At 43.9% G+C, this 72,089-nt stretch overlaps 1 protein-coding gene across 1 annotated transcript; it reads left to right on the forward strand.

Annotated features, from left to right (window-relative positions):
- Positions 1–942: 942 nt before the first annotated feature.
- Positions 943–41,497, forward strand: RAB3D (RAB3D, member RAS oncogene family). Its single transcript, XM_063449566.1, has 5 exons — positions 943–1,278; positions 36,874–37,101; positions 38,924–39,042; positions 39,982–40,106; positions 40,653–41,497. Exons 2-5 carry the CDS (start codon positions 36,874–36,876, stop codon positions 40,829–40,831), a joined length of 651 nt encoding a protein of 216 aa, XP_063305636.1. The 5' UTR covers positions 943–1,278; the 3' UTR covers positions 40,832–41,497.
- The last annotated feature ends 30,592 nt before the right edge of the window (positions 41,498–72,089 follow it).

Here is a 72,089-nt window from a genome sequence, read left to right on the forward strand (position 1 = left end):
CAGCAATTGCCCAGAGCACCTGCCTTGCAAAGACTTTCATTGAGCTGCATTGGGAAGTCTGTGATTGGACAGTCACAGAAATTCTGGAGGGTTAGAAGAGGAGGGCTTACAAAGGCTGCAGACAAGAGAACTGCAGCCTTTGCAAACTGTTTTTAGATATCCCCATAGACAAAATGTATACTTAAATTAATGTATGTTTCCATGTGGTATATCTACTAAATAGCTCTAAAAAAATAAATTACAAAATATTTGGGCAGTGGAGGGTCGCTTTAATTTAGAAAAGTGCACTTCTTGTAAACTAAAAAAAAAAAGAGGACACACTGTCCACAAAAATGCTTTATGGGTCTGGAGTGTCCCTTTAAATAAAGAGAAAAAAAAGTTCTGTTGAAACATTTTCAATAAAAAAATAATAATAAAAGAATTGGGAAAAAGCTTACACACAAGGATGCAAGGAAATACGTTTACTTTAAAAGTAGTAGATACCTGGAATTTTCATCTAGCAAAGGCCAACAATATAAGCATGGCAGTATGCTCTGGATGTGGAAGCATACCCTAAATTAAATCAAATCATATCATGTGATATTTGATATCAGATTACCTGGCCTTCCTAGTCAGCTGACCAGCTTACCTGTGGGGTCTTTATTGCAGTCAGTAGGGAGCCTATACAAGACAAGTATCTCAGCAATGTTGGAATGTAATTAGCTGAGTTATAGCTCCCCAATAGACCCTCATGGTATGGAGTGACACAGGACTGCATGCTACCAGCATTTCTTAGACAGAAACAATATATCTGCCAGAGAGATCAGTGACTGAGATTGAAGAAATAATGAAAATACAATAAATGGAGTATGCAGAGAGGGGGGGCTAGGAGAGGAAACATAGGGGCAGGAAGGGACAGCCCTGCAGGGAGGAGGAGGTGGTAGTGGTGTTGAGTGTCTAGCCTGGCAGTAAGAGGGAGGGAGGGAGATTGCAGTGGAGGAGACACACCTCAATTTGGAGAAGGAAAGCTACCTGCAAACAATCAGATCCGGGAGGAAGGCTAGCGAAGACACCCACAGCTCAGGGCTCAAGCTATCAGGTGGGACAAGACCTGAGCACTATCTCAGAGACAGACTGAAGATAACCAGACAAGGGGAGATCAGCAGGGGGAGAGGAGAAAGCCACCAGCATATGGGACAGCCTGAGAGCCACCAGTGATTTGGAGATCAGGTGACATTAACTGGACAAGTGACAAGACAACAGACTGACCCCAGTGTCCCCAGAAGCTCACAGCACAAGGTAACAATGTTACCCCAGGGATGGGGTGTGTGGGGAATGTTGGGACTTTAAATGGATACTTCTATCGAACACTGAGACAGGTACAGCTGCTAACTCCCTGGGACACGTCTCCTTACATGTGTGGGGGTGTTCCTGTCTAATTATGGGATCTCTAATTATACAGCACTTCTGGTTATCTACGTGGAACACTGTAGTGTAGACTGTAAACTAGGTTGGCCAGATTCCTGTAGGATTTGGAATGCAAATCCCAGCACTCTCAGTAAGCAGTCTCTGCTATGTGAGGGAGCTGTGTTTATGCAGTTAGTGGTAAAGGTTATTGTCTGACATCACTGAACAATATAATAAATGATTTAATATCTATTTTATTCAATGCCTGTGCTATACCCTTTACTGGATAAAAAGTGGCTATAACTAATATTATAAACTGTGCCGAGTTCTTATCATGTGAACTGATTTAAATCACATTTCATGTAGAAATGAAGTGTAGGAAAGAATAATTTTGCTAGATAACAAAGGGGTAATTCACCAAACAAGTTATTGGGGGTTATTCACTAAATAGTGAATTGAAAACGGAATTGCAACAATAGTGGATTGGGGTAAACACTCCAGATTCAATGGTCACAGTTTTGCTATTGTGGTCTCAGTTTTGCCAATTCAGAATTTACTTAACTACAATTTGCTGTTTATTCCCTGACAATGATATTTGTAGGGAATAGACAATCAATTTTAGCCAAATAATCAAAATTCTTAATTGTATAATTATTTTACGCTATTTTGACATAAATCTTGTAATTCAGTGATCGGATATCTGTAAGTCGCTGTTTAGTGCATAGCCCCTAACAAATGTTATTACCATCCTGCACCTTCTTATAATCCTTCTAACATCTACTCTTCCTAAAGTAGAAGTCTGTGATATATTATCTTAAATGACTGCAATGTACAAGGGGGCGAATTGAAAATAAATTGCACCAAAATATGAGACTGGCGGATAGGAAGCACCATACTTTATTAATTATCAATATGCTGCTAAATGTGGAGTTTGCGTTCTTTTCAAATAATTTTTATTAAAGTTTTACATATTTGTATAACAACAAGAACATAAACAATATATTGGGGGTAGGAAGGGAAGAGGAACTTGGAAATGGAAAAGAATAACCATCTGATACCGGAGAAACTGACGGAAGCCAAGTACAGAGAGATGGACACAGGTTTCTTCAGGAAGGAAGAGATTCTTTATTGGATCACCGATCGGGACTCAGAGGGACTAGCGTCACCAAAATACCACAAGTTCTGAGCCCCGGACAATAGTGCAGGCTCCTTATATAGGCATATAACTCCTCCCATATTAAGCTCCACCCGCACATTCTCTTAACCAATCAACACAATAAGAATTAACTTCCTGTTTGACCGCATGGCTTGTCCAGCACAATGGAGGAGGGGGAATACTATATCCTGTATTCTTGCACATGCTCCGTACACTACTGATCGTATCTTGCCTCGTGCAACCAACTGATCGATACGTCAGCATATGCACGTACACATGCCACGTGGTAATCTCGGCCTACTAAATTTATTTTTACCGAGATTCCACCACATTCCCCCCTTTGATGCCTCTTGATATTTTACAATTACTTGAGGCATCACATAACCTTAGTTTTGCTTACACCGCAAGTTACCTTGAACCAGACCAGACTTATCTTATGATGTGAATCTTCAACATTCATCTTCCTGCATTGGTTCTCCCTGATCTAGAGCCCTATATTTATATATCGCCATTATCTGTGCAGCAGCCTTCCTCTCTGCTATACTTCCTATCAGGCTTTGCACAGACCTAACTACTAAGGGGATAAGACACGGTAGGAGTAGACACAACAATAAGATCAATAGGACTCCACCTACCACTGCCTTAAGCCCTCCAAACCACTCATACCAGCTACCAAACCAACTACTTGGATTATACCCTTTCCATACCTGAGTAGGCACATGCGCTAGTTTAACCATATGGCTAGTAAGCTCAGCTATTGCTTGCCCTTCGTCGTCTATTTGAAGACAGCAATTGCTTAGGTTAAACTTCCCACATACACCTCCCTCTACTGCCAAAAGGTAATCCAAGGCTAATCTATTCTGGTATACTGCTGTCCTCATCCTGGTATTATGTTTCACTAGGAGATTGAGTGCTTGTGATGTTTCATTGGTGATAATCTCAACCACCGCCTGTAACCTTATAATGCGGTTGAGCATATAAATAGGGGTTCTATAACCAAAGGTACCATCTTCTGCCCACGTGGCTGGCCCATAATAATCTATGATACGCTGGGGAGGCCATTCATTATCTTCCCAGGTACCTATCTCTAGGGGTCCCCTTTTCTTCCTATGATTCACATCATACACTTTAACACCTAAAGTCTCACCTGTTTCAATCGGTAACAAGAAGAAGGATGGTTTGAGCATACCCAACACACATGCCCCTTCCCAGTCCTGTGGCAACTCCGAATAGGCTTTCTTACCACAGATCCAGTACAAATTTGCTGGGGCTCTCCAGGTAGATGTGATGGATAAATCAAACCACACATCCTTTAAATTGGCATATCTAGCAAACGGGTTAGATGGTTCTGAGACATTTGAAGCCGACCACCAAGTTGTATTTTTAGTATCATCATCATAAGCTTTTTGCCCTAGACAAGTTAATTCTCCTACAGAAGTATTATACATTATTCCTTTCCTTGCTATGCAAACATAACCTATGATGGAGGTCTTTAATCTCCACTCAGATTTACCTCTAACACTCAAATGATAATCGGCTTGTGCAGATATTAGTTGGTCAACTGCCTCAGAACCGGACATTACCTCCTTTGCTTCCCAAGGCCATTGGTCTCCCATGTTAGTACCTCCACACACATAGCAGTTGGTAACATTAAGACTACCGGCAATACTTTCGGCTAAATCTATGAACAGGTTCTTAGCGCTATGGGGGATCTTATTATCTATACTCATCTCTTCATAAAAGGAATGGTATACTTGATGAGTCTGGGAGGATACCGTATCAGTCTCTATTCCTATAAACAATAATGTCCCAGGATCTAAACCCGTCCCGTATATCTGAAACCCAAATAAATTTCCATACTTATCTAGGAACTTGTCGGGGTTATTTATAAGTATATGGACTGGGTTGCATTCCATAGACTTACAATATGGGCTAGTCGGCAACTTAGTCACTATCATGTCTTTATCTACTGTCTGTCCCCAAGTCGCCCACCCCACACAAGACCAATATGGGCAAAAGTTATAGTCTTTATTTGGGCATCTAGGACTCACATATTTATTTTTACTACTGGGACAAATATATTTATCGTTAGATCCATACGTCCTCTCCCATCTAAGATCCCCACATACATTCCACGGCTTTCTACCACTTGATATCGCCTTACATGCATCAAATAGCAGAACACCCGAAGAATATACGGATTCTAACACCGTCTTATTAATTAGGGTCCCCTGAGGATCTCCATTCCTGAGAGTCAACCAAATTGTACGAGGTTGATACTCCGGACTGAAGCACTTAGGTTCTCCTACTCCTAAATGGCACACACTATAGTCTATATTTAGGTATCTACATCTTGATACCTCTCCTTTACACTCGTATTGTGAATGCCAAATTAGGGTTTGGGAAATATGGTTACCTGTTCTCGTAGTCTTAATGCATACCTCACAGCTAGGAGTGTCGGTACCTCTACCTTCCTGAATATAAAAACACATGTAAATAAACACAATCAAAAGCACATCTTTCGCCGTCATCCTCAGTCTTCGTCCGTGCGATGGAACCTCAGCTTCCAGGATGTGAGGGCTGCAGGGAATGGAGTTCTGCTCGTCTTCACAGGTGTCTCTTCGAGACTTTCCTGGCTTATACACTATGTGATGGTAAGCGGACAGGCTTTATTATGGCCTTCTCACTCACACCTGTAACAATAAAATTTGTAATCCACAATAATTCCTCGTTACTCCGACTGAGTAGTGCGTTTCAACCGGATCTTGCAGGGATTCTCTGGATCTGCTGTAACTTGCCAAGAATCGACTGCTGCTGGTTTAACCCTGGAGTGATGTATCCACGGAGTCACTTCTGCTACTTTTATCGCTGTAGGGGTAGACAAAAGAACAACATAAGGACCTCTCCACTTGGGCCCTAACGGTACATTATTCCACTCTTTAATCCACACTTGGTCTCCTGGATGATAACTATGAACAGGGGGATAAATATTCACAGGTAATCTATCTTGTACCCATTTCTGTACCTCCTCCATAGTCTTACCCAACTCTACAACCTGCTGCCGGGTAATTCCTTCTCCCAACTGACTCAAATCCCCCCTTAAGTTACCAAGTACGGGAGGTGGTCGCCCATACATAATTTCAAAAGGAGAGAGGCCCATCCTTCTGGTAGGGGTACTGCGGATTCGCAATAGAGCTATGGGTAAGAGAACGTTCCACTTAAGTTGGGTTTCCTGACACATTTTAGCCAACTGGTTCTTAATAGTTCTATTCATTCTCTCTACCTTACCAGAACTCTGGGGTCGATATGCAGTATGAAGCCTCCACTTTATACCAAGCATATGAGTCAGTTGTTGTAGGCACTGGTGAACAAAAGCTGGACCATTGTCCGATCCTATAGAACAGGGTAGTCCATATCGGGGTATTATTTCTCGTAGCAGGAATCTCACAACTTCTCCTGCTTTCTCTGTACGAGTGGGACATGCTTCTACCCAGCCTGAATAGGTGCACACAATTACCAGCAGGTAACGATGTCCACCCGATTTAGGCATCACTGTAAAGTCTATTTGTAGATCGGACATGGGGAGTCCCCCCATAAACTGGACTCCTGGTGGCTTTACTGGTCCTTGTCTTGCATTATTTTTAGCACACGTTACACATCTACGTACAATGGCCTGAGTCAAGTTGGACAGTCTTGGTATGTAGAAATGTTTCCTGAGAGATTCTTCTGTACTGTCTCTCCCAGAATGTGTCCCGTTATGATAGTTCTGGACAATTTCTACTGCTAGTGATGCTGGTATAACTATTCTTCCATCTTCTAGCTGATACCACTTGTTCTCCAAATACTTTCCCGGTTCAGTCTTTAACCACTCCTCTTCTTGAGCTGTATAAACTGGAGTCCATTGAGACAGTGGGGTTGGTATTAGAGCAGCTATATGCCCCACATACTCCTGTCTTCCTGATTCGGCAGCACGCTTAGCTGCACTATCTGCCATCCGATTTCCCTTGGTTACATCACCATCTCCTCTCAGATGCGCTCGACAGTGAATAATACCGACTTCTTTCGGCTCCCACACTGCTTCCAATAGTTGTAGGATTTCAGCTGCGTACTTGATTTCTTTGCCTTCTGAATTCAGTAGTCCTCTTTCTTTATACAAAGCTCCGTGGGCATGAGTGGTTAAAAACGCATACTTAGAGTCCGTATAGATATTTACTCTTAAACCTTCAGCCAATTGTAACGCTCGTGTTAGTGCTATTAATTCTGCCTTTTGTGCTGATGTTCCTTTTGCCAGTGGCCGAGCTTCTATCACCTTGTCTATTGTTGTTACTGCATATCCTGCATAGCGGATCCCTTCTTTCACATAACTACTGCCGTCGGTGTAATATTGAACATCGGGGTTCTGGATGGGAAAATCACGAAGATCTGGTCTACTTGAGAATACTTCATCCATTACTTCCAAACAATCATGTTGACTTTCAGTAGGTTGTGGCAAAAGGGTAGCCGGATTTAAAGTGTTTACAGTCTCTAAATGCACTCTTGGGTTTTCGCACAACATTGCTTGATACTTGGTCATACGGCTATTACTAAACCAATGATTTCCTTTGTAATCCAACAACGTCTGTACTGCATGTGGAACTCGTACATAAAGTTCTTGACCCAGAGTGAGTTTATCGGCTTCAGCTACTAGCAGGGCGGCTGCAGCTACGGCTCTTAGACAAGGTGGAAGTCCGCTGGCCACTGCATCCAATTGCTTAGACATGTAGGCAACAGGTCTTTGCCATGATCCCAAGTACTGTGTCAATACTCCCACAGCCATTCTTCTTTGCTCATGTACGTATAAGTAGAATGGTCGTGTGTGATCAGGTAGACCTAATGCTGGGGCACTCATCAAAGCCTTCTTCACATCTTCAAATGCCGTTTGCTGTTCTTGGGTCCATAAGAAGGGGTCGTGCTCTGTACCTTTGATGGCTGCGTACAGAGGTTTTGCTAGTATCGCATAGCTGGGAATCCATATCCTACAGAAGCCTGCTGCCCCCAAGAATTCTCGCACTTGTCTTCTATTCTTGGGTATTGGTATTTGGCAGACAGCTTCTTTTCTCTCTGGCCCCATAATCCTTTGACCTTCAGAGATATGGAATCCCAGATACTTGACAGTTGGCAAACACAACTGAGCCTTCTTTCTAGACACCTTGTATCCTGCCTTCCAGAGAATGTGTAGTAGATCGTGCGTTGCTTGCTGACATTTTTCTTTGGTAACTGCTGCTATCAACAAGTCATCTACATACTGTAACAATACACACTCTCCTGGGATGGACTCGAAATCCAATAGATCTTGACTTAGGGCTGAACCAAATAGGGTAGGTGAATTTTTAAACCCTTGGGGCAGTCTTGTCCAAGTCATTTGGCGTTTTGAGCCCGTTACAGCATTCTCCCATTGGAAAGCGAAAATACATTGACTTTCTGCGGCAATTCGGAGGCAAAAGAAGGCATCTTTGAGATCTAAGACTGTGAAGTAAGTAGCCCCGCCCGGAATTAAAGCAAGCAGGTTATATGGATTGGGTACAACTGGATGTATGCTAACAACCGCATCATTGACTGCTCTTAAGTCCTGCACAGGTCGATACTCATCTGTACCGGGCTTCTGAACAGGCAGCAATGGGGTGTTCCAGGGGGAAGTACAGAATTTTAGGATACCATACCGTATGAATTTATCCAGATAGGATTGAATGTTCTTCTTAGCCTTCTGTGGGATGTGGTATTGTCGTAGGCTTACTGGATAAACCCCAAGTTTTAGTTCAATTTTTATGGGTGGAATATTGCGGGCCAGTCCTGGTGGGTTGTTCTCTGCCCAAACTCCTGGTATGTTGAATAATGTCTCATCACTCCTAGGGTTTTGGCTAGTCAACACTGTATAAAGTCGCCACTCTTCTTCCTTTGGTACGGATAAAGTCATAATACCTGAAGGTCCATTAAACTTTAAGGATGTTGTTCCATTTGGTAGGAACGTAATCTGCGCTTGTAATTTTGATAGCATATCACGTCCCAGCAATTGGACTGGACATTCAGGCATATAAAGGAATTGGTGTTTCACTACGTGGCCTCCCAATGTACAAAGTCGACTTTTAAGAACCGGTTTTTCAGCACTTCTTCCAGTTGCTCCTATCACAGTAATAGTCCTTCCAGATGGAGGAGCAACTAGATTAGTCACCACTGAATGTTCAGCACCAGTGTCGATCATGAACGCACTCCTTTTCCCCCCTATTGATACATCGACCATAGGCTCCGCTCGACCAAGGGGGATGGAGCCCGGTCGGTATCAATAGTCCTCCATGACCGTGTCAGCCAATCCTACAAAGTCCCTACCTTCTCTATCGCGGGACCTCTGCGCTGCTGAAATATATCTATCTTCCCTAACACTTCCTCTGTTCCCATTACTTCCTCTATAACCATTACTCCCTCCGGGGCCTCCTCTACCTCTCGCTCTGCCTCTAAAGTTTCCGTAACCTGACCTAGGTCTGTCTCTCTCAGACTGTTCTCTTCGCGGACACTCATTTCTCCAATGCCCTTCTTCCCTACAGTAAGCGCACTGATTCCTACTTAGAGGTTCCTCATTCCACTTACTATCGCCTCTATCTGGGCCCCGTCTATCTACGCCTGCGATCGCTACCGCTAGCATATCAGCCTTTTTACGCATCTTGCGCTCTTCCTCTTTCTTATTTTCTGTATCCCTGTTCATATAGACCTTATTTGCTACCTCCATTAGTTGGGTGATTGACATACCTGCAAACCCTTCTAACTTTTGTAGCTTGCGCTTAATATCTCCGTATGCTTGGCTGACAAAGGCGGAGTTAACCATTCGGGAATTGTCTGCGTCTTCCGGATTAAAGGGGGTATACAAGCGGTATGCCTCCAATAATCGGTCATAAAAGACACTGGGCGCTTCATCGCTTTTCTGGATCACCTCAACTGTCTTCGACATGTTAATGGCTTTCTTTCCTCCGGCTTTCATGCCAGCAATTATAGCGTCTCTATAGGCTCTGAGTTGAACCATATCAGCACCATTTACGTTCCAATCGGGATCGGTATTGGGATAGTGTGTTGCGGCCCATGCTGCTGGATTAGCTTGGTTCAAAGCACGGGCTCTATCCTCTAATGCTTTAATGGCTGCTTGATTTATTCTCGTTCTTTCCTCATTATTAAATAAAGTCATTAATAACTGCTGGCAATCAGCCCATGTCGGATTATGCGTCTGTACTATTGAGGTGAACAGATCAGTCATGGCTTGTGGTTTCTCAGTATACGAGGAATTATGGGTCTTCCAGTTTAAAAGGTCAGTTGTGGTAAATGGGACATATACGAAGACTGGGTCAGCGTGTGCCATTTGACCTGCGGCATCGATATAAGCTGACCCGGGATTTAGGCGAAGAGGCATCTGATAGTGCTTTAATTGTTGGGCACCAGTTAACTGTCGGGTTTGGATGGGGCTACGTAGAGAGGCGTCAGTCATGGGTTCCGGTCGGGGAGAGGTAGGGTATGGGGATGTGGGAGGTTGGTTTTGGGAAAAGGTCGTAAATAAAACACTTCGAGCCGAGCTAGATGAAGCTTGACCAGAAGTCTGAAGTGGCGCCAAATCAGGATATTCGTTTCTAATGGGGGTGGGTTCTGGTTCCGGAAGGGGAGATTTAGTACGAGGGGGGGTGGATCCTGTACTGGAGGAGGAAGCGGAAGTGGATGGGGGTAATGAGGGGAGGGGTGCAGGGCTTCCTGCGTTTGCGTCACTTCTTCTTAACGGAAAATAAGGGGGCGGCAAAGGGATCTCGGACTCAGGGGGCGTGTCCAAAATGGGCCTAACACCAGTCCTAGTGGACGAACAAGTCCTAGCTACCATGAGGCGACACTGCTCCTCGTGGCATGTCTGGAGCCATTTTGGCGAGTCATTTACGGCCTGTCTCCAACAGTCAATATAAGGAAACTGGCCGTAAAGTTCAGGCCTACCTGATACAGCCACGTGTAAGCGCTGTACCAGAGTTAGATCCAAACTGCCACGTGGCGGCCATGCCGCAACCAAAGTAGGCCACTCCCTAGTGCACAAAGTAACCAAACGTACAGGAGACATCTTAACCCCAAAATCACAAGTTTTAAATCCCTTTTTAAAATTCTTTACCATGCAACCTAAGGGATCCGGAATCGTTGACTGCGACGCACCCATACTTAACAATGGAACGTCGTCGACAACAAATACTATACACGCGTACTATTCAACAGTCACACCCGTTTCCTCTGGCAACAGCACCACGTGGTACGGTTACCAAGTGAAACGTACACAATAACAATAAACACTCAGGGAATTCCCGTACACACACAGCTGTTACACCAGTCACTAGATAATCAATATTATGCCCTTTGGCGTAACTATACAGTCACCCACGCTATAATTCTCTATATACGAATTACCCGTCTATAACACACCCCAGTAACATCGTCTTTTACAAATAGCGGTTACAGTACGGTTAGCATAGGTCAAAGTACAAGTTAAGGTCACAATACAATTATTAGTGGTTATGGTGTTAAACATGCAATGGACGACAATGATTAGTACTTATTATACAATGTCAGTAAATATACAGGGTTATGGTACCGTGCATTATAATACAGCAACACACTATTAACACTCTCGCTAGACGGCTGAGCTCGCGCTATCTAACAAGATATACACTTTACTAAACAATCGCTAACACATTTACAATTCCCAACTAAACTATTGGCCAGTACCTTGAATGGACTACCTAAAAACAATCTACATACGTTTTGGTTAGCCACACTGCCCAATCACCACATATATAGCGAGCTAGAGAACCGAATTTACACAGACGCCTCTTAGTCGCACTATACAACGAACTAGAGGACCGAATTTACACAGACGCCTCTTAGTCGTACTATCAAAAGTCTAGTGGGTTCCAAATTTACACGCCTTCCCACTTAGCCCAGATAGGATGAGAACTAGCGAACCGGATTTACACAGACGCCGCTTAGTCTCCCGGTCCCTCCGACCTAGCGAACAAAATATACACCCTAGAACGCTAGTCTAGACAAGACACCGGTGTCCGGCTAGGGCTATTTTACACCAGAGCGCCCCGCCTGACTAACCAAATCAAACGGTCTGACTAAAGAGCGTTCGATCGAGCGGTGCGCCTTCGCTCCTTCCCTCCGACAGAGGGGGCAGATACACAGATTCAAAACCCCTTTGGGCCTACCGCACAATCGGTATACCCCTAGTGGGTCCTGCCGTCTAAAACAGCAGTTGTCTTACCTCCTCGTTCCTGAACCTGAGTTCACACTCATCGACGGGGACACCCCAGCACTTCTCACGTAGAGGCCGATGATCTCCTGGACAACGGCCCAGTGGCGCCGAGACGAAGGGAGGTCCACGCAGAAGTTCAGGGGTGCAGCCGTAGAGAACGTGGGCAAAGATAGACCGTCTCACGCCTCTGCCTCTCAGCTACCGTTGAACGATGAGCTTCCCGGCCAATGCACCAAATGATACCGGAGAAACTGACGGAAGCCAAGTACAGAGAGATGGACACAGGTTTCTTCAGGAAGGAAGAGATTCTTTATTGGATCACCGATCGGGACTCAGAGGGACTAGCGTCACCAAAATACCACAAGTTCTGAGCCCCGGACAATAGTGCAGGCTCCTTATATAGGCATATAACTCCTCCCATATTAAGCTCCACCCGCACATTCTCTTAACCAATCAACACAATAAGAATTAACTTCCTGTTTGACCGCATGGCTTGTCCAGCACAATGGAGGAGGGGGAATACTATATCCTGTATTCTTGCACATGCTCCGTACACTACTGATCGTATCTTGCCTCGTGCAACCAACTGATCGATACGTCAGCATATGCACGTACACATGCCACGTGGTAATCTCTGCCTACTAAATTTATTTTTACCGAGATTCCACCACACATCCAGCATTAAAATAGGCATAAAAATGTATATGGCAAAAAAAAAAAATAATAAAAAAAAATATGTTTTTACATCAATGCACTTTAATAATAAATATGTCAATGCTGTTTTGATTTTTTCTTCCCACTTATCCCAATTGTATTTTAATATTGGGAAATCACGCATATTAGCTCTATGCGATAATTCGTGTGCCTTGTTTTCTCGAATCAAATTAAAAACTTCCCTGAGAGATGGCCCATTTTGGGACTTCCAATGTCTTGGTAAACAGGATGTAGCAGCGATCAAAATGTGGCCTATGATAATTTTGTCTGATCTATTAATGGACTCCGGGAGTCTTTTAAATAAGGCTAGTTCCGAGGTTAAAATGCTAATGGTCCTGTCCACTTTAATAATTAGGTCGTGAATCATTTTCCAATATTTAGTTAATTTAGGACAGAACCACCAAATATGGGCCATATTGCCCACAGAGTTTGCATTCTTTCAATAGGATGTATGCAAGGGAGATCTTGTACAGCGCTGCAGAATATGTTGGCACCTTATAAGTAACAATTACTGTTGGTATTATTTTAATCAGATTGGACGCCTGTAATATACATTTATTTAATTATGCCAGCTCTTTGGACAGTGGTGCTATATAAGAACGGTTAAATCAATAACCTTGATTGATTTAGCTTTCTCCTAAGCTAGAATGGTTTTGGTAAATCCCAGGGGATGCAGAGTGAGATAATGTTATCTGGACAAATAATTATCTCACTGCTGTACATAGTTCTCCTTAAATTACACATTAACCCCTTAAGCGCTAATGACATATAGGGACTGTCTTAATAGCAAGGGATTTGCCTAAATCTGGGCGTGATGAGGTTAAGAATCAGAAGGGGGAGGGAGTGTTGGAACTTAAATGAATATCCTAAAATCCCCTAAAACCACTCTATCACATAAATGCATGTATAAGGGAAGCTCTCTGTAGACTGGTTATACAATATTAATGAGAAATATATTAGGGTTTGCAATTAAGCGTCCTGCAAAATCTCCAGTCAGTCTGGTGCATCTCCCACACCTTCTCCGTCTGTGCGATACATCAGTCTTGGTCGGTGCCAAAGGAATGGTTGCAACACATTTTTATTTTTATTTTTTTTTCAGAATGTCTGTGAATTCTTTAATCTGTTTGGTTGGGGATAAAAGGGCTGCCCGGCAATAACTGGTACCCAATGTGCTCCTGAAATGAGATAATCCGTCACAGTGGTTCCTTTTTAGGGTCCCGGCTGCGGTGCATTAGTTAATTAATTTTTCACGCTGGAAGGGATATTCACTATTGTGGATATCTGTAAATTCAAAGTGAATACAAAGTTAATTTCAGGTTTTAGGCCAAAGCAGATGACCTGGATGCAAATCTGGCAAGCAGATTTTTTTTTCCCATTGTCTACTAATTTAGCCTTAAATTTAAAAGTCACTTTGAATTAGCAGGAATTCACACCTTGGTGAATAACGCATGGATTCTCAGGAAGAACTTGTTATCCCATCCTGACAGATTGCAGAATAATAAGAACCCTGGAAAAATGGCGTTTAGGCTAAAAAGCTAATTGTGAAAAAATTCTCCAAGTCAGTTGTTGTTTCCAGGGGCACAGCTGTTTCAGCCTAAAATTTAAAACCCACTTTGCATTCATGTCAATTCAAACTTGAATGAATAACCGACTGTTAGTCGGCTACGTAATATTATGTTGCTTTATTTAATTGGTGGATCAAAATATTTCTTCATTTTGTTATTACTATGTATATGGAGCTGTGAAGGCACGACATGGCATTCAATGTAAATCTCCCAGTATCCTATGATGCTGAGCTGTACTTGGTACCATATGCACAGCATCATGGGAAATGTCAGCATCAATATATGGCATTGCTGCAGAAGTGTGTTTTATACTCCTCTCCCTTGTAAGCTTCACTCTAGTAAACCCTTGAAAAGGACTTGATGGGACAAGTTCCAACCAGGACTATCTCCAATTTAAAGGTTAAAATGATTCTGAAAAGGGACCTTGCCAGCACCATAACCGGTGCATCTTATTGTAGTCGGTCTAGAGCAGAGAGTCTTTAGACTATCTTGTTTTTGTCCAAGAAAAATACAAATTGCACTTTTTCGTTATCTGTGCAATTCTATCCAGACTGCAGTGATAATTTGTGACTTCTGGATGGCTTGGCTCCGCTATCGTAGCCTTTTGGCATCCAAATTTGTGTGAACGCATTTCACACCTGCAATACAGAAGTCTGCAATCTAAGGTCTGATGATAGCTGAAGATAGCGTTTCAGGAATATGATGATATGTCACTGTCCACCAGTGATTCAACATTCAATATGGATGTGTGAAATCCATGGGGTTTATTTCTTAAACAGTGAAATTATGTCAGAATTTGACTTGGCATTTTATTAAAAAATAATTTGAGTTGGAAAAACAAATTCTCCTATTTTAGTATTGTAACAGAGCTCCGCTACTCAGTCTGAGTATCTCGCCAGCCTTCCTCCTTTTCCAGCAGGATACCTAGAGCTATTATAGCAGCTCACCCGAGACTTGACGAAGGATGAAACAGAGTACACTTTAAGAAAACCACACACATATACACACACAATGTGTATTCACCCTGCATATACATAAAAAAATATGTAAGTCTGGGCTGATAAGACATACAATGAGGTCTGGGGCAAAAGCAATCTCCCACCGGCTGTGTCCTCTCCAGACAAGAAGCATTAGGAAATCAAATCCCTAAATCTCCCATCACCAATACAGAACCACCAGAACCCATACATCCCAGGACTGCACCACTCAGATACCCACTGTCCAAAGAGCACCCTGATTCCACTACTTTGTCCATTTGCCACCCAGTGAAAGATTCAACCTGCCGCAACTAAGTTCCAAACTGTTGTATGATTCCATGCGACCGGCTTGAAGTTCTGTGTCTCACCCATACAGCATATAGGTGGCTGTTATCGTGGGTACGCTGCATCTGGTAGGGTAGGGGCAAGACCTAGAGGTATATGAGAATAGTCCTAGTTTTAGGGTGTTCTATGCCAGGGTCCATAGTCTGTGGGAAGAAAGCTGGATCCTAAAAGCCCCTGTTTTCCTGTACGGGCCTTAATTTTTGCAAATTTGGGTGTCCTTGTTAAAGGTACATTCCAGACAGAGTCCCCCTTTCTTCATTGATGCATTTTATAATGGAAAAAAAAAAAAATACAAAAAAAAAAAGATCAATGATATTATCTAATATTTGATGATATTCCTGGTTGAGAAGACCATGTGTGATGTTCCTTCTTTCACATGAAACACGGAAGGCCTTCAACCATGCTGATAGGTTGTATCTGTGCGGTACTCATTCCTCCTTTGGGTTTCAGAGCTATGGAATGCCCTTTTCAGATTTACAAACGCATTCGCCAGGGGTGCACACTATGGTTACTGTTTTTCTTGGCAATAGTACCACTGGCAGTAGTCAAACGACAGTCCTTGACTTTCATTGATCTGTTTGGATCTCTCTTACGGTTTAATGTTAATTAGACTAAATGCCACACTCTTGATTGCCTTCCTCTCTAAGAAGTTCCAATGAAGAAGGGAAAAAAAAAAAAGGCCTTTATCACATCGACAGATTAAGACTTCCCTGTCTATTTATCCTATGTATTAACGATCTCCCCTTATATAACAAACTGTCTGCCTATTTAACCAATGGGTGATATTTGACTTATCCCTTCTTAGTAAGGGCTATGCTGGAAAAATAATGCTCATTCTTTCATATTTGCCTCCATAAGCCTAAAAAAAGACATTAAGAGTTATTCACTAAAGTGAAAATTGCTGTGAATTCAAAGTGAATATTAAATGTAAATACAAAAAACTGAACACATAATTGACTTAGAGAACTTTCCTATATTGTTTATATTCTTGTTGTTATACAAATATGTAAAACTTTAATAAAAATATTTGAAAAGAACTTTCCTATATCCACTTTTTTGGCCTGAGCCTTTAATTCCCCTCAACCGTGATTGACACTTTATATTACTCAGGGCCGGCGCGTCCATAAGGCGGCACAGGCGTCCGCCTTAGGGCGCCAGAGGAGGGGGGCGCAAAAATCCGAATCTCCTGCCTCTAGCTGGAGACTCGGATTTGTAAACTCACCTCTCTCCCTGCAGCCAGCACACAGCAGGAGCAGGGCAGTGAAGTCAGCCGTCCTCCTCTGATGATGTCAGAAGGGGGCGGGACTTCTACTGCTCCCAGACTCCAGTCCCCAGCGGTCCTGACTGCAGCTCCAGCCTCCCAGCCGACCACCAGGGGTAAGGTTCTCCCTCCCTGGCCCAAGGTAAGTCTCTGGGAGGGGAAGGGGGTGGGGAAGAACTTTAAGCATTTTTATTTTTTTTAAATCAAAAGTTTTTTTTTTCAGCCCCTTTTTACAGCCCCTGCCCCCACCATACTCCCCCTGCCCCCACCATACTCCCCCTGCCCCCACCATACTCCCCCTGCCCCCACCATACTCCCCCTGCCCCCACCATACTCCCCCTGCCCCCACCATACTCCCCCTGCCCCCACCATATTCCCCCTGCCCCCACCATACTCCCCCTGCCCCCACCATACTCCCCCCTGCCCCACCATACTCCCCCTGCCCCCACTATACTCCCCCTGCCCCCACTATACTCCCCCTGCCCCCACTATACTATCCCTGCCCCCACTATACTATCCCTGCCCCCACTATACTATCCCTGCCCCCACTATACTATCCCTGCCCCCACTATACTATCCCTGCCCCCACTATACTATCCCTGCCCCCACTATACTATCCCTGCCCCCACTATACTATCCCTGCCCCCACTATACTATCCCTGCCCCCACTATACTATCCCTGCCCCCACTATACTATCCCTGCCCCCACTATACTATCCCTGCCCCCACTATACTATCCCTGCCCCCACCATACTCCCCCTGCCCCCACCATACTCCCCCTGCCCCCACCATACTCCCCCTGCCCCCACCATACTCCCCCTGCCCCCACCATACTCCCCCTGCCCCCACCATACTATCCCTGCCCCCACCATACTATCCCTGCCCCCACTATACTATCCCTGCCCCCACTATACTATCCCTGCCCCCACTATACTATCCCTGCCCCCACCATACGGCCCCTGACCCCACCATACGGCCCCTGACCCCACCATACGGCCCCTGACCCCACCATACGGCCCCTGACCCCACCATACGGCCCCTGACCCCACCATACGGCCCCTGACCCCACCATACGGCCCCTGACCCCACCATACGGCCCCTGACCCCACCATACGGCCCCTGACCCCACCATACGGCCCCTGACCCCACCATACGGCCCCTGACCCCACCATACGGCCCCTGACCCCACCATACGGCCCCTGACCCCACCATACGGCCCCTGACCCCACCATACGGCCCCTGACCCCACCACACGGCCCCTGACCCCACCACACGGCCCCTGACCCCACCACACGGCCCCTGACCCCACCACACGGCCCCTGACCCCACCACACGGCCCCTGACCCCACCACACGGCCCCTGACCCCACCACACGGCCCCTGCCCCCACCACACGGCCCCTGCCCCCACCACACGGCCCCTGCCCCCACCACACGGCCCCTGCCCCCACCACACGGCCCCTGCCCCCACCACACGGCCCCTGCCCCCACCACACGGCCCCTGCCCCCACCACACGGCCCCTGCCCCCACCACACGGCCCCTGCCCCCACCACACGGCCCCTGCCCCCACCACACGGCCCCTGCCTCCACCATACGGCCCCTGCCCCCACCATACGGCCCCTGCCCCCACCATACGGCCCCTGCCCCCACTATACTGCCCCTGCCCCCTCTATAGCCCCTCTACAGCCTCTGCCCCACCATACTACCCCTGCCCCTTAACAGCCCCTCTATAGCCCCTGCCCCACCATACTACCCCTGCCCCTTAACAGCCCCTCTATAGCCTCTGTCCCCACTCTACTGCTCCATGTGCCTCTCTCCAGCACTTCTATTTCCCTCTATAGACCTTGCCCCACCATACTGCCCATGTCCCCTCTACGTCCCTCTATAGCCCCTGCCCCACCATACTGCCCCATGTGCCCCTCTATAGCCCCTGCCCCCACCATACTGACCCTGTCCTCCTCTACTGCCCCCTGTGCCACTCTACAGCACCTCTATTTACCTCCATAACCCCTGCCCCACCATACTGCCCCTCTACAGCTCCTCTATTTCCCTCTACAGCCCCTCTTTCCCTCTAAAGCCACTGCCCATGCGCCCCCTCTACAGCCCATGCCCCCCTCTACAGCCCCTGTCCCCACTATACTGCCCATGCCCCCTCTATTGCTATTGCTTTTGTCCCTCTACAGCCCCTGCCCCCTGCCTCTGCCCCCCTTTCACACGCCTCTACTGCCCCTGTCTCCCCCCTCTACTTCCTCTACCCGCCTCAACAGCCCCTGTCCCCCCCTCTACTTCCCATTTACCCCCTACCATACTGTCCATGTGACACCACTTTATTGCCTCAGTGTCCCTCATTACAGCCTGTGCCCACACCATACTGCCCCTGTTTCCCACCATACTGCCCGTTTCCAACCACATTGCCCCTTTGCTCCCAACACAGCCCCTATACTCCCTTCTACAGCCTCTAACTCCCTTACTTCACATCCCTTGTACAGCCCCTATTCCCTTACTACAGTCCTTACCCCCACTACAGCCCCTCTCCCCCAATTGCTGCCCATATCCCCCACACTACAGCCCCTGTTCCCACTTGCAGCCATCAACCTACTTCAGTCCCTAACCCCCTACTACAGCCCCAATTCCCCACTACATTTCCTAAGCCCCCAATTACAGCCCCTAACTCTCAACTACAGCCCCTGTCCCCCTACTACAGCCCCTAACTCCTCAATTAGAGCCCCTATTACCCCACTAAAACTCACTACCACCCCACCCCACCCCCACCCAAGATTAGGTTCTGGATCTGCCCCTGCTCTGTATACCTGTCTGCATGTCTCTGTATGACTATGTCTGTCTGTGTATGAAAGTGTATGTATGTCTGTGTCTGTATGTCTCTATATGACTGTGTCCGTGTGTTTCTAAATGTCACTGTATGCCCGTGTCTGTATGTCTCTGTATGACCCTATCCATATGTCTCTGTATGCCTTGTTCTGTATATGTTTGTGTGACTGTCTGTGTATATATATGTCCCTGTATGTCTCTGTATGCCTGCATCTTCATGTCTCTGTATGTCTGTGTTTGTATAAATGTGTCTTTATTTATCTATATGCCAGTGTCTGCATGTCTCTGTGTGTGTGTCTGTATGACTGTATGTCTGTGTACCTGTATGTGTTGATTGTATGGCTGTGTTTGTTTGATTGTGTGCCTGCGTATTTATGTGACTATGTGCCTGTATGTGTGGTTAGCTATATATCTATGTCTATATGGCTTGGGAGGGAAAAGTTACACAAAGGAGCCTGAGGGGAAGAGGGACACACAAAAAACAGGCTGAGGGGAGAGACCCACAGAAAAGGGCTGTGGGAAAGAAAGACACACAAAGGGGCTGGGGGGGAAAGGAGATACACATGGGGGTTGTAAGAGACATACAAGGGGGTGTAAGACACACTAAAGGGGGGTACAATACACTACATGGGGATTTCAAAAGGCTGGATATGAGACACCGCTAAAGATACATCTTATTTGTGTGTGTGTGTGTGTGTGGGGCGGCAAAATTCATCTTCGCCTGTGTAGCCAAAAATCCTTGCACCGGCCCTGATATTACTGAACATAAAATTATATTTGCTAAGGGGGTAAAGAACATCTCTCTCTCCATCTTTGTTCCATAAACAGGAGTGGTTAGGAGGCTTGCCACTTTCCCACTTATTTCTATGTTATAAAACTTCCCAGCCAAGTTAACTTCCATCCATTTCAAATATGAGTCCAGCTGAGTCTGAACTGAGCAAGTCTTGACCACCTAATCACATCTACAAAACCATTTGTGGCTACCTGCTTCCCCCCCTATTCCTGGTACAGCTTTCTCCTATGACTCATTCATTGACCCTATGGAAATCTATTAGGTAAAGATACAAGTTCTCCTCTACTGAACCTCAGATGCCCCCATTGTTGGATACTACAGCTTTTTCTGCATCAGAACTATCATACTCTTGTTTTCAGTGGTGGCTACAAAAATGCTTCCCCCAGGATTAGAATTTTTTCGAGTCACAGTAAATCTATTCCCTTCTGACTTTGAAATAATGCCAAGACCTTTCGGTGGAGTTGCATGTTCACTATGACCACGTTCTGGATTATGTTAAGGATTTTCTCATTCTATATGGAACTCTTTGTCAAAGAGTCTGATTAATTGGCTTGAGTTATATAATGTATAAAAACTTTTAGATCTTCCATATCTTCACCCTCCCTCATGGCATATGTGGCAGGCTGGCAGCCATGCCCTAAGGCTGTATGGAGAAAGTGGATCTAGAACACTGGTCTGCTCTGCTTAATAGACCACATCCGTTTAAAGAGCCTTCTTCAGCATAAAATAAATATATTTTTCAGATTTGTGCAGCTACCAGTCTCTGTATCACTAAACCATGATGGAGACAATGATGGCCGTGGTTCTTGGAATCTCTCAATCCTTTTTTCGGATATAGGACTGGTGGACTCCTCGTACTCTTCCTCCTTCTCTTTCTCCCCACTATGAGTTGGGGATTTGGTGGTTTAATTGTCGTGTTTCTGTCTTCCTTGAGTTATGGTTTTCTTTTATGTTTGTTGTGATCCTATGACTTGATATATAATGTGTGGAATGTGTTTTTCTCATTAAATAGGAAATTAATTCTTCCTTCATGATAAATCAGCCCTTTTTATCAAGCTTCTGTGTTGCATGCTCCCAGATGTCTATCAGACAGTCAGGAGGGTCCTTTTCCTTACTTGTCTTGAGTGCTCATTCAGGTGAAAGTGAGAATTCACTTAGATGGCTCTGCGCATGCGCCCTGCCTTGCTGCCTTGTGAGAAGGTTTAGATTAGCCGGGAGATCATCACTAGTGGTGATTTCCTGAGTGCAGAGCGGACATTCACGAAGGGACCCTATTGCTCCTAGAGGTATGTAACTGCTTTTTCAATGGAAGCACGGGGCTAGGGACGACAACTAAATAGTGTATTTATTTCTAATGTTGCAGTGTTCCTTTTTAGAGTTCCTTCCCCAGTCTTTGTAAAACAGGTAGTGGCTCCAACAATCTATAGTTTTAATGAGTTTAATCCCCAAGCAGGACTTTATGGCCACAGCAAGTTTATGGGAGTTTTAATTCTGTTGTCTGGTGACTCCAACCGATATTCTTGCCCATATCGATAGATGCCATTCAAACAGTACCTAAAACTATTCTCTAGAGTTCTCTAGAATTTCTTTCTTTTTTTTTCTTCGTAGTATTTCTAAGAGAATGTGTGAGGAATGCCATGAGAAATACAAATGCTACATTTGATAACCTTAACACAAATTATCTGGCCTTTTGTGAACATGCAGTATAGACGTGAATCGAGATACACACTGTGTATGCAAGGTTTATCGAATAAACTGGATTTTCGGGTTAATCTTCATTCTGTGAACAAACAATGAATGAGCTGCATGCTTTCTAGTGTAAAAAGAAAGAATTACCCTTTATCTATCCCCCTTTCCAAAAAGGTAGTTATTGATAATTTTGATTCTGCATTCTTAAAACAAGGGGCTGAACCATAGGCTCCCATGGGACATAGATAAGTGTCAAACTGTTTGAAACTGATTTGACTCTTCACAGCGGGTCGGCGTCCAGAGACTCCTTTTACCAAAACATACATCACAAACAGACATATAGTTTAACCCCAGTCTGGGGTTGTGCCTGCTACCACCATAAACACTACAATGGCATGCAGTGGTTTTGGTGTGTAGGCTTCCCTTATAATGCCACCGTATTCTTCCAAGAGAGTTGAGGCAAGGATCCACATACCAATTATAATCTGCAGGACTTTTCCAGAGCAGGCCTCTCATTATAGAACGCTCTACCCGTCTCTGCAGTCCTTCAAAAAAGGAAGATCCCTAAAAACAAAAATCTTTAGAGAAGCCTATCAACTCGCCCTTTAATTCCTCCTCCTCTACAACTTTCCACTGCTGTCTCCCATCTACTGAGCCTATCCTCCGATATATCCTAATCATTTGATTCACTCTCTTCTTTTCTGTGTGTTTGTCCCTCGTCCTTTCTGTAAACTGTTGGGCAGGGCCCTCTTCCCCTACTGTAACTGTATGTTAAATGTGTGTGTCAGAATTAAAGTACCACTATAGGCACCCACACCACTTCAGCTCAATGAAGTGGTCTGGGTGCCAGGTCCATCTAGGGTTAACCCTGCCTGATGTAAACGTAGCAGTTTCAGAGAAACTACTATGTTTACATATGGGTTAATCCAGCCTCTAGTGGCTGTCTCATTGACAGCCGCTAAAGGCGCTTCCGCGCTTCTCACTGTGAAAATCACAGTGAGAAGACGCCAACGTCCATAGGAAATCATTGAGAAATGCTTTCCTATGGACTGTTTTGAATGCGCTGATGTCGGCAGAGTGAGGAGAGTTCCCCAGCGCCGAGGGAGAAAGGTAAGGGTTTAACCCCTTCAGCCCCCTTCAGCCCAGCAGGAGTGGGACCCTGAGGGTGGGGGGTACCTAAAGATCCTATAGTGCCAGGAAAACAAGTTTGTTTTCCTGGTGCTATAGTGGTCCTTTTAATTGTGGCTCAGTTTAGCTATTTACAGTGCTGCAGAATTAATTATTAATATTTTTATATATATATATATATATATATATATATATATAATTTTTTTTTTTTTTTTTTTTTTTTTTTTTTTTTATATATATAATCTGGCTATTCTTCCACTATTAGTGCATACTATCATGGTTATTTACTTAAGTAAGAATTCAAAGTGAATTTAAATTGTAAGGCCAGAGTAGCTGAATGGATAGCATAGGTGACTTAGAGAATTGTTCCAGTTTGGCTATTTGTACTTTAAATTTGGAATTTTTACTGTACTTAATAACCCTGCCAGTAACTTTAACACCCATAGTGCCCTGTGCGTTCGCACACACGTACATCACCCTGGAAGGCTGTGAGCATGCATTTATGCTGCATTTTCCAAGCGATGGTTTGGTGTTCCCGTAGCATCATCGATCAATACATAGCCCACACCTGGAGGTGCTGCGGAGGTAAGTACACATACCCCAGTAAAATCTTCAATAGAAATAGCTGGATTGAGGGATTAAGGAACTGTCACTAAAAGTGAAATGATAGTTCCTCTTTAAATTTACACATAATTTCCAACACCCCGAGGGCAGATCTCCTGATGGAGCTATGTGACGGAGTTATGTCAGGGATGCGGCCGAGTGATTTCAAAACCAGCCATGCAGCATACTGTATAGATACCAGGACTCGGAAACCAGATTCTTCACATATTCCTGATACCGAACACACTGGGTGTTCAATGGATTATGTGTGGAGTCATTCTTTCTCTGGGTACGAAGCATTCATATATAAAACTATGGTTGTTTATTTAAAAATACACAATTTTGACTATACCTGGCACATGTCCTGATATCTACATGTACACCCGGAGGCAGATTATTTGTATTTTGCAGGTTACAAGACCAAGTTTTGTAGAATGCAAACGTTATTTATAATAATAATAATATTACTATTTATATAGCACCAACATATTCCATAGCGCTTTACAATATTATAGGAAGGAGATGAAAAGCAACAGAAGGGTCCAGCTGGGAAATTGTGTTTATAAGAGTGTTTCCAAACCACTAAAGTCACTTGTTTCTTTAGTAAAATGAAGCCCAGTTAAAGTACATAGAATATAGGAATTGAAAAGTAAAACCCCTTTCCATCATATGATCTATCTGGGAAATCCGCTAACGCATGCTGTAGATAAAAGACTGTCTTAAATTGCCGTGCTTCCTAACCCCTGTGTTGGGACCCAATAACCCCAGTGATTGGAATGAGTACGTCCTATCCTTTCTTCCTTTTTTATTTTTTAATTTTTTTTTATTGATTTTAAACTAATAATTCAAGAATTCTAATACTGATAAAATAATAGTTACAAAATTATGTTTAGAATAGTACTGTGAGGCAGTAGCCCATATTCCTCTCTATATTAGTGGTCCAGGGGGCAATTGCACCTCTGCCCTCTTTGCCAGCCATCCTTGAACACCACATTTATTGCAAAGTAGATCCTTTTAGTGGTGTGAAAAGCCTAGTGAAGGGTTTGTTTTTAAGATTTTGTATTAATATCTGCCGTATTCAATTTTAAAATGCATACGCAAAACTACAATTCAACAATGGGTTTCAAAATGAATACCATGTGGGTAATCTGAGTCCCTGGCAAAAACGATCTAGCCAGCATTGGAACAGACGGGCAGAGAGGACTAACTGGCTCTCAGATAGTCTCGCTCTCCTAGTACGGGTTACAGGAGTGGTTTAAACATACGTACATATTACTGATCACTTTTCCAGTTTATTTAGAAAGGGTGGGACCATTGACTAATCTGTCATACTTCAACAATGGCAAGCTTTGCTGACTAACCTGTGGCCTTATGTGACCACCCCACTGTTTAAATAGGGGGCTTAGAATAAAAATGCACGATCTGGGGCTGTAATAACTGAAATATACATGGCAGCCTGTGTTTTTGCCAATGCAGCCCACACGTGTGCATTTTAGATCAGAATGGATCGTATCAGTCTAAACCAGCCCCATGGCAACAGCCGAGAGGGGAATAAAACCATGAACCCGAATAGAGAAAATAATGTGTATGTATTTTAGCATGTTTGTTAATCTCTTTTTAAAATCTAAAATGTGTTTTTTTTTTTTTTTGTTTTTTTTTTTAATGTAGTATTGGTTTTTCTTAAAAAATTTCCCATGATTCGTATTTTTATAGTCTCTATGTAGGTAAAAAAAAAAACCAAATAAGGAAATAAGCAGCAACGCACATTATTGCATCTTATGAATATTTTATTTGTGGCTGGTTAGCACATGACTCGAGTCAAAACCTGAATATCATCTTTTCGAGTAATACGTCTTCTATTCTATGTATAACATGTTGCCATTTGTTTTGAATTGTGAATATTTCTATCCTATAAACCCATCATAACTTTATGGTTGACCTTCTGTCCGATATTACACCTTGCCTCTTCCTTTTAACCCACCAAAACTAATCCATGTAAAACAACAATAGCTTTATTGCTAATTATTGTGGGGTTTTTTTTTTGTTTTGTTTTTAATAAAACCTACTAATTTAGGGCCAAGGAGCTTATTGTTAGTTCACCAACAAAAACCTCAGGAAATGGCGACAAATGCTAAAAAAAAAAAAAGAAAAAGAAATAAAACATAATGGACAGTCAGGAAGAAGGGCATTAGGTGAATTGTTAGAAATAGTAGAGGAAGAGCGCCAAGCACTAGAGATATGACATGTAGAGTCTGGTACATGCTGGATCAGGAGCAGTATGGTATCAACGTGCTGGGAAGAGTGCCAAGCACTAGAGACATATCAGCATAAACAGGCTAAGAGGTCAGACATATACAGCTTTTCCAGGAAAAGGGCCAAGATAGGTATAAGTGACTTGTTAACTTGAGGAAGGAGATAAGGTTGGGTAAATACTCTCTGCAATAAGCTGTTCTGGTGCTTACAGTGCCCCTGGCTTGGCAGTGTATCTGTGTAATGTTTGCCCACCAACAAAAATCTGTGTTATTTACTTAGATTAGTATTTGATTTAGCAACATCTATAAAAAAAATTATATGTATTAAGGCCTTTTGGCCTGTAATTGTGGGAGGGGCGTATGACTCACCTTCTACCTACTTAAGGGACACCCCTTACCTGGCTCCATACCGTCCGAGGTCAGCGCTGCATCCTGAATCCACTTCCGGTTCACGGACGGCGCCATCTTGCTTTCGGGGAAACTCTGCGTTTCGTTGGTGTTAGCGGTGTCCAGGAACTCCTTTCAGGTCTTTCCTCCCGGCCAGCCACGCACAAAAACCCGGTCTTCATTGTTGATTGAGTCCTCAGGTCTTCAAAAACGTAAGTCCGTCGCCCGGATCACTTCCCACGGCGTCACGATTTTTCACGGCCTTACTTTACGGCCAAGTCACAGGCGAATTAACCCTCTGGTTTCCGGAAACCTAGGTACCGTGTATGTAGCAATCGTATGCATCCTTATTCAGTATTCACAGTATGTTACCATGTTTCTATTTATCCTTATAAAATTTTCTGTACTTGGCAATTATCCTGGTAAATAAGTTTAATTTTAGTCTTTTATTAAGTACCTCTGTATATATATTTTCATATTGATACTTCATCTATTTTATACATACACACACACACACACAGACTGTATTTTATATACATATGATGTTTAAGCATATCCTCCCTATTCATGTGTTATAAATTATACTTAAGTGAGGGCTCAGATATATTATTAAATTAGGATATATTAGTATAACATCCTGTTATACAACAGTTATGGTTAGCCTACATTACGGCTCCTTTTTCTGTCATGCTCGTACACATACCACAAGCTCAAGGACACAGTCCTATTTTCTAAGAGTATAATGGAGATGTTATTACAACCATGTACACTACGATTACATGGCACTAACTATTCAGGCCATTTCTTATCATACTCATACGCAATACCACGAGTATATAAGAACACGGTCCTACCTTCCACAGAGGGTTTCGGGTTGAATCACACGCTTGGTTCAACCTCTCATACGTCACAACATTTTCTGCATAGATTGTCATTTCACATAATTTCACATGGCATTTACAAACTCAGGCCTTTTCTTGACACACTCAGACGACGTAACACGAGTATTCAAGAACACGGCATATACGTCTCACAAGACTTTCGGTTTTGAATCACACGTTCTGGTTCTTACATTCATACGTCACTTTACAGCAACATTTATGATTCTGCATATTGTCATTTTCACATTAAAAGCCCCTTACAGGGGGCGGAGCCTGGACACCGAGACGAGCAGACGCGTCTGAAGTGTGCTCCTGCTCGACGGGCTGAAAAAGGGAAAATTACAGCGGCCATAAGGCCCAAGGAACCTCGAGGGTGCACCTCTCATATTTGGGGGACATCGCAAACCAGAAAGACACCACCCCGGGGCCCGCCGGACCTGGGAAAGCAAAGATGAGTCTGCGGCCTACTGGGCCTGGGGGAAGACGGGCGCTCCCCTCGGCGCCGGGGCAATTAAGCGACAGCACAGCGGACTACCCCCCCCCCCTTTGGACCGGTGGGGGATATCCCGGTCCCCGCTGGACCAATCGATCAGACCAAACAGCGGACAATCGAACGATACAGCATGCAGGGTCTTCAGGCCACCAGAGCTCTACCAAAATGGCCGCCTGGCACAGACCTCAAAAACGGAGCACCCACCCCAATCCACTTACACCGCAACATGACAACCTTGACTGGCTCTGCACCAGGCTATGGGACATGCTGCACAGCCGGGGATCAACATACCGCCAGGCAGAAACACTAGTGGCCTCATGGATCAGACCGGCGGCACGACGCAGCCACTACAGGTGCATACCCCGAGCCTCCAAAGCGGCGATCCGGCAACGCAGACTCCAGCAGTCCTCCCGGCGAGAAAGGACGCCATGTCCACCTGACGTACGTCCCTACCTGCTAACACGCAAACCTGGGACTACCACACAAGCCCCATGTGCGGGCAATCAGAACCAGTGTAACAGAACCCAACTCAACACCGTCATTGCGGCAGCAAGAGGGTCTGTGCGGCTGCTCACCCCACGAGGTACAATCAGAGCCGACTTCCAGCGTGAGGGCAACAGGCCTCGAGGCACCGTAAGATGGGCTCAGAAAGGCAACACTCGAGACACGGCTCAACGCAATGGACACTACACGTATGTCATACAGAAGCCTAGCAAGGGCATCGGCTAAATTTTTGGACTCTGAGACATGGCTGCAGGACAAGACAAGTCACTGAACAGGGACACCGAAGCAAGACTGCTGGCTCAGCGGCATAAAAATATAACAGCATGAAAGCGTATATGTTTTTTCCAATATCTCAGCTGTATGTTAGCTTAGACCATAAGTGATTGATAACCTTTTTTTTTTTTTTAAGGGAAAAAGACGGAAAAAAGGAAGAAATATTAATCTATGCCTTAGCCTCAGTTACGTTACCTACTATTATGACTTTTAGTTTAAAATTATGACTCTTATTTTGACATACTGCTTATCCTGTCCAGTCGACATGTGTGCTTAACTATTTACAAATATGCAGCAACCTAAGGCAATGATCATACAGCCTAGTTAGCTAATCTACAATCCGCGTGAAGCCCAGTTACAAAACTAGCTTGTAAAAATATAGCAGCTCCATTAGAAGCTAGAGAAATAATTTAGATGGTAGGTAATCTGATGTAAAGTGCTAGCTGCATTAGAATGACCAATTCAGCAATATTGAGCTTTAAAAATCGTTTGTTTTTTATTATTATTTGCCTCCTATACTTTCACTTAGATGTTATAAATGTTTAGTTAAGCGGGATAAAAAACTCAAATGTGCATATTCTCATGCCACTGTCTAACGTGTACTGATCTTTATATACGTTGTTGTGGCGTTAGTTCACTCCATCCCAATTGTGCAGACACATGTACTTAACATAACATACTGCAGTTTAAAATGTGTCGAGCAGAAAAACGTGTTAGACTATAGAACGGTCTCACCAGATAGTTTCCCTCATGATATATATAGCCACCCACCTGGTTCAACTACTGTTTAAAACTTATTATTTAGTTCAAGCTACTGTTTAAAACGTATTATTTAGTTCAAGCTACTGTTTAACACTTATTAGAGGAGCTCCACGCTAACCTTACATGTAACCCACTGTCATCTTCTACTTAACTAGATTTGTGTTTAGCATTGTTATTCTCCTTCGTACTGCAGACCTATGACAGTGACCCAGATCTGTGACTCCTCACTCATGCAACAATACTGCGTACAGCGACACTTTACTGAGACTTTACCCACATGCCTAGCTAGCCTCTTTAATTCATGTAAACGTGATTTCCTGTCTAGACATGTGGAACTAGCCTGTTATATTAATTTTACTAACACACTTAAACTAAACAAGAACATACACTGTAAACATATAGATCTCATTTACTTAAAAAATGTTGTGCTGTTTCACAACTGCCATGATGATGTCTGTCTCTACTGTCATTATTGTACTTGCCCTTGCTGTCGTGGCTGTGCAAGCTCTTTTGTTATAACATGCACTACAAAAATAAAGAATTAAAAAAAAAATAAAAAAAAATAAAAGCCCCTTACATTCCCAGATCAGTTTAGTGACATGCATATCATCTGATCACCTTCCATATATACACATTACACGGCCAATCCCCTGCTGCCAGGTATCGGACTCAGCATAACGCTTGTCACCAAGCATGGGCAGTCATGTCACTATCCTACTCATAGACTTTTACACCTCCCACACATACTGCTAGAAGCCATAATCCCAGCCTATACAGATTACACAGGTCTCACGGGATCCATTCTCACTCTATCCCTTTTTAGGTTTATCCAGGTTTTCATACCTGTCGATTCTCAAAACTTTATACATACTACCAGGTACGTAAGCCTGCTCACGCTGTAGTTCACATACGTTTCATTCTTCTAGGCCATAGAGTACTGGCAAGTTAGGGGTATAGGCCCAAATAGGTATCTCCCTTCTTGGCATTTCTGCCTATCGTTTAGTGGTCCGCGAGGCCAACACCCCGCCTCCAAGTCTCGGAGGCAAACGCCATCGGGCCACACGTGAGTTAGCCGCCTCGCAATATTTATAGAGAGGGCCTCACCTGTCACTCCCTCCCCCTGTTTTCTTTTACTATCACCGAGAGGCCTACGATTCCTGCCACTACGACGGGTGGCCTCAATAACCCCTCGCGCCAACTCATAGACAGAGCCTCTCATAGCCACTTGGCAACTAGCAGGGCCTCACCTGTCACCAAAGAACAAGATTAATGGTTTCGCCTTACCCGGCATAATTAGCCTGCCAGTACATCCCCTAGGATTTTTCCAAAGTGTCTGGCGCATTCTCACAGTACGGGACAAGGTCCAACTGGAGCGAGATTGATACTGTCATTTTCTGCAGACACTTTGCAGGTTTGAGAACACCGGCCCGTGCATACTGCTCCTCCATGGCCATACTGCCAATTTTGTCCTACCACTGCAAACGAACCTACTACCTCACAGGGCACTGGTTCCGCTGGTTCAGCAGAGGAAACGCCCAAAGATAAACTGGGTCGTCCTATCAAGTTTTTGGGAAAATCCCAAATATGTAATAATTTCAATGTCTGTGCATGTAATTACAGTGGATGTAGGTTATTGCATATATGTTCAAACATGCTTTAGAGCACAGGCGAAAACTATGTGTCCAATTAAAATGTACCCTAAGCAATACTTAACGGATATAAAGGGAAATCTTCCCACAAACAAAGATTTATCATCGATCTGTCTGCACCTCACACCTCTGCCAATAATCACGCCATTACGGCTATCATGCAGGCAGGTGTCGGAGCACGGCTCAGCAAGACTGACATAACACATGCTTTCAAATTATTGCCTATCCACCGTACACTATGGCACCTGCATGGCATTAAGTGGGCCGGGCACTACTATTTTTTCTCACGTTTAACGTTTGGTTCAAAAGTAGTCCGGCCTTTTTCGACGTATTCGCCGAAACACTATGCTGATTATTGTTAAATGTAGCCAGATGCCCTACAGTTATACACTACTGGATGATTTCTTACTGATCGAAGAGAATATTTCTCCACCCAGTAGCCTCATAGAAACCATCAGTTTTTTTAAACAGGTGGGCGTCCCAGTTTCCCCCCACCAAAACCGAAGGACCAGATACAGTTATCACTTTCCTAGGAATCATACTAGACTCAGCCACAGCCAGCAAGCCAGCCTGCCACACACCAATATAGAGAACATTCTTACCAACATCAACCTATACTTACACCTCGGTACTTGCAACCGCAAGAATTACATCTCTACTTGGGTCACTAAATTTTGCCATGCGCATTATACCCCAAGGCCGGGCTTTCATCTCACGACTCCTAAACATGTTCCCACTGTTTAGCATGATGCACACAGGTTACCCCTGGATACCCAGGCCACGGCAGACCTACTTATGTGGAGAAACTTTTAACCACCTGGAATGGGAGAAGCATGTTTCCCCCTGAATTGTCTGACTCTTCACCTACCATCTGGTCAGACGCGGGTCTACCACAGGTTTCGCAGTAATTTACGGGAATGAATGGCTTTGGGGTAGTTGGCCTCCAGAGGTTCAGGACCTGGAGAGTTTTTCCAACTACTTCAGCTCTATTTGAGATATATCCCATTGTGGCAGCTGCCGTGACATGGGGGCATCTATGGGCAGGTTCGTCAGTACGTTGCTACTCAGACAACCAAGCAACGCACCACATCATAAACAAAGGTCGATCCAAATCACTGACCATTATGAGGTTCTTGAGGAAACTCACCTGGCTGGCCGCGTGTCACAATTTTTTCTTGTTTTGTGTGCATGTCCCAGGTGTATACAACACGGCTGCTGACCATTTGTCTTGTTTCAATTTACAGGCTTTTCGACAAATACTTCCGTCAGCTGCACGCACAGCCACGACCACTCCACCTTTCCACCAACTAGTCATGGACTAGACGCTATAATGCAACATAGCAGGACATTGTCACAATTAGCGCTATCCGCCAATACCCGGAAGACCTATGACAGGGCTTTCCTTCTATTCAAAAGATTTCTGTCATCACACAATATCGCACAACCTTTCATTATGACATCCTTGTTGGGTTTTGCTTCCTTTTTGCCACCTCAAACTCAAATTATCATACAACACAATCAAGCTATATCTAACAGGCATACAACATCACATGTTAACATTACAAACCAATCAACACAAGTTTCATGTCCTCCTACCAGATCACAAATATCCTTAGGGGTATTCAGAGATCCGAACCCCCACGTACTGCGCAAAGGCTACCCATAGACGTCAATATTTTCAAAGATCTATCCAAACTACTAGATTTAAAACCCTTTGCCAACAACACAAACCTTGTTATTAAAACCGCCATCTATATGGCTTTTTATGGGTTTTAAGACCAAGAGAATTTACCGCCATCTACACAACCCAGTCCACTCACATTCTGCTTCACTCACACTTAACAAAACACATGGATTACTATATCTTGCCTCTGCATCACTCCAAAACCAATCAACACGCACCTCCGGTAGAGGTTAGATACTATCCTACCCACAACGAGTGGTGCCCCGTCACATTACTGGACACATATACCCAGGTTTTACAAGCATCACCATCTCAACCACTTTTGTCTACAAGGTTCGGTACTCACTACCACCACCTTCATGACCCACGTCAGGTCATTACTTACACAACTAGGCCTAAAAGCAAATAACTATTCGGGCCACTCCTTCCGCTTAGGAGCAGCCACTACAGCGCTGGAAGTCCTCTGCATACTCTAGATACACACCTAACCCAGTACAAGAAGTTAGAGATGCCTTTCAAGATATGTCTGGTTAAAGTATGTATATTGCTCGTTTCGTAATAAATTTTGATTTTCTACTTTTGCCCTCTTTATTTACAGGTCTACCTCATCGTCGGTTCCGGCACACCACAACCGACTTGCTCTTGTAATACCATCCCACACCTAACAGTGTTTGTATCTTCTGTACTATCAGGAGCCCTTAACACAAGTATTAAGGCCTTTTGGCCTGTAATTGTGGGAGGGGCGTATGACTCACCTTCTACCTACTTAAGGGACACCCCTTACCTGGCTCCATACCGTCCGAGGTCAGCGCTGCATCACCCTCCCACCCACTCCTCTTTATCAACTCCTTTTTCTTACATTTCTTCTAGGTGGGCCCTCTTTATTTACAGGTCTACCTCATCGTCGGTTCCGGCACACCACAACCGACTTGCTCTTGTAATACCATCCCACACCTAACAGTGTTTGTATCTTCTGTACTATCAGGAGCCCTTAACACAAATATATATATATATATATATATATATATATACATATATCGGCTGCATTAGTAAACATACAGCCTACAGGTACAGAATATAGATATATGTATTCTTTTTTATTTATTTTTATTTTTATAACTACTGATCCTGCATCCTTTGTATTTAGAATGAGAAGCTTGTGTGAATGTTTGTACAGTGCTGTGTACGTGATAGACTGATGATTGCATTTATAACTGTATACCAGACTAGGTGTCTTAAGACAACGGGTGGAGCTGGGGATTATCTTTCCTAATCATGGTAATTACATTTTATTTGTTCAGTGGCAATCTATTCTACAGCTCTGTACAAACAGTAGATAAAAAAATAGTTCCATCTGGTCTACTCATTTCCCTATCCAATGCGCATGCTATTCCGCTCTTGCTGATTGGCTGGCGCAGTTCTCCAGTCTGATCAGCTCTTGTCATGGAGTATAGTCTGCGGATAACCGTGTGGATGTGCAAAGATCAATGTCTGTTTTATAGCTCGCTGGCAGCCAAAGTATTTTAACGCTTGCTATAACTTTTTTTTTATTTTTTATTTATTAAGCCACTTTAAATCCCTTGACGTGCCTGTATTTTTTCTAGCATACCACCCCTATCCTTTATCTGCTTCCAGCTATACATATTTAGGGCTATTGCTTTCTTTTGAAATGAACAGGTACACAGTAAGCACGTGGGCTGTGCTCTCCAGGTCTGGGCCATCAGATAATGTGACCGTGTGTAAAGTTATAGGATTTATTGTGTATATATTGTGATATAGACTGCGACAAAAGGAAAGGAACTTGCATGAAAAAGTTGCTTGGCCACTGGTCAGTTAATAAATATATAATTCTATAATTTTTATTTATTTTTTTTCCTGACCAAAAAACTGACTGTTTTTATAGGAATATGTTTTGTTACAATAACATTTCAAATGTTAGAAACCGTACATTGCATTTGCTGGAATTATTTATAAATTCTAGTCTGCCGTAAAACCTTTAGAAAAAAGTCCACATTTCTTTAGGATATAAAAAATCGGGACAGTCTTACAGCAAGCATGAAAATAAAGGAGCTCAGACTGCTGATATCTAAAATCTCTCCTTTGTTAAAACTGGGGTGCTGAGGAGGAATATTTGTATCGGCCCCCAAAAACAACACTGGCTACTGATCTGTATATTGAGCTAGGTGACTTATTCTGTAAGATTCTAACCGCTCCAGTGAGTGTCAGATGCCTAACCTCTTAATCACAACAGATGAGTAAGTGACTTTTTCTGTCTTTCTGTTCTTATTGAAGACCCACCTTCAGCTAACATGGCAATAGGTGGATATCTTATTTCACCGGATCATTAAAGTTCAGCCACATACCGTAATGTCACTTTAAAGAGAATATAGTGTCCATTATGCTAGCAAATACATAAATGGAAATTTTAATATACTAAATAACGTTTTCCTCTTCATGTACTATACTGCTGGCATAGCAATAAAGGCTTCAAGTGATGTTGGATGCCTTCAACAATGTTGTAGCATCCCATAATACCTACTGTACACCTGCGCACTAGGAATCGTGGGATATGGATAGCATTATATGGGAGCTTCAGGAGTCTATGTTGGTTGAGGGGGAAGTGGGGTTAAGGTGTGTGTGTGTGTGTGTGTGTGTGTGTATGATATATATATATATATATATATATATATATATATATATATATATATATATATATATATATATATATATATATATATATATATATATATATATATATATATATATATATGCACTCCACCTTCCTTGATGTACTTGCCCGGTGCTTATCAGCAAACAGATACAGCCAAAAGTACAAGATAGCACTCCAGGGACTTCCAAGTCGAATGAATAAAACTTAGCTTTTATTAGCTCAAAATAAAAATCAACGTTTCAGTCTGTATCACAGACTTTCATCAGGATCCTGGGACATGAACACAGGCAGCGGTGTTTGGTTGTAGAGTGTATGGAACTAAAATTGGACACCGCTAAGACTTCCATACCCAAATATGTTCGGCACTATTTACACGAATGAAGCGGCATTCGGTAAGTACATTATTCGAACCACAGATACTCTGGAAACATTCCCAAACTCTTATTTGTATATAAAAACTGTGTATTTGATATTCCTGAAATAGACAGACTGCAAAGCCTGATTTCGTGGAACTATTTTGGGCTGGCGCATCTCGTGTTGAGATATATATATCTGTGTTAGTATGTGCCAGTGTGTGTTTCTGGCACATAGTGGCACACAGATACAGACACACACATACACATGCACACTGACACACACACACACACATCTTGACTCACAAATACACACGCACACACTTAGATACACACACTAGCACCCTCCGATACACACATGGTCATATACACACACTCCGATATATATATATATATATATATATATATATATATATATATATATATATATATATATATATATATATATATACACACACACACTGATATACACTGGCACATACATACACACACATACTGACATATATACACACACACTCAGATACACAGTGACACATACACATACTCTTTGACAGACACAAATGCAAACACTTATACACTCTCATTGACACACATACAAATTCCTTAAAAGAAACACACAATTTATTTATCTTTTTAAATTCCACTCCACTCAGCCTCCCTACCTTAGGGAGTGCTGGCACGCAGTCTCTATTTCCCTGCAGTCCAGTGGGGCTGCTGTGCTTGGGAGCTGGCGTGCAGGCGGCGAGGGAGCAGTGATCTTCCTGCACAGCTCCATCGCGCACCTTTTAGTGATGCCGAAGTAACATCATATTCCTTCTCCCTGCTCACTGCTGTGCGCGCCGCCGTTTTGTTTCCCTACATTTTGTCGGAACCCCAGGGTTTCGTGGAACACCAATTGGGAAACGCTGGAGTAGTTGTATAACTTCTTGGAATGGAACACCTTCCTTCTGTGTGCACTTCTCAGGGGGAGAAGTTCGTGAAAATGTCACAATCAGGTGGAATGTTTAAAAATTGGAGTACTTGCCAATGGAATTTACCAGCTGATTACAAGCAAGTGTTTCTATGGTGACTGCATTTTTAGAATTTTGAACGAATATTCTGCATCATAACAATGTAGATGTTTATGTGATACCTGTCCTGGTAGCTGGTTTGTGTATTCTAGGTATCACCTGTCCATATGTGAAAGGGTTTGTAAATGTTTTTACTCTGACTTCACAGATGGCGTCTGCAAATGACACCCGCCAGCACCAGAAAGATGCTGCAGATCAAAGCTTTGACTATATGTTCAAACTCCTCATCATCGGTAACAGCAGTGTGGGTAAAACCTCATTCCTCTTCCGCTACGCCGATGATTCCTTCACATCCGCCTTCGTCAGCACTGTGGGCATAGACTTCAAGGTGAAAACTGTTTATAGGAACGAGAAGAGAGTCAAACTGCAGATCTGGGTAAGGAGTTGAAGTGTGATTGGGGTTCTTAAAAATCCTGAAACAAAAAGGAATTACCGTATATACTCGAGTATAAGCCGACCCGAATATAAGCCGAGGCCCCTAATTTACCCCAAAAAACTGGGAAAACGTATTGACTCGAGTATAAGTATAAGACTAGGGTGGGAAATGCAGCAGCTACTGGTAAATTTCTAAATAAAATTGGATCCTAAAAAAATTATATTAATTGAATATTTATTTACAGTGTGTTTATATAATGAGTGCAGTGCGTGTGTGTGTATGAGTGCAGTGTGTGTTTGTGTATGTGTTGCAGAGCCTTGGTGGGGGGTGGGCATTTTTATTATTATTTTTTAAATTATTATTTTAGTATTTTTTTAGTAGTGTTTTTTTTTTAATTATTAATATTTTATTAAATTTTTATTAATTTTTTCGTCCCCCCCCTTGTTAGCTGGCCAGGGAGTGGGGGCTCTCACTCCCTGGTGGTCCAGTGGTGTGCACTGTGTAGGAGGGGGGCTGGCAGAGCTGTAACTTACCTCTCCTGCAGCTCCCTTCTCCTCCGCGCCGGTCCAGTCAGCTACCCTGTCAGCTCCCAGTGTAAGTCTCGCAAAAGCCGTGCTATGACCACCCCCGGCTCTCGCGAGACTTACACTGTGACTTGCAGAGGGAGCTGACCGGACCGGTGCGGAGGAGAAGGGAGCTGACGGGAGCTGCAGGAGAAGTAAGTAAGAGCTTCCTGCCAGCCCCCCTCCTGCACAGCCCCATTGTCTATATTATGGCAATGTAAATTGCCATAATACAGACATTGACTCGAGTATAAGTCGAGTTGGGGTTTTTCAGCACAAAAAATGTGCTGAAAAACTCGACTTATACTCGAGTATATACGGTAAACAAACTTACTGGGGAGCTCAGTAACCTAATGTCAGGGACCTTTTTAGTGGGTTAAAGGGTCAGTCCCACTGGGTGCACAGTGACCTGTTTAGTAAGTTAAAATTTCATTCCACTGGAGAGCACAGTAACTTAAAGGAACACTATAGGGTCAGGAATACAAACAAAAAGGCTATCTGCCACCGACACTTTGCTCCAACATGTGTACCTCTTTTTTTTTTATAGCTGATTTAACTACTGTTAGCCTGTTATACCTCATAATTATAAAATGTGCAACTGTTTAAATATGTCAACGTTTGAATCGGAATTGCCAGCAGCTGCTATCGTGGCGCTGCAGGCGTGTTTGTAACCAATTGCACGAGAAAATAAAGAATTATTAAAAAAAAAGACTATCTGCCCCCCCCCCGAAATCCCCTTGCTGCTGGCTCTGTCCCTGATCTGTCTCCTTGGCTGACATCATCAGAAGTGTTGTTCTGAGCCAATCACATAGCTTTCCCATTCGATTGTCTGAGACTGTCAAGGAGGCAGCTCGGGTTCAGAGCCAGCACAGCGCTGGCCAATCAGCATCTCCTCGTAGAGATGTATTGAATCAATGCATCTCTATGAGAAAAGTTCAGTGTCTGCATGCAGAGGGAGGAGACACTAAATGGCAGTGATGCACAGTGTGAAGCACTGCCCCAGGAAGCACTTCTAGCAGCCACCATCTGAGGAGTGGCCAGTGGCGTCATCACTAGGCTGTAATGTAAAAACTGCATTTTCTCTGAAAAGACAATGTTTACTGCAAAAAGTCTGAAGGGAATGTTTCTACTCACCAGAACAAATACAATAAGCTGTAGTTATTCTGGTGACTATATTGTCCCATTAATGACAGTGACATGTTTAGTGGATTAAAGGGTCCATCCCACTGGATCCTAATCAGTGTTTATTTTCTATACAGGATACAGCTGGCCAGGAGCGGTACCGCACAATCACCACTGCATATTACCGTGGCGCAATGGGTTTCCTGCTCATGTATGATATAACCAACGTGGATTCATTCAATGCTGTGCAGGACTGGTAAATAATAATTCATACGCATATATAAATTATTTTTTTTTTTTTCTGGAAAACTTGGCTCACCTTGGCTTATATATACATATGTTCTTCTGTGGCACTCAACAAATATCAGATTTACTTGGCTTTTCTTTTAAAGCCATTCTGAGTGTTAGGTGGAGGTACTCTGCCCGTCATGTTCTGTGTCTCTTCTTACATGTATAACATTCTATATATACACACAACTCAAACGTGGGTGTACAATAAGACATTATCATTACAGTGTCAATGCTACTGATACAATATTCTTATTGACCGTTTGAATAGCCCTATATGGTCATTCCCATAGAAATTTATAAATAGAAAAAACCTTGCAACAATATATGCCACCCATGATCAATCATACCGGAGTGTGAAATGCATGCACAAAATGTTTAACCCAAAATGGAATATTCTACAACTTATTTACCAATCATCCCCCTCCCCCCCCCCCCCCCCCCCCCCCACCCTGAAGGAACAGGATTGCGTACTCCATAAACCATAGATGTTGGATAGACGCAAGGAAAAGTGGTGTGCTCTAATATGCTGTAGTAGAGGCGTTTTGCAATAGGCAGTGTCCGTCGTAGGATGGATTTATTGGGATGGGGCTGAAGATCGGCTTATGCATGGTATCTAATCATGATTAATCTTGTCCTGGAGTCACTATTAGAGATTAGCATGGTGTTACCAGGAGTGAATACTTATCTGCTATTCACCTTTTGGTGGACACCACTGTCCTTGTGGAACTGGTTTCAAGTAATAGTTTAGTAAACCAGTATTTTGGTAGGTGTCTGTAGCTATTATGTTATCTTATAGTGGATGTAACAAAAGAATCCTTATTGTGGAGATGTTTTGTTGTGTTGCAGATTATCTAAAGCTGTGTATTCACTAAGATATATATATATATATACATTCTCCTTCCAGGGCAACACAAATCAAGACCTACTCCTGGGACAATGCACAGGTCCTGCTGGTGGGGAACAAATGTGACCTGGAAGATGACAGAGTGATCCCTGCTGAAGATGGACGTCGGTTGGCTGAGGAATTGGGTATGATAAGCTAATGTCCATTATAACATGGGGATTTGAAATCTCTAAAGGGAACCCGTCCACCTGAATGCTGGACACATAGTGGGATGCCGCAGGATCCATGGCCTTTTTAAAAATATTGCTTCACTAAAATGACTTGAATGCAATGTAATTGTATGTGCAATATATTGTTTTACAATACATCCTATCACAGTTGTAGATGCTGCTGCCCCTCCTCTTTGTATAGTGTGACTCATGCAGGTCTTACACAACTGGCCTCACAAAGATCAAGAAGTTTATTAACAGTCATTCTTGAAAGAACATATAAAAAAAAAAAAAAAAAATTTGCTTACATAGAGATTTAATTTTTCATTCTGTCGTTGCCCTAATGGATTCACAGCTCGAGGTCCCAAGTCCTTGGTCATATCAGGTTACATATAAAATTCTAATTACTATTCATCTTGTAGTGCGTCCATCCAATACTAATGGTGGTGAAAATCCAGGATGTATTTTGGCCCTGCTCATTACAATAACTAATAATATCCTTTTATTCTTTCTTCCTCTTAGGGTTTGAGTTTTTTGAAGCCAGCGCAAAGGAGAACATCAACGTCAAGCAAGTATTCGAACGCTTGGTGGATGTTATCTGTGAAAAGATGAACGAGAGCTTGGAGAATGGACCAGTTCAAAGCGGGAACGCCAATCTCAGTGAGAATGCCCCCAAGGAGCAAAGCAATTGCTCCTGTTAGACAGATGTCCACATTAGCCAATGTGCCATGCCAGGGGATGCGAGTCCTGCTCTATACCAAGCTCCTTGGCTGTTTTTCTTACAAGTCAGTGCATCCTCTCTTGGCTGATTCCGACAACTGCAACACAGGAAGGGTGACTGCTCGTATAATATTGATCATGACTACTCCTGTGAAAGATGAGACTGACACTGTTACAGAAATATCCCTCAGCACACCCATTGTTACATGGACAGAACCCCCCCTAGGAGACTGCCAACAGGATCTCCAAGGGATTGGTGTAACTCATTCTATGCGGCCAACGCAGCTCTAAACTTGATACCATTGTACCCTGTGGCACCATAATGGTAGAAATGGTGTTTAATGATGCCAGAGGGTTATCTTCTTCCCACAAAGTGCCAAAGTCAAGCCCACTGTGCCCTTGAACATGATACCACTCCAACTGCCTTGCAGGGGGGCATGCAAAACTCTGCTCTGCATGCTTTTGTACAGTTGTGCATGCCCTCTCTAATGAGCTAAACACAAAGTGCTCTGTAAATGGGACAGACTCTCCATGAAGAATAAGGGCGATGTCACTTCCTCGTAAACACAGGTCCGTCTGTATGTCACGACATTCCGTTCCTGTTCCTTCATGGCTTAATAATTAAAATGTTTACATTTTAAATAAAAGGATGTTTCCTTTTATTATGCAAAGTCGCTGTGTCTGTGTGAGAAGGAAAGATCAGTGTGGTCTGATGAGAGCGGTGTGTACTGGTGTCTGTATATTAGGAGTTAGTAAGAGGTATGTGTCCTTATGACTCTGTATTATGACTTGGTAAGAGGTAAGTGTCCTGAGGACTCTCTATCAGATGTCATTTAAAGGTACATTCTAAAAATACCAGTGGAAGAAGGATGTATTTCCTGATTAACCAGAGTGAAGTCAGTCCCTCGGCTGCATTGTACGCGACATTTAAAAATGCAGTTGACTGTTTGTTTTTCATCAGTTCCTTTGGCTTTCAGTCTTTTTGTGGTTAGCTGAGTTTAAAAAAAAGAAAAAAAAAGAAAAAAGTTAACGTCCAATGAACTTTCTGTTCAGTGACATACAGCAGTCACTAGGAAATATTGAAACCCTTTGAAATATTGGCCTAAATGTGTCATCCTACCTGCCACGTCACTAATAGGGTGAACCTAGTGCTGCACAGGACATTCCAACGGCGCTGCACAGGACAATCCCTGTTGTTTGTTTTAATGCTAGTGCAGTGTGTTACAATCCCCCACTGTAACTTTTAATAAAGAACTATATTAAAAATGGGGATCCCCAGCAACTCTATAAAAGGAGAGGAAAGTTGGCAATTGCCCCCTCTCAGAACCCATGCAATGTAAGTGGGGCAGGATGGCGATTTAAATTTTTTTTTTATCTGAAATACAGGTTTAATGATTTAGAAGTTTTGGTTTGTGACAGATTAGATTGTCAGCTGTTGGTAAAACTCTGTTGAATGTTTTTTGCTTTTTTCTCTATGGGGCACACAGGGCAGTTCAATATGATCTTTAAAGGGTTACACCTGCTAAACATATGTAATGGCTAAATGAGAACACCAGAGTTTTGTGAACCAGCCTTTAGAATTATGGGAAAAATTTAGTTCACAACTGGCTGAGGCTGATATGTGTTGGAGTAGACAGTGCGTATTTGGATCTACATACTTTATATATTTGAGATGTGAGTATTGGGAGTAGGGGAGTAGGGAAGCCATGTGACAAGCAGACTCCCAGGATCTTGGGCCTGTCTGGGCTTCTAGGCTGGGGGTGCTCCAGGCAGGGAAACACAGTAATCGCAACCACAACTGTAAGAGCTTTTTAATAATGGCTTCTCCTGACTGGGAGAAATCAACAAAGTGGAGAGGGCCAAGCTTGGAATACTACTGCTGGGTTACACGTAAACATGTAGATAACTTAAAGCACTCCACGCACTCCTTGTTTTTAGCTTTAAAATAAAATAGTTTTGCTCAGACACAGTTTCTGTCCTTCTTGATAAAATTTGAAATGCAGTCTCCTGGAGTCTAGATGTCACAGAGCATTTATAAATGAAGATAAATCCCTTATTCCACTGGACTGGGGATAGGTGAAGTCCCAATTCAGCCTCCCCTTACAATTCATATTATTATTCACTGAACTCAGAAATCGAGTGAATTCAAAGCAGAATTTAGTGAGTAACCCTGAATGTCATTAAATGAACACTATAGTGTCGGGAATACAAACGTGCATTCTTGACAATATAGTTTTAATTACAGACTGGCTATTATTATTATTATTATTATTAAATTCAGAGCTGCTTTCAGATCTGTATGATTTCTAACCATCTGTATATAGAACTGTACCCCACGGTGAGTCAGAGTTCTTTAACACACATTCTCAGAATTTAGTCTTAAATGGAACATCTGCTTCTACAAAGCTCACTGTCTGAATCTTTTTATTTTTTATACAAGTGGGACTGCTTTCCCTTACGTATATCGGGTAAGTTAACAAAACTGGACAATGGGTAGAACTTAAAGCAAGGTTCCGTTTCCGTTGCCAATCAAATTTACCCAAAATCCACCAGTAAAATCAGTCAGCAGACAGAGAAGAACAAAATGGCTGCTCCCAGGTATATTGAGATCCAGCACAAACAAGAAAAAATACAACATTTAAAAGCACGAGGCAAGGAAAGGGGTATAATTAAGATTAAGGAAGCATAATTTACATAGTTACATAGCTGAAAAGAGACATGCGTCCATCAAGTTCAGCCTTCCTCAAATCTGTTTTTTGCTGTTGATCCAAAAGAAGCCCCAAAAAAAACAGTTTGAAGCACTTACAATTTTGCAACAAATTATGTAAAATCCGGTTTGTGATTAGATTTCCACACAATGGTTTGTACTTGCCCCGAATATATTTGTATAATGTTATCATATCCCCCCTCAGGCGACGTTTTTCTAAACTAAAGAGGTTTAAATTTGTTAACCTTTCTTCATAGCTGATATGATCCATTCCTTTTATTAATTTTGTAGCCGAACTCTGCAATCTTTTCTAGTGCCATAATATCCTTCTTTAGAATGGGTGCCCAAAATTGCACAGCATATTCAATATGTGGCCTTACCAGTGATTTATAAGGCAAAAGGATATTTTCATCTCGAGAATTAATGCCCTTTTTCATGCATGACAATACCTTACTGGCCATAGCCACTGCTGATTGACATTGCACATTGTTGCCTAGTCTGTTGTCTGTAACAATTCCCAAATCTTTCTCTGAAAGGAAAACCAAAAAGATGACAGAGCCGCTTTAATTCCTATCGTGTAAGGGTACGCTAGGCATTACATCATGAGTTGCACAACTATCTGTGAAACCCATGCAAAAGTACAAACAGTATATATATATATATGTGATACCTCAAAGTAAGTGACAATGGTATCTAGATATACTTATACTTATCTGATAAAGTCAAAACAGCCTCTCAAGGTCGTGGCCCAGTTCCCGACCTTTTACAACATATACATAGACACAGAGGAAAATGAGATACGGCTGTACATAATCTAGAACAGGAACAGAAAAAGATACATAGTGTGAAATGAGATACGGCTGTACATAATCTAGAACAGGAACAGAAAAAGATACATAGTGTTAAAGTGTTCTGTTCAGGCGCATTATTCACTTTGATCTTGTGAGACAAATTTATCGGGTTAGGCACCTGTTCAGGCGCATTATTCATTTTGATCTTGTGAGTACAAATTTATCGGGGCAGGCACCTGTTCAGGCGCATTATTCACTTTGATCTTGTGAGTACAAATTTATCGGGGCAGGCACCTGTTCAGGCGCATTATTCACTTTGATCTTGTGAGTACAAATTTATCGGGTTAGGCACCTGTTCAGGCGCATTATTCACTTTGATCTTGTGAGTACAAATTTATCGGGGCAGGCACCTGTTCAGGCGCATTATTCACTTTGATCTTGTGAGTGCATTATTGTATTAGCGCATTACTTTGCGTTTTACTGTATCACACTATGTATCTTTTTCTGTTCCTGTTCTAGATTATGTACAGCCGTATCTCATTTTCCTCTGTGTCTATGTATCTGTGAAACCCATATTTGTAGTCTTTGCTGCTACAGCATTGACAATTCAGGGGGGAATAACAATCTTATAACATTGAAATTATATATTTGAAGCAATTTGGCTAGCACAGTGTATAGATTGTTATAATTATGTAGTACACAATTTTAGCTTTAATCATAGTGAAGTTATGAAACCAATACATTATTAACCTCACTGTGATTATTTGATTTATCCTTGTCCCTGCACATCTACATGGATGAGAAGGAAGAGGAGAGAGGAACTTACTCCCGATCGCTCACTTCATCTGTCTTCCTGCCTGGGCTATGTGCCGTCTGTTCATATGAGTGTTTGAAGTATTCTCTGCACAGGTTGGGAGAGATGTAAGAGTTCTGAAGTCTTTGCTTTAAAACGCGCAATATCCAGCTCTATTGTTGAAAGCCACTTCTGTTGTTCTGCTGGCCTCCGTTATCAGCCATGGCATCAATATGATACTGCTTTCAAATAGGGTAGTGGGGGTCCATGGACTATATTTTTATAGAGTTAAATTTCCACTTGCCAAGGGCTAGTGATAAGTGTGAATTTTTAGTGTTAATATTGCCTTATTATAAAATCCTTTTTATATGAACCAGTACTTTGTGGCAGTTGTAAACATGTATGCAGCATTTACGCAATATGTACTAAATAGTGACACAATAACAAACAGTTCCATCACCAGAGAAGTGTACCTCACATACACAGAACACAAAATAATTTATACGACTCCGTAGTGAAGTATAAACTAAATAAAATGGGATAACACACAAGATATAGAGGATACAACCTGTGCAACAAAAATATAAAATCACATATAGTGAAGTATGTAAAGTAAGGTGACTTAACCCAGGAGGTAGAGAACTTACAAAAGAATACTGATGTCCTGTGCTGATCTCCCCTCTGGGGTATGTAAAAGGTGATGTAGTCTCCTTCTTATCCGATAAATCCTCAGGGGGATAGAAAATTAGCAGATAGAGTAGTACTGTTAAAAGGTTACAAAATGTATTACACTGATTGCACTTACATCAATGCTGTAATCAGCTAGCATATCTCCACTAGCAAGTGGAACAAGGTGTTATGTCCATCAAAACGAAGTATCTGTTATTCTCCAAGTGAAGCACTGCTTTTTAAGCGAATTCTATACATGATGAGAGATACACTGATCAGCCACAACATTAAAACCACTGACTGATAAAGTGAATAACATTGATTATATCCTTACGATTGCACCTGGCAAGGGGTGGGATAAATTACACAGCAAGTGCACAGTTGGTTCTTGGATTTCATGTGTTGGAAGTTGGATAAATGGGCAAGTGAAAACATCTGAGTGACTTTGACAAGGGTCAAATCATGATGGCTAAACGGTTGGATCAGAGCATCTCCAAAACTGCAAGTCTTGTGGCGTGTTCTAGGTATGCAGTGGTTAGCACCTACCAAAAGTGGTGTAAGGATGGACAATCGGTGAACTGTCATCAAGGTTATGGGTGCCCGATGCTCATTGATGCACGTTGGGGAGTGAAGGCTGGTCCACTCACACAAAAGAGCTGCTGTAGCATACTTTTAAGAAAAACTAAATGTTGGCCATCATAGGTGACAGAACACACAGTGCATCGCAGTTCGCCGAGTAACCACTGACTGGTCAGAGTACCAGTCAAAGCACCTTCAATGGGGATGTGAGCATCTGAACTGGACAATGGAGCTACTGAAGAAGGTTGCCTCATCTGATTTAATTGTTTTCTTTTAGATCGGGTGGAGGGCCAGGTACTTGTGCATTGTTTACCAGAGAAAGAGATGTGAGCAGGATGCACTATGGAATGAAGGCAGGCCTGTGGAAACAATGTTATGTGGTGGGCAAAGTTCTGCTGGGAATCATTTGGTCCTGGCATTCGTGTGGATGTTACTTTGACAAGTACCACCTACCTAGAGATTGCTCCAGACCACGTACATCCCTTTAAAGAAAAGGTATTCCCTGATGGCCTCTTTCAGCAGGGTAGGGCACCCTGCCACTCAGCAAAAATGGTTCAGGAATGGTTTGAGGAGTATGTCAAAGAGTTCAATGATGTTGTCTTGATCTCTAAATTCCCCAGATCTTAATCCGATAGAACATCTGTAAGATGTGTTGGAATAACAAATCCTATCCATGACGGACTCACCTTGCAACTTGCAGGACTCAAACAAACTGCTGCTAATGTCTTGGTGCCAGATACCAGGGGACACATTCAAAGGTCTTGTGGAGTCCATGCCTTTATGCATCAGAGTTGTTTTGGCAGTATGAGAGGACCTTACATGAAATGAGGCAGGTGGTTTCAATGTTGTGGCTTCATCAGTGTATGTGCTAACGGAGCCATTGGCACTCATAGCTGTGTTTTGCTTAGATTAGTGTGTGTTTTCAGCCAATGAAGATACAGCTGCAACTCCATGGTCATAAAATATACAGATGAGAATAAACGAGTAGCTGAACTTTCTCTAAAACAAAATGCTAAATTACTGACGGTTATTTGAAAAACCCGTATCCCAAAGCCTCGGCTCTCTAAAAGGCCAAAAGATACAACTTTCTCTTTACCCCCAATCCATTTTTTTTGTTTGATTCTCCTTATAGAGTTATCTGGCGAACTTTCAGACTACTCCTGTAAAAATAATTCAATACAAAAAAAAATCACTGCGCAAGCCCAGGGCCTATTTTCGAATTTATGGAGATAAAGGTACTTGTAAACATATACATAGATCCCAGATATATATGTGGTCGGGAATAATTAAGCCGAATTTCATTTAACCTATGCAAACTAGAATATATACAATAATCGGTTGGTTAATCGGTTAGGTCTGTAATAAAGAGGGCAAAAAGTTAAATTGCCAAATTTTATTAGACAAATAATTTCATAATTACAAAGCAATGTTCGTGAAGGCTAGTCTAACTTCCTTCTCTGGATGAGGAATGTAAGTACTATATGCTGCTGACAGACAGACGGATGGACAGATACACACTCTTTCCTTTTACTGACTAATGCACCTCAAAGATTTATTCATGTTCCTTAGAACAGTGGTTCCTGACCCAGTGCACATGGCCCACCAACAGTTCAGGATTTATGTATTTCCCTTTTTTATTCAACTGGAAATACTGACAAAGACTGGACTGTTGGTGGGCTATGGGGTCTGGATTGAGGACCACTTCATTAGATGACTAGTGTCTTACAGCCATCAGCAGTGGGTGTAACGGAGCCCTGTACTCGGCCTGAGTATCACCATCAATCAAGCTCCTTTTCCAGCAGGACAACTTCAGTGATCATGGCAGCTCACTCAAACATTAGCCGAGACTTGATGAAGGGTGAAACAGAGTCTTTATAGCCCTTATCCCTAAACACTAGTCGAGACTTAGTGAAGTTAAAACAAGCACTTGTTTCATAGAACAGGTTCCCTCCAGTGCACCAAGTCTGGGCTGATAACAGTTAATCAGATCAGTTGAGGCTAATTACTTTATCACCTTGCCGTGTCCTCCCCAGACAAGGGCACCAGGGAATCCGAGTCCCCAAACTTCATAATTATCTTAACTCTCAATCTCGGCCACCAACTGTCCAAAAAGCACCCGGATTGGAGAATCCATGCCCAAATGACAGTCCTTTAAAATTTGACTAGGTCGCGGCCATCCTCCAATCCGGCACAGTTTCATACAGTTTTGCTGTTGCTCCCGGTCAGAGTCGAAGCAGCCTAGGAGCCACAAGGAAGGTAGTGCCTCCACCTCCTGGTATCCCCAGATGCCACCTCTCCAGTAAGTGCTCTTAATGGAGAAACCGCACCGAAGCAGCATTGTAAACTTTCTCCGTGTAGCTGCTATTTGCCGATCCAGCGAGGCATTCCTTGTGCCTAGTTAGTCACGTTCTCATAAAGGGGTACCTGGAACTCTAGAGAGGGGAGTGCTCTGGAGTCCTGGTTATCACTAGGTGCCTCATCACCTCCTCGACATCCTTTCCATATTATTGGTAGTTGAGGGACAGAGCGACACCCGATCAAAGTTCACCAGCTCGTGGCACAGTTCCAATCCAGTGAACAGTTCCTCTGTGATTCAGAATACCCTATCCCCACAGTTAGACCAGCTCCAGTTGGAGGGCAGCACAAAAACCTGTAGGAGCCCCACACCACCACCCACAGTGACAATAGCCCTCTTGGTATTTATATAGGGTTCTGTCTTAAGATCCATAGTCTGTGGGGAGGCGGCTGACCTCCAAGTCCATCCCTGATCCCCTGGAATGAAGGCATCCAATACAGTAGCCTTATTAATTATATCTGATTTTCTTTCCTTTCCATAACTGGTGGTCATGCTTTGGTACAGATCACCATATCTTTGTCGCTGACATATGACATCTCCTTATATTCTGTCTGCTCAGTTGTTTGGTATTGCGATTGGTATAGGGATAACAATTATGTAAACACAGAACTTTTGAGTCTTCATTCTTTAGCAGGAAATCACATAAAGATTATTAGGTTTTGCCTAAATTTTGGTCAGACATCAGTTTTGCAAGTATATCCATTCAGGTTTTTGCATACTTTTATTTTAAAGAGTGCTTTTTGAGCGGTGATTAGAAATTAGAGAAATAACTGTGTGGATAGAGCTCCAGCTAATATATCCTCAACTCATAGGCTTGATTCCAGACGGGACCAACTCAGTCCTTTCGTCTGTTCAAGGTTCATAAAATGAGTACCATTAAGGTGGGTAATAGTAACATCTAGACCCCAGGGTACACTTGGAAAATGACAAAACCTAAACGTGCCACTCTTGGTAATTATTATTTTATTGGCTCCCCTCTGTTTCCCAGCTATTGCCTTCTTATCATGAAGTAAGTTGAGAGTTCCGAGAGTCATTCCATTAGAACCCGCAATGTAAGGTCACTTCTCTCTTCACTCTTTATGTTCCATTTACACATACACCTTCACCAGTCCTTTCTCCTCCTGCCCATCATTTCAGTCACTGTTTGCCTAACTCAGTCAAGCGCTGTAAAATATTTACTTTACATTACAGACAAGTTTAATTTTCCTTGGAAATGGACAAAAGAGTAGAACCTGGATTTCTCCTCCTTTCTTTGCGTTCCACGTCACAACCATGTCGAGATCATCGCAGAGCAGCAGAGATCACTAAAACTCTGCCTTAGATCCTCAGCATCTAATATAGGTCAACCCATCGTCACCTTATCACCACCTCAATTTCATTGCACCCTGCATTACCCATGTTCTAGCCAGGTTAATACATGCCTTGTCTACCTATGGACGTTTTATGTGTCGCCTGACTTGTGCATTAAGAAATATCATAATCTATAAACCTAACACGCAGAGTATGAAACACAGTTTAGATAATCAGTCACAAGAACGTGTTACCGGTCCTTAGCGGTGGTTGGGTTTCATGTAGGACAGAGTAACAGACTAAACGTAAAACAAGCCAAAGTCAATGGACACCAAAGAGTTTACATAAACGAGAAAGCAGAGACAAGTAAAGGGTGCTGAAATCAGAATAGTCCCATGGAAATCCAGATCAGAAAATCAGTAGATCAGAACACAGTATAACACGCTTTTGGGACCAAAGAGCAACCACAACAGGGCAAAGAACACGGGATGGATGGCCGTATGTATAGCTAATAAGATGTTGCATCATTCTTGTGCGCCCAGAACATGCACGTATGATGCCACGGGAATTATGCATGGAGTTCGGCGTTATTTAAATAACATTGAAGGAGCTCTATAAAAATGATGCCGGTATGTAGTGTCCAGCGTCAGAAATGTTTGACAAGATAACGCACGGTGTCAATTGAGACGCAAAGAGGGCGCACAGTGTCAGAGCGGCTTCAAAAATGATGCTCATGATGAGATACGTTGCAGCCAGTAAATCCCTCATAATATAAAACCCAGTGTAGATCAAATGTACGTGCAGCAAGGTAGTGGCTAAAAATAAATCCATGATCTAAAAGTTGAACCATTAATTTATATAATAATAGCAGACTGAATTTTCTTTTTTGCATCTTTACTAACACGTTACAAAAATAATGCACAAAATACTCACTGAACAGTCTTATAAACTTAAATTAATGGTTCCTGTTTTATCTTGACTGGGATGTTTGGTCAGCATAACGTTATATATTTTATGCGGATTCCCCAAATTTTCCAAAGCTGTTTCTGTTTCATTTCTGCTTTCTCTTCTTACTACCTACTGCTTACACAGTAATAAGGTCTAAACCGGTCTCCTACACTGCCCCGACAATAGATTTCATTACCTTCTTCCCCCATGTTCTCTAGTCCTATTGTCATTGTAGAGAGCTAGAGAACAATGTCTGGGGCTTCAACCCCCAAACCCTTCCTAATAACACCTGCGTTCTGCCTGACCTCCCTCATTCCACTGCTCAGGCTCCCTCTGACTACTGCCGAATCATAATCTTTCTTTTTCCACAGCTTCTCTTGTATCCCGCTATTCCTCCCTATCATTGTTCCACTCCACTGTTCATTGTTCCCTCTTCTTGTTGCACATTATTGAGGTCTTGAGCTGTGTAAGGGGCCTCACCATTTCTGATGTCCATTAATCCTTTACCCCACTGCATTACAGCTACACTCACCCACATTGACACAGAGACACATGGTGGCCATGGACAGAATATCTATGCTCAGACGTATAGCAGATACTTCAGTTCAAATACTGAATACTAATCATACAGGCTCACACAACCCCTAAATGTTCAGCTCATAGCATGCATATATATCACTGGTTTAGGCATAAAGTATATTTAATAAATCCCTATATCATAACACAGTTCCTGAGGGGGTTGGGGAAGAATCTAATGGCATTTGTTTATGTTCTGATTGTAGTCTGTTGGTAGTTACCAATGACTATTATGTTTCAGTCTGTCTTGGTGATTTGAACCCGCACGGGTGCCATTAACATACCCATAGGAGAGAAATCTATTGTTAATGATGAGTACTACGTACATTTGACCAACTTGCTGTACTTCCGAGACTTATTTATGGATGACTTAACTTATCATCCAATGTGGCCTATGGTACCACCTTCTGTTACTGGACCCTTTGAGGTCACTGTATCGTGCTTAAAACTCAATCATGAAATATTTTTTTTTTAAAACCTGCACACACTGCAATACCCCCACACTGCATAATTAGCTTCAACTATGGTGCTTTAAAAGTGGCGTTGTCACAAATAATGATATTATACTGAGCTCTGGGCTTTCAATGAAATGGTGCCTTCATCAGGCCTAGGATTTTCTGGACATCATTCTCAGCTCCAGCCCTGGTCAGGCACCTAGCATTACCATACTCCCCTGCTTACAAACCATGGTTGGTTTCTTCGTTGTCCACCATACTTCCTGCCTTGATGGCCTTTCTATAGAGGGATTAAACACCCGCCATTATTGGCTAAAAGAAATGGAGTCTGTGACTCTTCATTTTAACCTCAGCTCATTACCACAATGCAATATTGGCTTAACATGACAACTTCACTTTAATGACTCATTCACAAAGTACGTTTGCTTTAATCTGCTCAGTGGAGCAAAGGAGCTTATTGCAAATTCACTAAGGATTTTTTTTTTTTTACCAGTACCAATGGAAAAGAGCAAATTATGGAAAATTCAATAAGGGGTGGGGGGCGGGGGAGGGGGTTAGATTTTAACCAGATTCACAGGAGCTTACAGCAAAATCAATAAGGAAAATGTATGCATTAGAACCAGCTCCAGTGAACAGACGAGCTTACAGAAAATTTACTAAGAGGAATGTATGGATTTTAATTGGGTTCAGTGGAGCACAAGAGCTTAATGCTAATTCACCAAGGAGAACATATGGTTTCAACCAGTACTTACTGAAGTTTCGCTGAAGGAGTAAAAAAACCAACACAAACTATACATTTCTTTGCTCTTGAAATAATTGTTTCTTGGTAATTTGCTTGACTACAATATTAAGATTGCGAGATACAAAGCTTATTTCCTCCGCCTGGTCACCTCCCTCCTTACATTTCATGTCCTGCTCTGTAGATAAAGAGCAGGTTTAACTGGAGCCACAGGCCGTGCAGTCCTTGAATTATATGTTATACTAACAAGGGCTGGTTACATTGTTTATTTTTCTTGTAATTTGGAATGTGTGCAGCAGATACATTCAACTCCTCCTTAGTGAGTTCTTTGAAGGATTCAAAGTACTGCCTGACCGTCAGAGTTATTCAATAAAGTGTGAATTGTTAGCAAATTCAAAGGGAATTTCAAAATTTAGGCCAAAATATTTAAAAACTGTCCCAAAAAAAAACCAAATTGCCCAATTTGGCTGTTTCGACGTCAAATTTACAATTAACGTTCAATTTCTGAGAGTTCACACTTTACTGAAGAAAAACTGGAATTCAAGAGTTCCTTTTCTAAAATCAATGAAGTAATTAGTGAGCACCTTTGAGGTCTCAGCTGTGATTATTTAATTGATCTCACATCAGTAAGCCATGATCTCCACGTGCTGTCGTAAAGCACTTTCATTCACGGTCTGACAGAATGTAGATATTATAAGTGCGCAGGGACAATATGGCTATCTACCAGGGCTAATTCCACGACAGAGGCAATGTGCCACTAGGCGGGAGGGGCGCTCTGTCTTTCCCCCTGCTGCCTGTCATCTGGTATGGTCTATCCCCACTGCCCTATTCCCGCGTAACACTAGACTACTCAAGGAGTTGTACAATGATTAAACCAACCACTAAACTTCTAACAGTGCTTTGGATTTTGGTCATAACATGAAGAAGTTGAAAATTACTTTTCCTGACCCCAATTCAAAGCCAATAATTTAATTCCACATTTATGAACCTGCGTACATTGGTAGGTATGAAGATAGGAAAGACAAAGAACAGAATTGGACGGAATGTCCTGGTGATACAATGGGGGTAATTTAACAAAGTGCTAAATATAGGACAATCTCCATGGAAACAAGTGAAACCAGCAGGCACTGTGGTTCCACTTGTGACTCCGTCCATATTTGCTCCAGTGACTCCATCCATATTTGCACCACTTTTTTGAACAGAAAACTGAAAAATATTTAACAGTTAAATAAATTGTGCATGACTAATGATAGGTAGTGATGTCGCAAACATAACATTTTCCAAATGTTCGCGAACGGGCAAACCGGGCGAACCGCCATAGACTTCAATAGGCAGGCGATTTTTAAAACCCACAGGGACTCTTTCTGGCCACAATAGTGATGGAAAAGTTGTTGCAAGGGGACTAACACCTGGACTGTGGCATGCCGGAGGGGGATCCATGGCAAAACTCCCATGGAAAATTACATAGTTGATGCAGAGTCTGGTTTTGATCCATAAAGGGCCTAACATTCCTAAATTGTTTGGCATAACGTGCTTTAAAACATCAGGTATGATGTTGTATCGATCAGGTAGTGTAAGGGTTACGCCCGCTTCACAGTGACAGACCAAACTCCCCGTTTAACGCACCCCAAACAACCGCAAACAGTCCATTTGCACAACCGCAAACTCCCCATTTGCATGGGGTTGGATACCAAGCTAGCCATGTCCCGTTCCTTGTCCTCACTGATGTCATTGAAGGTCTCTTCCTCCACCCAGCCACGTACAACACTAAGGGTCCCCGAAAGGTGACAACAAGCCCCCTGTATTTATTTTTTAAATGTACACTACTGTTACATCAGATATGAGTTGCACTGGTGTGACACTGTGACCTGGCAGGCCCTGAAACACACACGTGTGAAGGAAACTGATTGCTATTATTTCACAGTCAAATTTCTAGTTTTTTTTTTTTTAAATGCAAGCTATTGTGACACCAGATATGAGTGGTGGCACTGGGCAAGTGGGCACAGTATACGCTGTGAGCCTGACACAAACGCTGGCAGGCAGGCAACTGCAATTAGATTACACAAAAAAAAGCAGACTGATGTTCTAGCCCTAAAAAGGGCTTTTTGGGGTGCTGTCCTTACAGCAGAGATCAGATGAGTCCTTCAGGAGTGTAGTGGACACTGAATACACTAGCCTAGCTATCGATTTCCCTATTAAATCAGCAGCAGCTACACTGTCCCTCCTCTCACTAAGAATGCAGCTTCCAGGGGGCGGGGCCTAGCTGTCATGGAGGAAAGACGCACTTCGTGTGAGCTCCCTCAATATCTCACTTTAAGCAGCTATCAACAAGCGAATTTCACCCCAGAAGGGGATGACCCAGCAATGTTGCTCCTACCTGACCGACCCGACATGCTTAATAGCGGTCAGCAACTCGACAGAGTCTTACTTACCTCCGCGTGGCAAGTGTGGCCTGGTGCTCACTGGGCGGGAGAGGCGGCCGATCTCCAGATCCTGGGATGCCCAGGAGCAGCTACTTCCCGGCAGGAGCTCCGTTACCCCCCCTCGGACCGGTGGGGGTTATCCCAGTCCATCCCTGAGAGGCTGTCTGGAGCTAATGGACGCACAGAGCACAGCCGCCCAGGCTGACATACTCATCTGCGACTCTCCCAATATGGCGGCAGCCGCGTGTCCTCCTGGTACCAGCAAAGCATGGCAGGATATTGAGTCTAAGCTGGAGAGACTCTTTAATCAATTTTGGAAGCAAATAACAAGCAGGAAGCCCCAACAAGCTCCACCACAGCCCCAACAAGCTCCACCACAACTAAGCGAAGCAGTCCCCATTAAAATCCACCAACGCAAAAGGCATCGAAGACGGGACCGGAGGCACAAACAGAAATGCAGAACCTGTCCCACGTCAAGCACTCGCCTCCACCTTAAGCCACCACAATCCCGCACCGGACGTGAAGCACCACCGGGACAGATCCGACCACCCAACAAAACAAGCTTCCATCACCTCAAGCCGCGAACCCGGCACTCAGCCAGAGACTTGCCTTTGTTGTTCCAGGTACCAGGGACTCCCAGGGTCTGCACCTGGCGCCCAGAAGGGATCGGATGAGCACAAGCAGTAAACAGCAGCCTGCCAAGCATGTCCCACTATAGCCGATCCTCCACACCATGCCTTTGATCACATGAACTGCTCTCTGCACATTAACTAATTGTAAAGTAGCAAGCGTTTAAACATGTCATTATTTCACCTCCTAAAGAGTTTATTGTCGTAGTTCCTTACATGCCTTTACCTTAACCGTTCATGTATAATGTTATTCACTAGTCGCATCTCATGGGGCGACTCACACTTGATTTATAACTAGTGGTGGAGCTGCTGATATAAATACACAGTTGATAACGTGCAAGCTACACCCTAAACATGACAGCCATCTTTCACAGCAATGTACTGCTATATACTCATACCCTCAGTGCAACTAGCCATGATATACGCACGTTCAGCCTAGCATGCTCAAATATAACACACTTCTGTCTAAAAAAATAATAATAATAAAAAAAAAGAATGCAGCTTCCGAATGAATCTAAAATGGATGCTGTCCAGGAGGTGGGAGGGTCTGGGAGGGAGGGTCTGCTGCTGATTGGCTGGAATGTGTCTGCTGACTGTGAGGTACAGGGTCAAAGTTTTCTCAATGATGACGAATAGGGGGCGGACCGAACATCGCATATGTTCGCCGTCCGTGGCGAACACGAACAAGCTATGTTCGCCGGGAACTATTTGCCAAGATAGATGCCTCTGGAATGGGAGGTACGGGTTGAGATGGTACGCATACCTGTGTCTCAGGGGCCAAATAAGCATTTCTGGACAAAAGTGTCTAATGGGCCTGGGCAATCTGGTCCATACGGTGATCCTGTTCTTAAAATCTTGCCTCATAGGAGGCCATTTGCTGTCCTAAACCTGCAGGGCCCATGGTCCTATCATAATTTCATGATGTAATACCCCAACACGCAGAGTTTAGGATAGCAAGGGACAAGACTAGGATATAACTTATTACCTGGACTTAGAATGGCCAGACTAAACGTCAGACAGAGATAAAGCGTAATCAGAAACGAGACGAGGTCATGGTAACAGAGAGACTACGAAAACGAGAACAAGCCAGAGTCAGGTAGATGGTAATCAGTCACCAAAATAAACAAAATAGATCAAGGAGCGCACTAAAGGGTACTGACACAGAAACCACGATAGGACAAAGTGGATAGGGCTAGGGAAGTTTAAATATTCTTTAACATTTGATTGGCCAATGTCATGCCTACGCCCCCAAAACGTTCGTGTGTGGGGGTGCTGGAATGACGTGGGCCAATGGGAGCCTGAATCAACTTTTGGCTCCCACTGCCCCTTTAAGAGCAAGCTCGTGACTCGAGCCGTGCTCCTAGTGCCAGGCGGGCCAAGGGACCGATCACGCGGCTAAGTCAGAAGAGGAGATCAAGCGGCTCGTGTGGAGGCAGGAGTGATCCAGCCACGCGCGGCTCAAGCTTAGGAGCCAGGTCAGTCCTAGGATGAGGTAAATACAGCCACAACCACTTATCCCAATCTCACACTTTTTTCTTAACGTCCTATCCCATTAAAAGCATATTACCGCGTATTTAATAAAACAGATAGAACCCCTACTTCATCCAGGTTACCGATCGATGGTTCGATATTCTGAGCCCTCTCTGATTTACTGTACACGACTATTCGATATTCCCACAAATTTTATATAGCATTTTATGTTTGTTTGAGACCACCTTAAAAATATTGGATATCGCTAAAAATCATGATCACTATATACTTTCTCTACAAACCTCTAAAACGAACCAAACTACTCATCCATCCGCTATACCACTTTATCCCACCTAGAACTAGTGCCCAGTTAAAATACTTGACTCTTACTTACCCACACTCAGTCATGCCACACACATTTCACCACTACTCTCACTGAATCCCTCTGACTACGGCTAAATTCATCTTCTACATCAGAACACTACTCCTAAGACTATGTTGTATCCATGTCTCAGGTCTTTCATTTAGAATAGGGGCAGCTTCGGTCTCCTTCAACACTGACACTCTAGTGCATATTATTAAAAGATTGGGCAGATGGAAATCCTCAGTCTACAACCGATATATTCCTCATCCCGAGAAAGAAATGAGGAAAGCTTTTAAAAGTTTGGCTTTGTAAATTTGATGCAATAAGTGTGTTTTTCTTTAATACCTTTTCACCCTCTTTGCATGAACCCGATTTACATATATTACTAATATGTTTCTGAACATATATATTATATTATTCACTCACTCACTCTCTGGGCCGGCCTAAGACATCATGCTGCCTAGGTCCAACGATAAATGACTATGGGGGATAATGTATAATAAACACAGGTTACTGGCTATGGGAGGGATAATGTATAATAAACACAGGTTACTGGCTATGGGAGGGATAATGTATAATAAACACAGGTTACTGGCTATGGGGGATAATGTATAATAAACACAGGTTACTGGCTATGGGAGGATAATGCATAATAAACACAGGTTACTGGCTATGGGGGGGATAATGTATAATAAACACAGGTTACTGGTTGTGGGGGGATAATGTATAATAAACACAGGTTACTGGCTATGGGAGGATAATGTATAATAAACACAGGTTACTGGCTATGGGAGGATAATGTATAATAAACACAGGTTACTGGCTATGGGGGAGATAATGTATAATAAGCACAGGTTACTGGCTATGGGGGGATAATATATAATAAACACAGGTTACTGGCTATGGGAGGATAATGTATAATAAACACAGGTTACTGGCTATGGGAGGATAATGTATAATAAACACAGGTTACTGGCTATGGGAGGTTAATGTATAATAAACAGAGGTTACTGGCTATGGGGAGGATAATGTATAATAAACACAGGTTACTGGCTATGGGAGGATAATGTATAATAAACACAGGTTACTGGCTATGGGGGGATAATGTATAATAAACACAGGTTACTGGCTATGGGAGGATAATGTATAATAAACACAGGTTACTGTCTATGGGGGATAATGTATAATAAACACAGGTTACTGGCTATGGGGGGGATAATGTATAATAAACACAGGTTACTGGCTGTGGGGGGATAATGTATAATAAACACAGGTTACTGGCTATGGGGGATAATGTATAATAAACACAGGTTACTGGCTATGGGGGATAATGTATAATAAACACAGGTTACTGGCTATGGAGGATAATGTATAATAAACACAAACACAAAAAAAAAGAAAAAAAAGAATGCAGCTTCAGAATTAATCTAAATTGTATGCTGTCTAGGAGGTAGGAAGGTCTGAGAGGGAGGGAGGGTCTGCTGCTGATTGGCTGGAATGTGTCTGCTGACTGTGAGGTACAGGGTCAAAGTTTACTCAATGATGACGAATAGGGGCGGACCATCCGTGGCAACGCGAACAAGCTATGTTCGCCAGGAACTATTCGCCAGCGAACCGTTCGGGACATCACTAATGATGGGATGAACCCTGCAAACAGGGAGCATTTCAGCACGGCACACGTGCACTCTTACAGGGTTATCATTAAAGTAAGATTTGCCAGGAATGCAAAGTGAGTTCAGAGTGAAATTCCAAATTCAGGACTATGTCAACACAGCTTTAATGTTGTTAATTTTGGAGTTAAATTTGAATTTCTTGCATTTCTCACGTTATTGAGTAACCCTGCAAGATGGCCGACAGCTGTTGTGGCCTGTGCCCTCAGATTTCTCAAGTGCAGGAGTACTGTTGGAGCTATCTGCATGGTCAAAAAAGCCTAAACCTTTATTTGTGCAGTAGAGTGGCATAACTACCACGGCCGCAGGGGTCGCAGCTGCAGGCGGAGCCTGTCACTCCAGGGGTTGGGGGTTAAACAAAATATTACACATGGAGAGGCTGGGGGCACTTAATGAGACACATGGGGGGGGAGGGGGCTGGTGGGTGGAAGGAAATAATACACATGGAGGGACTTAATGGAGGTGGAAGGGAATGAAACACATGTAGGAGCTGGGAGGGGAGGATTGAGAGGGGAGGGGAGGATTGAGACACATGGAGGACCTGGGGGAGAGGGGAATTAGACATTTGGAGGGGCAGGGGGTGAATGAAACACATTGGGGGCTGCTGGGGAATGAGATACCTGAGGGCCCCATGCCAATTTTTGCACCAGAGTCCGGCGGTTTCTAGCTCTGCCTCTGGTGCAGTACAAGAGCCTCTAATGATACATTTACTCCCTACATTTATTGGCTTTTTCCAGGATGATAAGACAGTGGCCAAAAAAGGACTTACCTGCTAAATCCAAGACACGTGGGGGTATGCACTAAGACACACAATGAAGACTGTCTATAGCTTGTGTTATTGGAAAATAAGATTTTGAAATATAGAAGGGTGGTGTTTTCTCAAGATTTAGAAGACTTTTATTGCAGACTGTTTGCAGCCAGATTCGGAGCATTGCCAGGGTGTTGTTGGGGGGCTATGTTGGGCTGGAGCCCTGAGGGTTGTCCTGAAAAGTCCTGGAACTGGTTTAGGCTCCGTTACAGTGTTAGCCCTGAGCAGGTGAGAGAATAAGATAATTTATATTAAGGGATATTTTCCGAGGTAAGAAATCTGCAGGCTGTGAGTGCTGACAACATTTTTGTAAGTATGGCTTTAATGTTTTTCAGTACACAGGAGTATAGGTGCAATGGAAGGAGAGTGATCCCTCCAACCCATGTCTGGATTTCCAATATATATGGTCAGTGCTTCAGTTTTATAAAAACTAATTTCATATCCTGATACCATGTTAAATTTGTGCAGCAATTCAAGGAGCAGAGTAATCGCATCCCTAGGTTTCTACAGAAAAAGTCTGCCCCAACCTCAATTTCCTTTAAAGGTTCCTTGTTCACAATTATTCATTCTCATGGTTCTCAAGCTACGTTGAAGAACAAGGAGTGGACGCCTCTGTCTCATTCATTCCCTGCCCTAGTCTGGAGAGGGAGTTAGTTTCAAGTCACTGAATATATTTACAACCTCTCTTTTTCTGAACATCCTGCAAAGAAATCTTTCCTACTATACCCAAGTCTTTCTATCGAAGGCCTTGTCTACATCACAGCTCTCGATTAGATTATTGTGTTATTTACATGAGTTTGTAGCTTGGATTGCAGCCAAGGACTTTTGAAGGTTATCCGTGCAATTATGGTTTTATAGGAAAGCTGTACATGAAAGTAATTCAAAGGCATTGAGACATGATGTTTGATAAAATATTAAGCTCAACATTCTAAAGCCATATTGGTCTATATATCAGGGATAGGCAACCTTCAGCACTCCAGATGTTGTGGACTACATCCAGCATAATGCTCTTACACCCATAATGCTGACAAAGCATCATGGGAGGTGTAGTCCAAAACATCTGGAGTGCCGAAGGTTTCCTATGCCTGGTCTATATAACAAGAGAGGTCTTCATGGTCCATACCATATTTTGGGAGCACTATAGTCTGACATCTTTCAGAGCATGGTGCCTTTCGGAACATATTGTAAAAAGTGACAACATGTTTAATGAAGATGGGTGGTATGATGGCTTTGAGGAAATAGCTTGTCTGGTCTCAATGTTTTCACTGAGTGTAAGGAGGAGATGGCCTTCTGTATTGCCCGATCAGTTTTAGAGTTAGTTTTGGAAATTGATAGCTGAAACCGTCTGAATTTGAGGTTCACAATTGTCCGGATCTTGATAAAAGAAATATTGCTAGAAATCATGAAAAATTTGAATCAGATCTGTGACAATGCCTTTGCCTTTATCCGCAAACCTCAACCACAGCTCTCAGACTGACATTCATTTTAGTAATTTGGCTCGATATTTCCCTCACTACTTCTTATTGTAAAGTTTTGCAGAACCTGTTGAATCATCCATCCAAGTTTACCCTTTTTATTGAGCAGTGCATCACAAGGTACTTTTGATTGTCTCCAAAATCTTGTTGCCTCTAATGAGCAAAATCAGACAGTTTTCTACTGACCGCTTACAGTTCTTTTCCTTTCCTGTAACCTCAATGCTGTATCTACAGTTCTGTCCAATTGTCCCAGTGTGGGAGGTTTTTCTAATTGTGCAAACAGAGTTTTAGATGTTTTCTTTAGCTATAGATGGTGGTGGAATCTCTAGCCAGTTGTGGGGACTTAAACTTGTTTTAGATTAACCCCTTAAGGACCAAACTTCTGCAATAAAAGGGAATCATGACATGTCACACATGTCATGTGTCCTTAAGGGAGATAAGAGGCAAGATCAGATAAAACTATATTTTCGGTTTTGAAGTCAAGGTGGCTGTGGGCCAGTATCCCTATTTTTAGATAAAAATCAATATACGAGAAGTCATGTGGGGATGAATGAAAGGTGTAGTCTTTGTAGACTGGATTTACAACCTCCATGCATAAAGGAGCGTGAGATTACTACTGATACGGTACATTGTGATCCTTGGGAGTTGGGCATCTGGTTTGCTCTGGTGAGAGGATATAATCTGTCCAGGACCTGTTTGAGTGATTTAATAAAAACTCCTGTGTTTGCCCCTGGAAGGGTTCATTAAGACACATGATCAAATGGATGAGTACCATTAAATTGGGTAATAGTAACAACCCCTGGATGTGGATGTTGGGCTAAGGTAACATCCCGAGGACGTAATTGAAAACCAGATTAATCTAAATGTACCTTTCCTGGTTAAATACTTTGTTATTATTATTATTATGCTGGTAAATAATTATTTTGTAAAGATTTATTTCTCTTCTTCACTCAGTTTTGTCAGCGGCCAAGAGGACTTAACATCCACCAGTTGTGTGAAGCAGAATGCCCATAAGTCTAATGAAAATGGCTGAGACCCGATCCATTAACTTGTGTCCTCTGTACTGGACTTTTTGTTGACATGCTTCTCCTTTTATTCATTTGAGCTACTCTATCAGCCCCTGCTATATTGTAAAGAGGACATCCCGGGCTTTCCAGTGATATGTCATGCGATAGGCTGGGATTCTGGGACGATATATTGGAAGACAATTTTTTCCTCGGGTTCGCAGGAGGTTAGAGAGGTCAAACATAATGGCAGCTATGGCAGGAGTCACTTCGTACATATTGTATCTTTTTGGAACTGCTGAAGTATTACACAATTTGCATTGCAACTCCCATTATTCACAGTTCAGTAAATATTTAGTAGAACATTCTATGATGTTTATTCGCTAAACGCTGAAATGTAGCTAGCTGAAAAACCTGCAAAATGTGGGCAAACAACTGCTCATTTCCCCAAAAAATCCAACTTGACTACAATCACAAGTTGGCTTTTTTCTAGTTTAAACTTCACAGTTTTCAGTTCACCACAATTAATTGTTTACATAATAATCCCCTGAGACGTAAAGTCCGTTTTTCATTTGCACAGACATGCTGTATAACTAACCAGTGACATGATTTATGACACACGTCATTTGTGAGTCCGCTTCTTCAATTGGATCTGTTGCCTACTTGAAATATTGCCCCATTCAGTAGAGCTCATATAAGTCTCCCAGGAATTGTTTTAAGAGTATTGAATAAAGCATTGCTTCCTACAGATGGAAGGCCCAGGTTAAATAAGCATGTCTACACAGATACATTCCTTTTAACCTGATTACTATGATTATTCCGTTTATTTAATGTACTCCTTTCCCTGTAATGAAATCTGTCCTGACAGCTTCAGAGGGACCACAATAGATAAATGAGCAGAGACTGGGACCGGAAAGTGAATAATTCAATAGCTAATTATGCTTAGTGCACAAGAAAAGGCACAGGGCAGAATTTGGCAGATATAGCATATGTCTTTACTAAATAATATTATTCACTTAACTGCAAATCACTAATTTTTCTGATATTTTATTTAGAATTTCTTCACCTTGAAGGAGCACCATAGTGTTCGGAAAACAAATATATATTCCTAATGCTATAGTGTCCTGGTCACAGTTTATGTGACTGGGCCAGCACTGCCAGGGTTAAAAATGGGATTTTAGTTACTTTTTCTTCCTCGCAATGCTGGTCTTCTCCATGAAGCTCTACCTCTTTAGCTGAGATCATCAATAACGATGATCTCAGCCAATCCAATGCTTTCCATTTGAAAATCTTACGCACAAGGCAAACACTGTGCTGTGCCGATCAAATGGTCTCTCTGAGACAACCACGAGAGGCAGGCTAACCCTACAAAGAAAACATTGCCGTTCCTGCAAGATGGAAATTCTTATAATTACAGGGTTATAACGGGGGGCTAATGGCCCTATATTGCCTATAGCGATCCTTTGATCATGCAATTTAATATTAGATGAATGGATAGAGAAAGCAGCATGAGAGAAAAAACACAAAAAAAGTGTTTACCTTGTGTGTAAAATTTTCCAAATGGAAAGCATTGGATTGGCTGAGATCATCGTTACCATTATAGCAATCCCTACTAAATTATGTGCAAATAAATTTAATGAATGCTGCTTAAAGGAACACTCCAGATCCCTAAAGCACTTTGAGTGTGTCCTAATTTTTTCAATAGAAAATGACACTTTTATAAATTAACCTGGTTACATCCCCTTGGCTTTCAAGCATAGAGCAGGGTCTGCTACTTCCTGGTTTGGTTAGCTCAGTGGAGCACCTACCTTGCAAAGACTTCTCATTGAGCTGCATTGGGAAGTCTATGATTGGACACCCACAGAATGTCTGGGCGGGGTTAGAAGGGGAGGGCTTGCAAAGGCTGTAGACAAGAGATCTGCAGCTTTTATGAGATATACTGAAATTATAATGCATCATTAAATGTATGCAAGTTTTCATTTGGTGTATCTACTAAAGAATGATTCTTATATATTTATGGATATGGACAGTGGAGTGATTAATGAAGCGCTTTTTAGGAAATACAACTGTGTGTAATCCTGAAACAAGCTATATTAGCGAGAATTCTATTGGTGTATTTGCACACAGTCGGGCAGGGGGACACTTGCCCTAGTGCACCCCATGGATCCACAATAGAGTGAATACACTTATTTATTTATTTATCTGTTTATAGTTTGTAAAAGTGAATTTGATTAGCTGAAAGAGAGAACAGGACTGTAATAGCACACTAACTGTATGTGTTAGAAATTGCACAAGGAAATATCAGGGCGAGTCTAGGCACACCCTAATGTAAGGCCCATTCTTCTTCTCTCTCATAATTGCACGTTCTTGGCTCAATTAATTAGTGCACCTAAAATTCAACGTAAGCAAGAAAAAGATTTCAGAGAGTTTTGTAATTACTACTTTTAGCTCCAGAAGACGTCTTAAAACGAAGTCCTGTTCTCCTATTCAGCTTATTAAATGTACTTACACAAACTGCTGATACATAAATTGATGCATTTGCACAGTGCTTAATCTGGGGGTGTGCAGTGCACCAGGCAAGTGCCCCCCAATCATTCATATAGCAGGAAACTACGTTTACATTATTATTATTTTGTAATTTCATTATTTTTTTAAAGTGCTGACTGATCATTTTCATTATATGCAAATACGGTACAGCCCTGAGTCAGACACCTGCCCCCAATACCATAGCTCCCCCTGCTGGTGGTGGTAGAGGTGTTGGAGCAGTAACAGGCACTGTGCATCGTGGCTGCCTTCCCCTGGTTTCTGCTCGACTTTCACTGAGCGATCAGGACTGGTAATGGTTGGTGGGGATGTTACATCAAAACACACTCACTTTAGGAACACTGTGCGGAAAACAGGCTACTGCTTATATACTGCTTGGGGGGAGCACTTGCCCTGGTGTGTCCCGCCCCCCCTCCCGGATTCATCGTTGGGCGAATACATTAATTGGTGAAAGTGAGTTTAATGAGCTGAATAGGAGGACAGGACTGTAAAAACGCACTTACTGTATTATCAGGAATTGCACAAGAGATGTTCAAGGCGAGCCTCGGTACACCCTCACGCAGGCACTCATTCTCTCATAATTGCAAATATTTGGCTGAATTTATTAATGCACAAAGAAAGGCAACGTAAGCAAGAAAAAGATTTCCGCTTGCGTTTCAATTAAAAGATCCACGGGATTTACTAGCCCTACTCGAGGAACAGGAATATTATGTAAATGTACATCTCAAACTCAATATATTTCCTACTATAAAGCCTTGATAGTAGAGACAATATTGGATATCCCAGACCAGTCCTATGATCACTAAAGGGAGCCCTACCGTTGTTCCTCACACGCGTGTTAGTAGTGAATTTGGAGGTTTTGCGGTAGCTGGTAAAAGTAGTAAAAGTAGTAACATAGCTGGATCCAGTTGCTAAGTTTTTCCTATAGCAACTAATGGGAGCTAGTAGCGATTGCCAGTAACTCGGCAGATGTCAAACACTCCTACTTGCTTTAGCACCTGGCTAATAAATAGCAGTGACAAGTACTGAAGCCCATGGAACAACGCAGTAGGAGGAGTGGGCCTTGACAGAGCCAGGAAGTGGGCAAGTGCTAGTGTTTGGGGGTTGGATTAGTTTAATGGAGCTTGGGGGCGGAGACAGGGAGTATAAAGAGCAGCCATTTTAGAATAGGGGCCATTTTAACCAGAGCCTTTCTTACCTGTAAATTGTGTCAGGTCGGCGAGGTTCTTTTTCTTTGTCGTTTCTGCAGGATTATGGCGTCGCTAGATGAGATTCTGGATGGTGTTCGGGCAGCGGTGAAGGACAGAGGACTGGATTGGCTTCATCAGCAGTTGGGGACTGCCGGGCCTGCTCCTGCGGTACCGGCCCGTCGACCGGCAAGGAGGACGAGACCACCTCAGCGTTTGAGCCCGGGCGCTGGGCCTGCAGCGCGGCGGAGGAGGAGCCCTTCAGCGGGAAGTGGGGTGACCGATGGTCCGGGTGAGCCCCGGTCAACAGAGCCAGGCAGGCGCAAGGCTCGCTCCGGTGGGCGCGGCAGCGGCCTGGCGAGGACGGCCGCACAGCGCATGGTGGCAGATGGATCTAAGCCACGCGGTTCCGCGGCTGGCAGGAGGAACGGTCCGGGCGGATCTCGGAAGACGGCCGGGACGGAGGCCAGGCCGGCTGGGAGTCATGTGAGCGGCGGCACGAAGCGGTCACGTCCCGGTGAGTCAGCCACTAGTGCGAATGCTGGAGGGCAGGGGTGTGATGGTGATGGCGGATGTATGACGGCCCCTCAAGCTATGGGGGGAGGCCAGGACAGCAGTGTGAGGGCAGGGACGTCTCAGGCTGAGGCAGGTCAGGGAGACAGATGCAGGGACAAGGGGACCTCACAAGAAGCGAGTGGGTCTGGGCACACGGCAGGCTGCCAGGATAGCGAAGATGAATCGGACATGGGGCAGACGGCCGAGGAGAGGCCAGGCTCGGCACTGACAGTTGAGGGACAGGGTGCTCAAACTGTTAAGCTGGTTAGGGATGTCAGCGGTAGGCGGGAGGGCCCATCTGGCCGCTCCCAGGGTCAGCTTCATGACAGGGAGGCCTCAGGGAGTGAGTGGAGAGCAGAACGACGCTTCTCTGGCGTCAGGCGCAGCGTTTCGAAGAGCAGAGCAAGGAGTTCAGGGAGCAGGGAAGGATCACCTGCGCGGAGCGGGTGCAGCTTAGCAGGCTCATGTTGCAGGAGGCGTGATTCAAGGGATAGCATGAGGAGGAGTCAGCGGAGAAGATCGGGTTCGCCGGGAGAGAGGCTCAGTGATCGGTGGAGGGGATCATCTCGTGAGGGCAGTCGCCCTGCGAGACGCAGCGTTCCGGAGGAGGATTGGGAGGAACGTAGGGAGGAAAGGCGGGTGAGGAAGGTTCAGGACAGACTACCCAGATTTCCTTCTCCCTACAGGTCTCGGAGCAATACCCCTACGGTCTCGAGGCGAGTCCAGGCGGATGGGAGTCGGCGACAACGGGATTCTCCGGTGCCTGAAAAGGTGGACGGAAGGACGGCGCCTCTGCAGCCAGCTACGGCCAGAGGTTCGAGTGGTGAGTTCTCACACACACGACACCCAGGACAGTTGTTAAATGATTTAAGAACATTTTTAGATTCTTGGTCTGGGAAAGAGGGGTCGCCTGCGCAGTTCGGGAAGGTGTGGGCACGAGAGAGTAGCCGGGACATAGCTACAGGGCTCGGGGTTACACGGCTGTACGTGCATGGCGGAGGTGAGTCCGGAGCCGGGGCTGATTTGTCTGGGTTGGAAGGAGGGGGCGAAGAGCGGGAGGTAGGTGATGTCCCGGATGCGGCGCGGCAGAATGTGCACGTGTCCTTCGCGGGCCCCCTCGGATGTCATTTAAAAATAGAAGTGAAGGAGAAGATATGGAAAGGTGAGTTTGTGGAGATATTTTCCCTCCTTCCCCTAGAGGAGTTTTTAGACTTGAAGGAGGAGGATAAGAAGGATGCTAAAAAGGAGGAAGAGGAGAAAAGGCGGAAGTATCGCAAGATACCTAAGACCTTTGGGAATTGGTTGAGGGCCTTCTGCATTCTAGCTAGTGTAATCGGGGAGAAGGCGCCGGGGCGTTGCTCAGAACTATTTTGTTATTTGGACGGGATAGGTGACGCGTACCGAACCTACGGAGGTTTGGCTTGGTGGAGGTACGACGAACAATTTCGTCAGCGGCTGGCAGCGAATGCGAGCATGCGGTGGGACCAAATGGACCTGCCGTTATGGATGCGCCTTATGATGGCCCAGAAGGCGGCGCCCTTTCCTGGGGCAGCCGGCACGGCCTCAGGGGCCGGGTCGGCTGGGCAAAAGAAAGGTTTCTGTTGGATGTTCAACGAAGGACATTGCAAATGGGGAAATAATTGCAGGTTCCGGCACGAATGCTCAGGCTGCGGGGGGTCCCACGGTGTCAACCGTTGTTTCAAAAAGGGTAAGTCTGGCGGGGGAAGCGGGCCCGCAGGGGCGGCAGCCACCGCAGCTCCCGTTGGGAGCGTCTCCGGTGAAAATAGACGCGATGTTGCCTTGGCTAAGGCGATACGTTAACAGGGAAGATGCTATTTTCTTGTGGCGGGGTTTTCGGGAAGGGTTCTTTATTCCCTACGTAGTTAGGGGACCTGGTACGTTATGTGGGAATCTTAAGTCAGTGCGGGAACACCCGGAGGTGGTGAGGGACAAGCTAAGTAAGGAAGTGCAACTGGGGAGGATGGCAGGGCCGTTCTCGGCACCGCCATTGCCCGATTTGCGAATATCCCCGTTGGGTGTGGTCCCCAAGAAGGAGGCAGGCAAATTCAGGTTGATTCACCATTTATCGTACCCAAAAGGGGCTTCGGTGAATGATGACATCGACACGGCTCTTAGCTCCGTCTCTTATACGTCATTTGACAAGGCAGTCGAGTTGGTTCGGAGGCTGGGGCATGGTGCACTGATGGCAAAGGTAGATGTGGAAGCAGCATTTCGACTGCTCCCGATACACCCGGACTGCCATCATCTGCTCGGGTGTTGTTTTGAAGGGGAATATTTTGTTGATCTGTGCCTGCCTATGGGGTGTTCGATCTCGTGCGCCTATTTCGAGAAGTTTAGTACCTTCTTGGAGTGGGTTGTGCGGACGGAATCGGCAGAGGGTGCGGTGGTGCATTACCTAGATGATTTTCTTTGCGTGGGCCTGCGGGATTCGGACCGCTGTAAACAGATATTGGACGTGTTTCAGTGGGTGGCGCATAAAGTAGGGGTTCCCTTGGCGGAGGACAAGACGGTGGGGCCTACGACGTGCCTTAGTTTTTTGGGCTTAGAGATTGACTCCTGTAAATGGGAATGCAGGTTACCGGGGGACAAATTGTCACGGCTGCGGGAGCTGGTGGCCACGGTAGGGAGGGCCAAGAAAGTGACACTGCGAGGGCTCCAATCGCTGGTGGGGAGCCTTAATTTCGCGTGCCGGGTCATACCCATGGGGAGGGTTTTCTGTAGGCGCCTCGCGCAAGCTACGAGTAAGGTGCGGCTGCCGTCGCATTACATTAGGGTTTCGGCGGATATGAAGGCAGATTTAATGGTGTGGGACCGGTTCTTGCAGGATTTTAATGGAACGGTGATTTTTCGAGAGCCGGCGGCATCAGTGGAGGTTATTGGTTTATACACCGACGCTTCTGGTAGCATAGGCTTTGGGGCTTACCTGGGGGGTCACTGGTGCGCTGAGCCATGGCCGGAGGCCTGGAGGCAGAGCTCGCTGATTAAAAATCTGGCGTTTCTGGAGCTATTCCCGGTAGTGGTAGCGGTGAGTTTGTGGGGGCGGGTGTTATCCAACAAGCATATTATATTTCACTCAGATAACATGGCGGTCGTACAGGCGATCAATAGTTTGTCGGCGTCGTCCCCCCCTGTTTTGTGTTTGCTGCGGCGTTTTGTCCTTCTTTGTATGTCTTCTAATTTGGTGTTTAGGGCTAGACACATCCCTGGTATGTTGAATGTGGTAGCTGATGCGCTTTCTCGTTTTCAGTGGGAACGATTTCGGGAAGCGGCGCCGGAAGCTTTGGCACAGGGGCAGGCTTGCCCTGGCGAGATGTGGCAGCTCGGGACCGCATGCTTGGGGAGTGTATAAAGAATTCTCTTGCGCCGAGCACGTGGTCTGGCTATGTCAAGGTGTGGAAAGAATGGGACGAGGCGGTACAGCAGGTAGGGGGTGACAGTTCGCAAGGGCAGAGGGTGGACGTGCTGTTGTGGGTACTGTGTCGCTTGTTTGCTACACAGGCATCGCCGGCCGTGATAGATAGGTGCATGTCCGCCATGGCGTTTTTGTTCAAGTTCAACGGGTGGGAGGACATTACGAAGAATTTTCTAATACGCCAGGCTTTGAAGGGCTTTAAGAAGGGTAAGAAGCTCGCGGACCCGAGGCGACCGGTGTCGTTTTCGGTTTTGCAAAACCTGTTAAGTGTGTTGATTGATCTGTGTAATTCCCCTTTCGAAGTGACACTATTTTCCGGGGCGTTTGTCTGGGCGTTTTTTGGGGCTTTTCGCATTAGTGAGCTGGTGAGTGCCGACAAGTTGGGGAACGGCGGTTTGATGTTCAAGGACGTGGTCGTGGGTATTGATCAGGTGCAGATATGGCTGCGCCGGTCTAAAACGGACGTGTACGGCAAGGGCCGTGCGGTGGTACTGTATGAGTTGCCAGGATCAGAGGCTTGCCCGGTGGCTTGTGGCAAAAGGTACTGTGAGGTGCGGCCAGAAGGTAAGAGTTGTTTCTTTTTACACGCCGATGGTTCAGCGTTGTCGAGATTTCAGTTTCTGCGGATTTTTCGAATGGGTCTGCAGAGAATGGGCTTAGAGCCGAGTCAATTTGGGACGCACTCCTTTCGCATTGGGGCGGCGACGGAAGCTGCGCGTTTAGGTCTGGGGGACGAGAAGATCAAGCAAATTGGGAGGTGGGAGTCCGTGCGATTCCGCTCGTATGTAAGGCCTGATATGTTGGTGTAATTGCTAGGGTGCAAGTATCTGGGGATGGGGACGTTGCCTTTTCTGCCACTAACTTTGTCTCTTTTCAGGTTTGAAAGTTTGGTTGCTGGGCCACTCGTATGTATACTGGGCGGAGAAGAGGGCCGCAGTTCGCAGAAGCGGATCACAGCTGGGCTTTCCTTTGGAACGAGTGACTCTATGTTGGTTTGGTTTCAGGGGAGCAAGTTGGCAGAGTTTGTGTAATTTCTTGTTTCAGAAAGTGGTTGGCGGGTCGGTCCCGGATGTGGTATTGATTCATGGAGGAGGGAACGACCTAGGTGGGATTCCGCAAAGGGAATTGGTGAGAAGGATGAAAAGGGATGTAGATCGGCTGAGGGAGCTGGTTCCTGGCGTGGTGGTGGTGTGGTCTGAAATGGTTCCACGTTTTGCGTGGCGGCACGCCAGGGACCCGGCTGCAATAGCTCGATCGAGGGGTAAGGTGAATAAGATGATGTCAGTTTTCATTAGACGTTCTGGGGGCGTAGTGGTGCGCCACAGAGAGTTGGAGGGCATGTTACCTGGGTATTTCAGGAGGGACGGTGTACACCTGTCAGATGTGGGGAACGATTTGTTGAACCTTGGGTTCCACGAAGGTATTGAGCAGGCCCTGTTTAGGTGTGGTGGGGGTCGCACATGCGCTTAAGGAGGTCAAGCCATGTGCTGTGGCGGAACAGGGCATAGTAGAAATTGGAATTTGGCGTAGAGTTTGGACTGGACAGGCCGAGGTGTAGGCCTGATGGAATTAAGGACTGGTTGGTTCTAGCTCTTCGGTGGCGACGAACCTGTGGGTGTAGGGGTGTCTGAGGTACACCCCTACAGTTAACAATATGATGTGGGGCCTCTTTGGTAGGCCGTGTTTCAAGTGAATTGTTATTTGTTATATATTGTTCAATTGGTAGGGTCATTGTCAGGGGTACTGTGTGGGGGGTATAGTAATTTAATGTATA

Source organism: Pelobates fuscus, chromosome 3, assembly GCF_036172605.1.
Source record: "Pelobates fuscus isolate aPelFus1 chromosome 3, aPelFus1.pri, whole genome shotgun sequence".
Classification (NCBI taxonomy): Eukaryota; Metazoa; Chordata; class Amphibia; order Anura; family Pelobatidae; genus Pelobates; species Pelobates fuscus.

Bases quoted from the DNA above. Each gene is read 5' to 3' on its own strand.
- RAB3D (XM_063449566.1), top strand. From the start codon at position 36,874: ATGGCGTCTGCAAATGACACCCGCCAGCACCAGAAAGATGCTGCAGAT. The intron at 37,102-38,923 runs GTAAGGAGTTGA...TTTTCTATACAG, and splicing joins GAGTCAAACTGCAGATCTGG to GATACAGCTGGCCAGGAGCG. The intron at 40,107-40,652 runs GTATGATAAGCT...TCTTCCTCTTAG, and splicing joins TCGGTTGGCTGAGGAATTGG to GGTTTGAGTTTTTTGAAGCC.